General features: G+C 32.7%; 1 protein-coding gene and 1 pseudogene across 1 annotated transcript; both read right to left on the bottom strand.

Moving 5' to 3' along the window:
* Positions 1-16,980: 16,980 nt before the first annotated feature.
* LOC129904371 (transmembrane emp24 domain-containing protein p24delta3-like) lies at positions 16,981-22,008 on the bottom strand. Its single transcript, XM_055979936.1, has 4 exons — positions 21,672-22,008; positions 18,320-18,532; positions 18,106-18,182; positions 16,981-17,400 (listed from the first exon to the last, which is right to left on the bottom strand). The coding sequence occupies exons 1-4, from the start codon at positions 21,867-21,869 to the stop codon at positions 17,256-17,258; spliced, it is 633 nt and encodes a 210-aa protein (XP_055835911.1). The 5' UTR covers positions 21,870-22,008; the 3' UTR covers positions 16,981-17,255.
* A 12,423-nt stretch (positions 22,009-34,431) lies between these two features.
* Positions 34,432-36,340, bottom strand: LOC129903610 (uncharacterized; annotated as a pseudogene).
* Positions 36,341-72,089: the final 35,749 nt, after the last annotated feature.

Here is a 72,089-nt window from a genome sequence, read left to right as displayed (position 1 = left end):
TGTCCTGAACATACGATTCATCAAATCCATGAATGCTGCGGGGGCATTAGTCAATCCGAATGACATGAATAAGAATTCATAGTACCCATATCGAGTTTTGAAAGCACTCTTAGGGATATTTGACTCCCTAATCCTCAACTGGTGATACCCTGACCTCAAGTTTATCTTAGAGAACACTGATGCACCCAGGAGTTGATCAAACAAGTCATCAATCCATGGCATCGAGTACCTATTCTTATTGGTCACCTTATTCATCTGTTTGTAATCAATGCACATGCGCAAAGTACCATCCTTTTTCTTCACGAATAGAACATGAGCACTCCAGGAAGACATACTGGGCTTGATAAACCCTTTAATCAAGAGGTCTTGGAGATGTACCTTAAGCTCTCTCAACTCAACTAGATTCATCTGATACGGTAGAATAGAGACTGGATGTATACCTGGCTCAACATCAATATCAAAATTAATCACTCTTAGGAGAAAGACCAGGTAGATTAGTGGGAAATACATTAGAGAACTCCCGGACCACCAAAACAGAATCAATAGAAAGAGTGTCGGTATTAGTGTCACAGATATAAGCAATATAGGCTAGACACCCCTTTTCCACTAACCGCTGGGCTCTGAGAAAGGATATCACACCATATGGTACATGACTAACTACACCTGCCCACATGAACGGAGGAATACCAAGCATATATAAAGTAACAATCTTGGAGAAGCAATCCAAAACTGTATGATGAGTAGACAACCAATCCATTCCTAGAATTAAGTCAAAGTCTACCATATCTAGCACAATTAGATCCGTTTTAGTATCATATCCCATGATAGTCAGGATCAAGATACTCAATCCTCTATAAAAGAATTACATACGGGGGTAGCTACACACATAGGCACAGACAATGCTCAAATAAAATATCCCATAAAGTAGCATAACGAGTGGACATATATAAGTAATTGGACCCTAGATTAAATAAGTCATAGACAGGCTGATGAGAGATGAAGATCATATCTATGATGATGGTATTCGAAGTCTCCGCCTCTAGCCTACCAAAAAAATATACATATGACTGCATCCACCTCTACCACCTGTTCGGCCTGCCTGGGACCTCCCCAAGTTCCCTGAGACTTACCTCTACCACCCTATACATATCCTCTAGCGGTTGAACTGGGCCTTAGGGGCCTGAATCTGCTGACCCCATGGAGACTGCTGACTCTAGTGTCTGCGATGGCTGATAGTAGGACACTTCCTAGAAATGTGGCCTATCACACCACACTCATAGCACGACCCTATGAATGAACCTTCCTAAGATGTCCCAGCTGAAACTGAAAGGACACCACAGCCTAAATACCCAAAAGTCTGACCCCGAGAAGACTGACCTGAAGTCTGGCCGCTCTGACCCGCCAACACCTGCTGATCCATTATCGATAAGCTATAAATCTGCCTGAACTGATCTACTAGTGGATATCATTATGGATGGCCTCTCCCAAAATAACCCTACCATATGACTGCCTCCATTGGCCTCATGACGTATAGCCTTAATAGTATGGGTATGGTCTACTATCTGTAAGAATGAATAACCCAATGCAATCATCTACTTTGTAGCCAACCTCAAAGGAACAGATAACCCTCTAACAAACCGACGTACCAGCTCCTTTTCTATCGACATAATCATGGTAGCAAGCCTGGAGAGATCATGGAACCGAGACTTATACTCTGTGACCATCATCGATCCCTGTACTAGTTTTGTGAACTCATCCCTCAGCCTCTCTCTCAAACTGCGGGGTACATACTTCTCCAAGAAAGCCTTAGAGAACTAGGTCCATGTCATCGACGACAATCCCGCGAGTCTGCAGCTAAGATAAAACCTCTACCACTGCTTCACTGGCCCATCCAACTGGAAAGCAATGTAATCAACCCCATGGGACTCCATCTATCCGAGGTTATGCAACCTCTCCCGGCAACTAACTAAAAACTCATGGGCATCCTAGCTTGCGGTACTCGAGAACCTAGAAAGGGCCAATCTGATAAACCTGCCTAAAATATTCTACTTCTCCGCAGTCATAACCGATCTAGCCTCTATGTGTTGAACAACTGTGGGAATAGGTTGAATCACCAGACAAAGAGCTGTAGTAGTAGGCTATAGAACTAGGGCCAGATCATACCGTGCCCCTTCTTGCCCTAAAGTCTGAGCCTCCTCTTAAACCTAGGGTCCAGCTATAGTGCTAGGCAGTGTCACTACTCGGGACATACCCTCTGTGAAAATATGGATCCGGGACAGAGTATCATGTAACACTAGCGTGGCTATGAATCCAGGTGGATGTTGTGCTGGATGCTGCTCTATCGATTGAGGCTCGAATTGCTCAACCTCTATATCTGGCCCTAGTACTGGTGTTATGGCCTGAGCTCTTCCCCGACCTCTATGTCGAACTCAATCCCTACCCCGAGCTGGGGCTCTATCTGGAGGCAAAACAGTTCCTCATCCTTCCTGGGTGGATCTCTTTCTCTCCATCTAAGAAAGAGTGAAACAAATAGGATTTAAAGGTGTTTATCATTATTAACGCACGATCAGAAATAAGAATAGAGAACTAGTTTCTAACAATTCCCTATAGCCTCTCGAAGATTGGATACAAATGTCATCATACCAATCTGCAGGACTCTACTATACATCTACTCCTATAATGGTGAGATCGGTGAACCAAAGCTATAATATCCCTCTGTCAAGACCCGAATCTGGGAAATGATGGCGCCTACCAACATAATGAGGTGGAAGCAAAGAGATAATAATGAGGCAGAAGCAAAGAGATAATAACAAAAGAAAAGTTGGACCACTATATAGATATGTAAATATAATACAAAATATATAAAAGGCCCGATAATGACCAAAAAATGATGAACTTACACGACTAATCGCAGACCAGGTGCCACCTATACAGGAGCTACTAAGTACAAGAGCTGATAATATGTACAATATACAATGCAAAAATGATTGTCCAAAATACAAAATACAAGTCAAAACAAAAGAAGGAATGCAACAAGTCTCTGAACATTGGGAGCTCACCACAATCCAGATTTGGCACAACTAAGGATGATTAGGCGTATGCTGAGGGTGGCTCAAATTGGGAGCTGCATCAAAAAGATGCAAAAGTGCAGTATGAGTACCAAAACATGGGGTACTCAGTTGGCATCATAGGCCGACTGAGCGAAGAAAGAATAAATATATAATAAGCAACACAATAATAATAATAATGACAGGGAAGAAGCATAAAATCTATGATTATTGAGAAAAGGGGCATGGGAAGACCATACAATAATCAAGTACGATAAATCATGTAATCCCACCACTAATCTCGACTCATAAAATACCAACAAAAATCCCAAATGTAAACTCATAATTATGGCTAATTACCATTAAAAAAATACCCTGATGTGTCCGTATTAACCCTCGAGCTCATCAATAAATGGGCCGCCCAGAATCATACTTCGAGCTCATCAGCATTGAAATAATAACCCGAAATATATATCAATGGACCGCCTGAAATTCACACCTCGAGCTTATCTAGTGGGCTAAAGTGTAACCCACAATCAATAAAAGGGCCACCCAAAATTATGCCTCGAGCTCATCATTTATTCTTTCTTTTAAAAGATTTCTTTTAACACCAGTGGGGTAACTAAGACAAGAAGCATGTACAAAATCACATATCACTCACCTAAGACTCTGGTATGCCGAAAGCACGGTCTTGGGCCCAACATTATCAATAGCATGAGCAAGCAAGTCGCAAGCATAAGCCAAATATCACAATAAGTGACCGATCAAAACCAAACAAGTCAATCAAGTGGCATCCTAAGTTCAAACCACCTAGGAGAAATTTCTAAGGATTCTAAACGATATAAAAAGTCAAGGTTCCACCTACACTAGGAATCCACTGATTAAAACCCCAAACTAGTCACTAACAACAATCATCGACTCCAATTTTCTCAAACGGTTATCAACACTCACATCACCAACCTAATCACACATTACCACCTAATATACATCAATTCCAACCAAGCTAAGTCTAACAAAAGGAAGCCACAACCTACCTCAAAGCTGAAACCGCACATAAATCACTAAACTTGAGCTTTTTCCTTTCGGCCCGCCTCCGAATGATGCCACTCTATCAAATTATCAAAGGACACATCAAAACAAAGACAACGATACCTCTATTACTATAATTAAAACGGGACCAAAATTGGGTCAAAAGTTAATATTAGGACCCGCACACGAAATTAAAAAATCAACTCCGTCACAAGGTCCCAAACTACTCAAGGAACTTGTGTCCCAAAAATGGGCCATTTCGAGCACCGAAAGAGCTCAAACAGCCCCACCAATTACAAGACTTAGAATAGTCAAAAATTCAACGAGAAAGGGCAATTTACCTTAAAGGAAGCCGTTGCTCCTAATTATGAATGTACCAACGAATTCCCCTCAAGCTCATCAATAAATGAGCCGCCCAGAATCATACTTCGAGCTCATCAGCATTGAAATAATAACCCAGAATGTGTATCAACGGGTTGCCCAAAATTCAAACCTCGAGCTTATCAAGTGGGCTAAAGTGTAACCCACATTCAATAAAAGGGCCGCCCGAAATTATGCCTCGAGCTCATCATTTATTCTTTCTTTTAAAAGATTTCTATTAACACCGGTGGGGTAACTAAGACAAGAAGCATGTCCTAAATCATATATCACTCACCAGAGAATCTGGTATGCCGGAAGCACGGCCTCAGGCCTAAGATTTTTAATATCATGAGCAAGCAAGGCCAAAGCATAAGCCAAAAATCATAACAAGTGACCAACCGAAACCAAACAAGTCAATCAAGTGGCATCCAAAGTTCAAACCACCTAGGAGCAATTTCTAAGGATTCTAAACGATGTAATAAGTCAAGGTTCCACCTAGACTAAAGATCTAACAGCTAAAACCCCAAACTAGTCGCTACCAACGATCATCGACTCCAAATTTGCTAAAAGGGGTATCAACACTCACATTACCAACCTAATCACATGTTACCACCTAAAATACATCAATTTCAACCAAGCTAAGTCTAACAAAAAGAAGCCATAACCTACCTCAAAGATGAAACCGCACACAAACTACTAAACTTCAGATTTTCCCTTTCGGGCCGTCTCCAAGTGAAGCCACACTATAAGATTATCGAAGTACACATCAAAACAAAGAACTATACCCATATTACTATAATTAAAACGGGACCAAAATTGGGTCAAAAGTCGACATTGGGACCCGCACACAAAATAAAAAAACCAACTTTGTCATAAGGTCCCAAAAAACTCAAGAAACTTGTGCTCCAAAAATAGGCACATTCCGAGCATCGAAAGAGCTCAAACAACCCCACCAAGTACAAGACCTAGAATAGTCAAAACTGCAAGGAAAAAAGGGAAATTTACCTCAAAGGAAGCCTTTTCTCCTAATTATGAATTATTAATGAATTCACCTCGAAAATCCACACAAATTAGCTTTTTGAATCACCCAAATCATTCAAAAATAGAGAGAAAATGAGTATTGAAAGTTAGGGCTCAAATCTGAAAAAGAAACCAACAATAGGTCTCTGATGTCGCTTAAGCGAATCCCTGGTGTTTACTTAAGTGACCACCTCAGAGAGGCAGGCGTCACTTTAGCGACATCAGGTCGCTTAAGCGACATTTCGCTTTAGCGGTGGCCCTTGCTGCTTGGTCGCTCGCTAAAGCGGCCAGGATGTCGCTAAAGCGCCTAGGATTCGCTTAAGCGAAGGCACCAGGTGCCTGCCGGTACAACTTGAGCTTGCCATTCCAAGTTCCCCGATGGGGTGTTCCGAATTCATTCGGAACCCCATGCGTGCAAATGAGATATGCTATCCTACCAAATTCGATGCTGCGGACTCAATGGTGCATTCAGAATTTCCATAGGAGGTCTTTTTACAGAAAAGTGGGTCCCACACACAAATGCCTTTTTTCACCACAGACCTTGGGATTAGACCGGAAGCCTCGAAAAGCGAACGAAGGGCCATTCTAGATCAAACTCAACATTTTGGAACTAACCGCAGTGTCAGAGGTGTATCCGCATTCGTGGAACTTTGGCATTTTGTACTCCGCATTCGCAGATGAAGTGGCCGCATTCGCAGAAATTAGCTGACCGGGTCTCTTTGTTTGCGGACTATATGACGACGTTCACAGCTTAGTATCCACCAAGCCTCCAGGTTGGTGGGTCTGTTGACAGTAATCGCGGAGGGCAACTACCCTGTTAGCACCAAATCATTGTTTTATGTCTCATTTTACCTCAATTTTTATTATTTTCTATTTAAACTCCCCGCCAACTAAAATATACCTAAAACAACAATCTTCAAAGAATAATTAGCCTTTTTCTCCTCTTCAGTGCCACAAAATCATAAGAAAAGAGCTCCAAATGAGTGCAAATCACCCACTCATCATATATTCAGTTACTCGTTTAGATATTTTTCATAAGCTAATATGTTTAAATATGAATTCTAACTATTTACTATAATATTTTTTTGGTGCAGTGATTTATACAGTTGAGTTTCATAAATGAGGACTGTCTCATGCTCACATCCTACTTTTTCTTCATGAGCAAAATAAATATCCAAATGTTGTAGATATTGATAGAATTATTTCGGCAAAAATACCAGATTATATGATTGATCCTCATTATTATAAAGCAGTGCAATTATTCATGATGCATGACCCGTGTGGTTCTGCTAGAAATTATTCTCCTTACATGTAGAATGGTAGATGTACGAAGCACTTTCCAAAAAAAAAAAGTTCAGTCAACCACAATTGATGAAGATGGTTATCCTATCTACAGAAAAATGGATGATGGTAGAACCATCAAGAAAGATGGTATTGACTTGGACAACAGGTAGGGTGCTGCATGATCGATTTTTATTATTAAAAGATGATGTTCATGAATAATTGTGGTGTGATGCGAGATATATCCTTGATTCGTTGAAAGATAAAGTTCTTTCATTACTATCTGAAATGATATGATTAGATACTCTCTACAAAATTGACCAATGTTGATTAACCATTTTTTTTTACTATTTCAAAAAATGAAGTTCTATACAAATTAGTCTTATCTGAGAAGTCTTTTTTATTATTATTTATCAGTTGTTAATAGAAATTCATTTTGTCCAAGTTCACCCCCCCCCCTTCCCGCCTTCTTTATAAATTGACTTTGTGCATTAAAGGTTAATTTTTTTTTTACTAACTTTCAAGCTTGTCTCTTTTATTTGATATTTTTTTAGTATTATGTGGTATACTTTTATTTATTTACTTATTGAATTGGAACAGGTATGTGGTGCCACATAATTAATTCTTATTATTAAAGGATGGTGCTCATATTAATGTAGAATGATGTAATCAATCAAGATCTATTAAGTACTTATTTAAGTATGTTAAAAAGGGACATGATCATGTCAAGACTGCCTTTAATCAAAGTGTCAATGAGAAAGATTCATCAATTATCGATGAAATCAATACGTATTATGATTGTCGATATATATCATTATGTGAAACTTCTTGGAGAATATTCGAATTTCGATTCATCGTAGGGAACCTTCGGTGGAAAGACTAGAATTTTATCTTGAAGATGAAAAAAATGTCACATTCTCTGATGATGATCCAATTGATAATGTTGATGATAGACCGAGTGTAGAGGAATCTATGTTCTTAAGTTGGTTTGAGGAAAATAAAACATTCCTCGAAGCTAGAGAATTAACTTATGCAGAATTTCCTCTCAAGTTTGTTTGAAAACAAAAACTAAAAAAATGGGAGAGACGAAAAATCTTTTGCATTTTCTATTGGGAGGATCTTCTTTGTTCCACCCAAAAGTAGAGCTGTCAAAATGGTCTTGGCCCTTGAGGTCGTATCATGACCCAAATTAGGACCATGACCGGCACTAATGGGGGGAGGAATCCCAAAGTAAGCCTTACCATAATTTTATAGAAAATTGGGCATAGTTTCCTCTGTTTTTGGGCCTATCCTGAATTTTTCCTGTCTCAGAAATCAACAACATAACTAAAAACAACTCTAAAACAAGGCACCATATCCATCAGTAAACCAACCGCCACACAATAATACAAATTTACCTCCAAATACGAAAAATAAGTTTAAAACTGTCACATCATTGCAATACGAATGAATAATCATGACTCTAGTAGAGAGAGGACAAATGGAGCGACTCTAAGAGTTGTTAAAGGAAAAGGAATCAAAACAACTCAATAGCTTCTTGCCATGCGAAGTAATAAGGGGCTCACCAGATACTACCAATTCACACTCTCTAGTTAATGGAATCCTCGTTAATGCCACTTGAATTCTCCGTAAAAAATTTAGCAGGGGGTGAGACTGTAACACCCCTCAAAAATTTTCCCTAAGATTTGGACCCTTCTTGTGGACGGGTAGGGTCGAACTCGAGTATTGTGAAGTATATGCATGAGTTAAGATGAGTCTTTGAGGAATTGAGCAGTGTTAGAGGTGATGTGGGGTCACCAAGGACCCCTCGGACCGAGCTAAGTCCAAAGGATCCGTCGTGGCTAGGTTTTAGGATGAGTTCGTATAAGAGGTCGACTCCTAACGACCCTATCTTTTGAAAGACGACAATCTGGGTGGCCCATGACCTATTAAATTAAAGGTCGACAAGTCTTCTTTCCAACGCCACCAAGAATGTAATTTTTGGAGTTCGGAGTCAAAAGATATGACGATCCTAAGACGAACTAGAACGGTAGGGATTTCAGGCCTGGGTTGCAATTGCTAGAAAACTGGGCTTGGCGCCATAGTAGCGCGATGCGCCAGGAACATGCCTCAGTAGTTTGGTCCTTGGCGCGGTGTGCCACTACGAGATGTGCATGGTTTTTCAAGCCAAATTTCCAGAACCCAGAAAATATGGCTTTGGCGCTGTAAGGGCGCGATGCGCCACTATCGCGCCAAGAATGTGCCTCAGTAGTTTGGTCCTTGGCACAGCGCACCACTAACAGATGTGCAGGTTTTTAGGCGTAATCGACTTGGCGCTGCAATGGCGCGACGCGCCACTATAGGGCCAGGAGCATTTTAGCCTATTGTTTTCAGAATTTTTGAGAAGGGGCAATTTAGGAATTTGTCCCAAATTATATATGTATCATCCTTGAGCATTTGGGAACATAATTTTTAGCCTCTCTCTCTCTCTAGAAAAGCCCTAGAAAATCCTCTCTTTTTTTTCTTCTTTTTCTCCATTCCCAACAAGGATTTGTTCCAAGAGCTTCAAGACTTCAAGTTTCCCATTGAAGACCCAACAACAAGGTTTTCTTTAAGTCTTCACTAAGGTATGTAAGGCTACACAAAGCATGGGTTGAGTCCACCCATATGCCCTATACTTTCTTTGAGGTTAAATGTCCATAAGAATGGAGTTGCTTGATAGGCTTATGTCCAAATGAGTCTTGTCATCTATTAATTTGATTCTTGTTGTGTTGATGTTGTTGAACTAAGAAATTCCTAAAATCTTCTTGTTAGCATGAGTCGATGGAGATGGGTTGTTAAACATGCTTTATTGATGTTATTAACTATGTGGATTATGACAAAAATGCTAATTTCCTTAAATATGTTGTTTATCTTGAATTGTTGATTTAAAACCTTGGAGTTGTGGCGAGTCCCAAAAGATTTGTTAAATGAATAGAGGAACGATTGGATAGATTTGTATGTTGTTATAAATGCATATTTAATCTACTTTTGAAAAATATGATTGGGATCGATCGGATTGTATGATTGGGAGAGGTTTGATTGTGATAGAGTTGATGAGTTGACAAGGTTGTAATGAAACTTGTCGATATAATTTGATTGAGTTGATTGGATGGAGTTTTATGAGAATTGAGTCTTGGGAGGAGTATCGAGCACCGAATTGGGCAAGAGTACAGTCCATACTCGAACCCAATAACTAAGTCGCCAAACGTAGGAGGGGATTGAACAGTTAAAGTCGGATGCTTCCCCAAAATTATTGTCCTGACATTAGAGGACTTGGTTGGATTGGATCCATGATTGATTGATTCGTTCATACTCTGGCAAAGTATGAACGGACGCGGAAACAACGTCGGCTTGTTGTACTTTCACTAGCTCATAAGTGATGGTTGTCGGATAAGAGAAACTCCCACATAGGTCTTGGTAGTACTCCGAGTCTGATTGAGTTGATTGTATATGATTTGGTCCCGTCTAAGCTATATTCTTGTTTAGACTTAGAACGCTTGTTGAGTCGTATTTCTTTCCGAGTTAAAGTTCCCGAGTTGATTTGGTCCCTCCTGATATTGTTTTATTCGGCCATTTTACATACTCTTACATTCCATGTAGTGACGCCATTTGGCCTGCATCGTTTCATGATGCAACCGTTGAAGATCCACACACTCCCAGTTAGTTGGTGAGTCCTCCTAGTTTCCGGAGGGTGTTGAGTTTCTTGTATAGTCTTGTGTTGTTTCCTTTATTTTGATTGTTGGTAGCCATGGGCTTGTCATTGGCACCTCCCAGATTGTTGATAGAGGCTTCATAAACTAGAGTGTGGGGAGGTTGGACTGTCATTTTGAGGAGTTTTATTATATTTGTTTTGTTGGGTTGATAGTGTTTGGCCTCCGGCCCCTCTAATATGAAATGATATGTTTATGATGGAGTCCTCCATTGAGTGAATGTGATTGAAAGATAGTGTGACTCAATCAGGTGGTTCGCTTGAAAGCCAGAAATGGTTTTCGAGTGCTGGTCACGTTTAGGGTACCCTCTCAAGGCGTGACAGAGACACTTTCTCACTAAGTAATAACACTTAACACAACCATTTTAATAAGGGACAAGTCAGAAAACATGCTAGCATGATAGTCAAACTCATGAAATAACTGTCTTTTCAGAAAAATGATAACAATATCAAATCTCATTTATCTCATGTAAGCAAAACAAATGTAAATATATAGTAATAAACTCAACAAAACACTTCCATATCAAATATTATATTTGGGAGTTTTCCAAGAATGAAACATGTAATCGGTGTGGCCCCTCATAAAGGAGTTTAATTTTCATATCAGAAGATCACTTTCTGAGGAATATCAATAACGGTATGCTAGTTCTACCTTTCCACTAGCGAGGGCTATATCGATAATCTATAACTACAAGGTGCAGTAGGTCTAACGAACCCGCCGTTAGCTACGGGATCCATCAAGGTCTGCTCCCACTTATTCTTTTCTTTATAACAATAAATACTTATAAGAATGCATTTTCAAAATCAAACAAACTATTTAAGTCTTATCAAATCATAGTATATCAAACTATAACGAAAATACATGTCAAAATATTATTTCACAAGTGTCAAACCCTTTCAATAACGACAATCATATTTTAATTCTCAATAAACTTGTCAAATAAATGTGAGATCATCTCAAATAGCCATTTTGATATCATATCAAGTAAAAGACTTGTCTCACATGCAAATTCGAACCATTTGATAACACATTCACTTTATAAACCATGTACAAATCATGAAAGTTATAAAACACAAATTGTGGTAAGATTACTACTCATAGTACTCGTGTCGAAGTACCAAACTTGTCACCTCAAACAATTTCGCATGGCTCCCTTCAATCAATCTATAATCACATCATATTCATCTCGTATTAATTTTCTTCATTTAAGGCTAATTCATACTAATGTTAGAATAACCAAAACTCAGGATTTCAAGATTGACTATCCATTCGTCGAATCCTACCTATTCATGTTAGGAATAATTCAAACAAACAAAGTTCATATCCTCAACCATTTCAACCTATTTATACAATCCATTCATTCAATTCCTTACCAAGAAGTATACCAACTAGTGCTTAAGACTAAGAACATCACACTGCCTATTATTTTTTCTAAGGGCATCAATTTGCTTGCACCCAATAGAAGACATAAACATGAGCATTTAACATATTTTTGTCTATTTCTTTAATCCTATTTTCTTAAACTCACAACCCCAATTCAATAATCATGGAATTTACAAATTTTAATCTTTGACATAAGTTCAGAAAAATTTACCTCCTCTTTCACTTTTCCTCTATAATATTTGGCAAAGCTTTGATATATATTTTTTTCTTTGCTTTGACACTGAAAGATGATGCAGAGCCTCACTGCCCTTCTTCTTAGTTTTTTTTGTTGCTACGCAGAGTCCCAATCCCTTAATCCCCACTCATTCCTTTCTTTTCTTAGAGAGAAACGTTGCTGCCAATTCTGTTTGGGCTTTAGCCCTTCTTTTTAAAGGAATCTAAATGACATATGTGCCCTTAATATTATTATGGGTATTACAGGACGGTTCAACCCAATCCTTAAATTAAATGGGATTGGACTAAATTTTTTTAGCCTATTTAGGAATGAGGCTTTTTAGCTTAGCCTCGTAGGCTCAACCTGCCAGCATCAGAGGCTAGCCCATGGTTCATAACGTTTAAAAATATTTATTATATATATTTTAAGTAGTGTTTTATTTTTCAAATCTTCAGGATTTAGGCAATTTAAGTTCTTATAACTATGAATCTTTAACCTTTTTTACTTTTGTGTTTATGCCTAATCTTTCATTTCTCATTTCTTGTCTAGTTTATAAAAAAATGATAATGTAATGTATGTTTTTTGATGGATATTATAAATGTTGATTGCTGTATCTTGCCTATTATGTTATTTTGTAAGTATTCCACTAAAGTTTGTGCAGTTAATGGACATACGAATTTTTGACATACTAGTGTTGTGTTTATCAATGTTCGATAGTCTTTCTAAGAGACCAATATTGTCTATGTTTTGATTGAAAGGTCAACCCGTCCCAACCCATAGCCCACTTAGGACTGGATTGTGCTGCTATTTTATAGGTCCTTTAGTTAAAAGTGTCAGCCCGTTCTAACCTATTTAACTCGCTAGCCCTTTAGGATTGGGTTAGATTGGATTGGGCCAACCCAGTTTGATAGCTCTACCCGAAAGTGGTGAGTTATATTATCTCATATTATTGTTAAACGTCATTAGAGGTGCTATGAGGATCTTTAAAAAATCAACAATTATGTCCACACCATTTTCAGAGGTACATGTTATGCACTTGATTTATTAGATAATGATAAGGAGTATGTTGATGCTATAAAGGAAGCAAGTGACTAGGGAATTCCATCGTATCTTAAACAATAATTTGGTATGTTGTTATTGTGCAATTCGATGTCACTACCAGAATATGTTTGGCAATTAACATGACAATTATTATCAAAAGATATCCTCGATGAAGAAAGAGTATTGCTATCAAATTCAGGTACAAATTCAGAATTAAAAATAACTAATATAACTAAAAGTTTATCTAATACCAAATATTTTGTATAAATATGAAAATATGATATTCTTATATAATATTAGCATTCAAATTTGAGCCTTAATTTTTTTTCTTTTAGAGGCAGAGATGACAAATGATGAATTAAGAAATAGTTGTTTGCAAAAGTTGAAAAAAGTTTTGAAAGGTTGTGGAAGAAGTTTTCAGGATTTTTCAACTATGTCAAGGTCTATTTACAATGAAGAAAAAGTAGACATTACCAATAGATTAATCCGTGATGAATTGCGTTATAACAAGAGCTCTTTATTGGAAGAACACCAATAATTATTAACGAATTTGACAGCGGAACAAAAGTCAGTTTATGTTAAAAAGAATGACAGTAATGAATGAAGACAAAAGTGGATTGTTCTTTTTATATGGTCATGGAGAAACTGACAAAACTTTTATTTGGAGGACTTTGTGTTCGGGCATATGATTTAGAGGAGATATTTTATTAACTGTTGCATCACGTGGCATTGCATCTCTTTTGTTATCAGGTGGTCGAATAACTCATTCGAGATTTTCAATTCCTCTTAATCCAACTGAAGATGCAACATGCAATATAAAGCAAGGCAGTCCTCTCGTAAATTTAATTGTCAAGGTAAAACTGATTATTTGGAATGAGGCACCAATGATGTGTAGATATTGTTTTAATATCTTGATCAAACTCTTAGAGATATTCTTAGGTTTAAGAACACATCCATCTTAGATAAACCTTTTGGAGGAAAATAATTATTCTTGATGATGACTTCAGATAGATTTTGCCCGTTATTATAAAGGGAACAAGCAAGATATTGTTAATGCCACTTTAAATTCAAGGAAATCTTTTAGGCACTAGAAGACAGAGCCAATTTTTCTAATTGGATTTTGGCAATTGGTGATAGAAATATTGAAAGCTCTATTGATGGCATTGAAACAATTCAAATTCCTAATGATCTTCTTATAAATGATTGTGATGATCCAACATCGGCAATTGTGGAGAGTACATATCCTGATTATTTTAGTTATTTCAGTGACATAAATTACCTTCAACATAGAGAAATTCTTGCTCCAACTCTCGACATGGTGGAGTCAATCAATGAATATATGATTTCACTTAATCATAATCTTGATAAGACATATTTAAGTTCAGATTCAGTTTGTATTTCTGATCATTCTTTTATAGCGTTGAAGCATGTACACACTCTAGAATTTCTAAATAGCATTAAGTGTTCTAGAATTCCAAATCACTCAATCATATTGAAGACAGGTGTACCCGTGATGTTATTGAGAATTATAGATCAATGGCACAAGGCTGATCATCACAAGACTTCGAAATCGGGTTATTGAAGCTAAGGTTTTGCAGGCAAAATGGTAGGAGAAAAAGTGTTTGTCCCAAGAATGATATTGATTCCATCTGATGCAAGAATACCTTTTAAATTCCAACAAAGAAAATTTTCTATCATTGTCTTATTTGCCATGATCATCAATAAAAGTCAAGGTCAATCGTTGACTCATGTAAGATTATTTTTGATGAAATTAGTGTTTACTCATGGACAACTGTATGTTAATTTTTCATAGATTACAAATAGGAAAGGGTTAAAGATTTTGGATTACGATGATGATGATGGAAAAATGACAAATGAAATAAAAAATGTAGTTTACAAAGAAGTTTTTTGTAATTAATTTGAGAAATTATCAAATAAATTTTCATTTGTCTTTTCATCTTTTGTTTTTATCATGTTGGACATTTTTCCACACTTTACATAGATGCAAAAACACAGAATGCAGTTCACAAATAAGAGTGAGAATGAGGTAATTGATTTTGACATTTCGATACAAGACAAGTGTGAAGCATATAAGCAGTAAGAGTTTATGGAATAAATCGAAGAAATCCATCTGTTGTACAATCGATGTGGGACAGTGTTATTAAAAGCGGGCTCTTCCTCGCTTAAAGCAAGAAGCGAAGCGACAAGCTATGCATTACTGCCTTGAAGTGAGGCGATATTGAAGAAGCGAATTCTTTTGATAAAAGAGAGAAAAGACTTCCTCAAGTGAGATAAGCGCTAACTAGTTTTTTTTAAAAAACATTCTGTAAAAATACTTACTTCAGTTTTTTCAAATACTTTCCCTCCTTTTTCGAATGCTGTTAAGGTTAGTTCCTCTTCTCTTCTTCTTCTTCTCTTTCTGTTTCTCTATTGCGTATGTTTCTCTTCTCTTGTTTTCAATTTTCTATTTGTAATGATAATTAAGTAGTGTTACTATATTCTTTTCTTCTTCTTTTTTTCTTCTAATTTTAGGTTTTCAGTTACTGCGTATGCCTGTTTGTAATGCTACTGTCATGCTCTGTTGTTTTTCTTTTTTTTGTTTTGCTGCTCTGTTCTATCTCTATTTTTTTCTTTTTTTTTGTTGTTCTATGACTAAGTTACTGTTCTGTTTTTTATTATAGTAAGTTGTACATTCTTATTCGATGGAACAAAAAAGGGATCCATCTTGAGTGTATGGAACTCCAATAATTTCTCCCTTTGCAATTTGCTTATGCATTTGCTTTATATGTTATGAATTATGAGGATTATTGACTATTTAGTTGCTTTTTAATCTAAGAATTGAAAGATTTTCTTGATATGTTACCTCTGTTGAGTTCTTGATTATTTATCTATGCACAATCAATACTTTTTATTTTTATACTTGTAACAACCCATTAGGTCATTTTGAATACTAGAGCTTTTTATTTTATAAAAGACTTATCCCGTAAATTTTAATGAATATTTTGGACTATTCGATAACTACGGTTATTTAGTTGAGGGGTAACTTTAGATAACTAATTTAATTGGTGGGCTAAAGTAATAATTTAATTAATATATTATACCACTTATTCCATATTTATTAAAATAAGTTAGTAGGTTTTGTCACTTTTAGTACATGATTCATTGAGAAACGAAAATAAAAAGAAGAAGAGAAGGGGTTGGGGCGTCGAACGAAACTAATTGTGGCGTTGAACACAAAAGGGCGAGATACTAAATTTGTAGTATTTAAATTTATACATAGTTTCTTCAGTTGAAAAAGAATATCTTCTATGCTAAGTTGCCATTTTTGTTCTGATTGTCCCAAGCAAAAATTCTGGTAATCTAGGAAGTTTATTTTGTTCTTTTTGTTTTTTGTTTTGTTATAGTGTAGAATTTAAGGAACATCTATTTTGGAGAATACTAGTTTGTTCATAAAAAATAGAATAAAGTCTTAAGTATTTGAATAAGACATACCCAAATAGAGAGTAGTTTGGGATTGAGGCGCGAAGATGTTATTGCCGGTAAGTAGGAGATTCATATCTCGTAGGAGCAATTCGCCGAAAGTATAGGAAGAAGAAAAACTTCCGACAACAATTTCAGAAAATAAGGAAAAGCTTGAATTTTGATTTTTCGATTCATGAAATCAATTTATAGTTCAAATAAAACTGAAGAGAACATGCAAAAACTGAAAAATTACATGAAAGCAATTTATAATGAATAGAAAACCACAAAGGCAGGCTTTCTATTTTTTACTTCTCGTGGGAAGCATAGCTTGGTAGGAACTGATATGCTACTATTAAGGATAATGCTAATCATAAAGCTGTTTCAAATTCAAACTGCGAATCGTAGTGACAAGTTATAAAACCGTATGAGAGTATAGATAGATTTGCTCAACTAAAAGTAGAAGAATGTTGGTACATTTGGGTTGCGCTTGTCCCCTGATCATAGGGCACTAATAGTTTCTCTTACAAAATATATGTTATCCGGCATTTTCGTTCACTGTAGATCACAGTCTAGTCCATTGCAGAAACAAAAATATGAATACAAGTGGAAAAAAAAGAGTTGTAATTGATCTATCTGTAAGCTACTGTAGATTTTGTGTGATGCAACAACTTGCAAAATTTGTCAAATCTAAATAAGCTTTTTCTTGTGAAAGAAGTTCTTCAGATAGAGTACTTGCAGAACTGCAGCTGCTATGCATATACCAAGGGACATTATACTTAACCATGCCACTCTAGCATTGGTTTTCTCACTTTCTTCCCTCATTACTGCTTCCCTGCGGACGAGATACAAGAAAACACCATGTTAATTGTGAGGTAGAAGACAAAAGAAGGATAAAAGCATCGGTTACACCAAGCTTCTGCAAGAATGTTTTCGTCATTTCTTCATGAAAAAGGTGAAAAAAAGAAAAAGAATTTTTTGATCAATTAGCTTTTCCATTTCTTATTGTCTCAAAACTGGTGATTTACAATGCACTTCCTTATTAAGAGTATCTTCATTGGTCAAATCCAATAAGAAGTACAGCAGCGATTATGTTCACTACGAAAACCAAAGTCTATTAACCCTTGACATTTTTGACACTATTTGCCATTACTTGTTGCTTTCTCTAAATTAAGGACAGTATCAGAGAATTACCAATTTGAGTATATAATTATAACTTATCCACTATCCTACATTCCTTTCTCCACGATAAATTTCCTCCATTGTCTTTTGATACTGCATGAAAAAACCTGCTTCTTATCACTATAAATATGCAGATGCAGACTCCTAGTGGGAAATATTACTCATAAATTTATAAAATGGAACAAAACTTGAGGGGTTAGAAACCAATATTGGCACATACACTCACGAGAGAACCATAAAACAAGAGGGAAATGTATAATATCAAAAATTCAAAGTATTCGCAATAGAAATGAAAACAAACAGAAAACATATATAATCCAGGATGTGGAACACATTTGAAAAGCTAGTATGTACTTACCTATCCTTCAGGTACTCTAAATTTTCATGAATGGCTTGCACTATCCCTTCAAGTTTCACCAACTCAAGTTCTACACCCTACAAGGGAAAAGCATATGATGAAAGAATACAACGTGTGGAGTTAAAAAAGAGGAGCATACACAATAAGTAATCCCCTCCTAATCTGGCCTTGGAGGGAATTGGTGTAGATGGAAAATATATACTTGTGAACTTACTTCTATCTTTTCCTTCCTTGCAACTGATTCCCAATCCTTTGCACTGATTCCCGTCTTCCAGTCAATACCGATAGTAACAGCTTTAGCCCCGGGGGCATGGTTGTCCATCCAAAAGCATGCCAAATAGTTACCAGCCTCAGTGGTTGTGAAGGCAAATTGACCATGAGTTACATTCTCTTTATGGTAAAGATTGTTTCCAAATGGTGATGTGACCTAAAAAGAATGTTGCAATGATCTAGCTCATTAAAACTGCACCATTAGTGAAAAAAGTGCAAAAGGAAATTACTTTTCTCAAGGTTAATTAACAATTTCAAGAAGTTATGCTGCTTATCTGACTTGAGATGATTCAAGCAATATAGAGCACTTTTACAGGAAAAACACATTTCATTTTGGATAACACCTAAAATCCATCTAAGACCCTGACCCTCTCCCTGCATCTTCTCAATTTGGACAAGAGACCTCCCTTGTTTATATATGATTTAATCAGTAAGGGGTTGCTTGCTATGAGGGATAAGGGATAATAATCCTAAGATAAAATACAGGATTATTTGTTTAGGGAGTATTAGTTAGTCCTGGAATTATTTATCCCATGTATATGATGGAATAACCAATCCCATGGGATATTCCAATCCATATGATAATTTTGTCTCTCTCATCCTCCGTACCAAACAACCAGTAATAGATCAAGTAAATTGTCGAATATAAGTGTTAAACTACAATGTTTTCTTTTTCCCGATAAAGCGGTGTTGAACTATAGTATTAGCATGAAACATTTCATCCTTAATTGACCTCGAAAAAAAAATTGTCTACACATGTCATGCATGGAAATAATGCTAAGAAACTGTAAATAACTGTTAAAAATATTAGAAAAAGACATAAACACACCACTGAATTTGTCCAATTTTTTCAAAAAGACACCTTAACTTTGCGGGCGTCCTATTACCCCACAAAACTATTTAAAACCTTTGTAAATGAACCATTTCGACCCATTTTGGCCCGGCATCTATCAACACGCAGCTAACGCGCATGAGGCTCTTTTTTTCTTCCCAAAACCAATAAAAAAGCGCCACATTTCATTCCTTTTCTCTATTAAATACACCTTCTTCCCCAAATTCTAAAAAGAGCTGATGAGGCCATTTTTGTACTCTCTCTAATGAAATCAGCTCAAAAGGTAAGAATTTGATTTAATTTATTATCTGAAAAGTTAATTTATTGTCCGAAAAGGCATAATTTCTTCTTAATTTCTTTTAAATTTGAGAAATCAAGATATATTTCGTGTTTAGGTTTTGAAATCACCTCAAATATAACTACAAGTAATCAGGAATTAAAAATGAACTTAATATTAATAAAAAAAATTAGATGAAATTTCATAAAGAAAATCAATTTTTTAAAAATAGAAAATAGGGAAATTCTATATTCTGCACAAAAGAGAAAGATTAGTATAAAATATTGTGTATTCCCTCTTAAAAATTATGACGAACAAAACCTTTTATTCCATTTTTACAACTAGTTATAAATACACATACACCATCTCTTTTATTTCTCAATCTAAGAAGAAAAGAAAAAAAATTGAGGAAAAAAACTGAGAACTGTGAGAACCTTTATTGCTACTCCGTCAACAATGGAACCAGTAGAATCAACCGTAAAAACTACATTTTCGCTGGCGGAGAGTTTTCAGACATCGCCGCGGCATTCTCCGGCATTGTACTTATTTGCCGGTCTAGCAGCGATGCTAGGGTTAATAGCTTTTGCATTTGTTTACTCAGCTAGAACTTCAATAATTTTGACCAAGAAAAGTGGAAATTGCAGCAATCTTCGAACAAACTTGGAAATCAAAGAGACAACCTAAGAACTAAGAAAGAGAATGAAAATGAAAATGAAAAGAAAGAGAAAGACTCTTCATTTTCAAACGATTCGGGTCGGGTGTGAGTTTTAATTAAATTAAATTAATTAAAAGGGTGAGGTGAGCATCACGCGCGTCTCCACAGATGCCAAAATGGGTTAAAATGGTCCATTTACAAAGGTTTTCAATAGTTTTGTGGGGTAATAGGACGCCCACAAAGTTAAGGTGTTTTTTTGAAAAAATGGGACAATTTCAATGATGTGTTTATGTCTTTTCTCAAAATATTATAACAATTATTTTGTAATAGATCTCTAGTGTTAGTCACAAAGCAATCTATCCCTCTCTCTCTGACTAGCTTCTCAGATTCTTAACATCTTTTTTTGAAGGCATGTCTTTTTCTTTGGCTCTATTGTTGAATCAATGAAATGTCTCATAGAATTTGATTTTAGAATGACGAAAAAGCATCTATGCTTTAAAAGATGCTAGTTACGGGATAAATTGATTAGAGCCTGTTGGATGGACTTTTGACTTATTTTTGTTATTTTTGCTTAAAAACAAGGTCTTAAAAGCACTTTTTTATTTTACCAAACACTACAAAAGTGCTTAAAAGCACCTAAAACAAATCAATCCAAAATGGGCTCCAAAGTAGTATTTGGACAGGTGAGGCTTCTAAAAGTAGATCTATATTGAACTTCTATGTACGGTAGCATAACTTTTTCCCAACTTCAAAATATACAAGCATGATCTTCCTCAAAGAAACCAACTTGCAACCTTGTCTTTATATTAAGCAAATTGGAGTAAGCACAAAAACAGATGATCTTGTTTATTTCCCGGAATAAAGTTGATGCCATCTTTACTATAGTATATAGTTGAGGAAATAGTTTGAGCTAACTTTATGATTCACTATATCCACGAGAGAACCAATTAGTGCCTTCCACCTTAAGAAAAAACTTATTTAACTATAGAATACACAAGTCAATCTTAATTCTTAAGAACTAAAGTGGCACACAAAACACACTATAAATTCAACACAGTCTCGCCATGACAAAGACTAAAAGTAAGTATTGGAGTGTTGAAGGATAAACCAACTATGTCAGTGTCTACCTTAGTAGTTGAGACTTAGCTAATCTTGTTACTTTGTTGATATGGATTAAAGTCTATTCGTCTATCTCTATTTATGTGATATTAACTATTTTGCAAACAAACTCCTTTTGCGTAAGAAATTCTAATATGTATCATGTAGTAACATAACTTTGAAAATTTGGAAAAAACAATATTTCTCTTAGATATAATTCATAACATTGGTTTCAATAATATAAGTTTCATTCTCTAACTTGCATTATCAATTCAAAATTTAAAAATAATTCACCTAGTTCACCTCAAATGCAATAACAAAGTGAAAGTTGGTCAATCGGATGTATACATCCTTCAGCTATTATACATCTCACAATATCAAATTTTTCTTAGCATGAATAAGCTAAAATTAGAGCATAAGCATTGGCGTCTTACCTTGACGGAGATGGTGGGGACAACATTAGCTTGGGCGTGCTCTTCGTCACCGATTACGCTGTAATCAGCCAAAACGACGACGTTAGAATGGATATCTTCTGACAAACACTTGGTCCCCGAAGTCGGCAATTCGATCCATATCGCATCCGCCACCGTCATCACCGTCAACAACAGAAGAAAAAGTTTACAGAGTTCCATGCTTTGTTTGTACTGACGGAATCGGAGATGTGACTTGAGATTTGAGATTTTGTTCTTACTTTCAAAGGGAGAGAAGAGAAGACTTTTTGAAATGTTTAATGTGAGTTTTGGGGGTAGTCAGAACGAACGTGCATAGCACGCACTATTGAAGAGTTGTTGTACTGTACATAAAGAGAGAATACATTGGCGCCACGCAATTTCTTCAACAATATCCAATCAGAATGCATGGACTTTCCAGTTAGGACGCCAAAAAGGTTACCTGGGCGTATTTTTTTTTCCTCTCTCTCAAAGCTTCTACTTATGTGTTAGCTTTGCCTATCAATTCTTCTATTTTTATTCTTGTGATCATGGAATGGAGTTGTAATTGATGAAATATATAGGTTACCTCAATAAAGGTTTGTCAGTAAGCCACTGATTAACACGGTTTGTTTTTTCAATTGTCATATGAAATTAAACATTATATTAATAAAATATTGTAAAATTTTCATTTCACAAAAAAGTATTATTTTTTAATAAAAAATAATATTTCAAATATTTATATTTGATTAAAAAAATAATTTCTATAATATGCAAATAAAAATTATATATCAATATAAAAATTATTGTAACGTAATTTTTTAAGAATTCAACATAAATATATTTTTATAAAAAAATATATCACGAATAAAAAAGATTTCATAGGCATAATATAATATCAAAAAATTAAATAAGAATGATAGATACTAGCCAAAAAATAATAAAGAAGGTTTCACATCATCAACGCCTAAGCTAATAAGAAAAATTATTTTTTTTCGATGACCTTAATCCAATTCTCTAACTTGTGAAGTTCTAGCATCATCCATATTTTTTTGTAGCGGTCACTTTCACAAAATATACTAATAGATGTATTGTATAATGGTTATTTCCAAGTCCATCTAATTTTTCTTTAGATTCTTCAAAGTTAGATGCATTATATTTTTTTAATTAATAACTCTAATGCAGTACTCATTTTCTCATCAATTTTCAATTGAGAAGAAGAGATTTTTTTTTCTTCCTCTAAACTTTTCTTCAGCCAAAACTATAGATTGGGATGGAGAATTATCAAGTGCTCTATCATTTTTGTCACTGACTAGATCCTCAACTCTATCGGGGGTAGTTATATCTATAGTAGTAGATATAGGAGAGACACTAGAATGGGAAAAAGAACAACTTGGACTCTAGCAATGAACTCCCGTTGCAGTATAACCTTCAAAAAAGTTTCTCCGCAAATCTGAAAAGAGTAGAGGTGAAGTCTTCAATGTATTTGCTTTTGGTAATCAGAGTGTTTCAATAAAATTATTGGCCTAAAATAAATTTTAATAGGAGACCTCAAATATGTATACATAGTTATTGTTTTTAATCATGACTACTATTTTTTCAACCAGAAACTTTGAGTTCTTGATAAACATCAATACACCCATAATATTATTGCAACAAGAGTTCTTTACAAAAATCAATACACCAAAAAAATATTATTAATATAAGAAAATACTTGTAAAGATTGTGAAAACTTATCAGTCCAAGAGGAAAAATTAATGTATGGCCGCGAAAATAGAGGAAGTAAGTTTGTATAAAGAGAGAGAGAGAGAGAACAAGTTGCACAACAGAGAGAGAGAAAGGCGACGTGCTTTTTTGCATAGTGTGTTAAATAAGTTTGAATGTTGTTAAGATTCTCCTACAGATCTGATTCGTTCAGATCCATTCAGAGGCTTTTCTTTAAAAAGAAATAAATTGACTTAATGGGGTGAATATGAATAATTAAGATTCAGACCTAAAAATCAAACACACTTAATGGCCTGAATCTGAATGATTAAGATTCAGACCTTCATTAAGTGCAAATAAATGATGTCTTAATATCACTAAGAAGTATTCTTGTGTGGATAATATTCAGCATCACTCCATCCACAATTTTTAGCCGCCACCATTAACCACATCTACCATCACAACCACCACTACCATTGTCAACCACAATTATCGTCGTCTACCACCAACCACCTCTGTCATCACAACCACCGTTCATAACCACTAATGTCAGATGATACCACACTTACCTCCTTCATCATTATAATTATATCCATTGTTACCACCACCTCGTCTATGTAGCCGCTACCACCTCCACCACTACTATCAACCACTACCACCACTACAGTCAGTTCCTACTACCAATAAATTCCTCCATCACAATTAGCACCACCGTCAAGTACTACCATACATTTTTTTATCACCATCACCATCGTTGCCACCTCCATTATCAGCCACTACCATCACTGTGGTCAATCGCTACTACCAACCACGTCCATCATAATAATTAGCACCATCATCAACTACCACAAACACATCATCAACTACCATATATTCTTCAGTCAGTACTATCAACACCACCAACTACTAACATCAATCAACTTCACCATTACAACCACCGACACTACTACCAATCGTCATCATTATGACAGTCACCACAACACCAACTACCTCCATCGTCACAACTATCACCACCATCATTACTAGCCATTAAAAACAACTATTACCATCACCACCACCACATACAAACTATCTCTACCATCATTAGCTAGCATCAGAGTTTTATTTTTTATCAAATAATAAGTTTATTTTATTAAAAAGTTTAATTTTAATTAATTTTTATTTGAATTGTGTATTTATTATGTACATAGAAATAAATTATGTATATTTAAATATTGAAAAATAAATAGTCTTAATCATTCAGTTCTCAAATTTAAAAACAACATTTTAATCATTCAAATGTGCATTCAGATTCAGACGTTTATTTGTTAAAGAAAACAAATGAGTTAGTTGCACTTGTCGTGGTTGTCACTAAATGGACACATGTACAATACCTAATGGGGAGGAAAGTCATAGTGAGGGCTGATAAAAAAAGCTATGAAAATCCTACAGGATCAAAAGCTCTACACAAGATTTCTAACGAAGTGATTGCCAAGCTAATTCAATTTCACTTTGAGATTAAATACAAATAAAGAGGGAGAACAATATAACAAATTCATTATCTAGGATGCAGATGGGAGAAGTAGTTGTGATGATGCTAACTCTTATTGTGACTGAGTTATTTGAGAAGATTAAGTCCAGTTGGGAAACATAACTTGCTATTAGGGAACTCCTAAACAGGATAAAAGATCAGGATAAAGGCATTAACGAACATATTCTTCATCTTTGTAAACCAACAACTAAAGAACGAAGGGCAAGCTAGATAGTTGGTAGGAGAAGACTCAGCTTTGAGACAAGATATGATTTATATATGGCATACGAAGGTTGTAGCCTGTAGTGAGTCACTCTAGGATAGGAAACACCTACAAAAGAATATCAAGTCTATTCTACTGGACTGAAAGGACTTTCAGAAGACCTGACAGTGGCCAGTGTGTCACCAGCCAAAGAAGTAAAATATGATAGTTCTGCTTATCTTTGCCTCGACCAACCCCTGAAGATACCAAGGTCTAGTATAAGTATGAATTTTATAGATGGACTTTCAAAGTCTAAAGAGGAGAAACAACTATATATGTGTGTGTATATATATATTCTAGTAGTTGTGGACAAACTCACTAAATATGGATAGTTTGACTCTAACTCTTCTTGGATCAAAGTTAATTAAAGCTCCTCGCAAAATTGTTAGTGATAGAGATCTAGTTTTCATGAGTAGGATTTGTTTGCAATGAAAGGAGTAACAATACTGAGTACCTCCACACGTACCATCCTATAGACAGATGATCAAACAAAGGTTCTCAATAGGACTGTGCGGGCGGTATTTTTGTTCAAACATTCAAAAGGTTTGGAACAACTACTTGTCCCTAGTAGAATGTTGGTACAATATCACCTTCCACTCAGTCACTCAACCACTCCTTATATGATCAGCCACCTCCTATTCACATTCCCTATGTTTCACAATAGAATGATTTATAGATATGATAAACAATTGAAATTGGGAGATTAAGTCTATTTGAAGATTCAATCTTATGAACAATTAACTAATTCTCATCACTCTTTCTCTAAGTTAACCAACAGAAAGCATGGGAGAAAAACAAGAACAATTTCATTTCTAAAAAAATCTTTCTCCCCCCCCCCCCAACCCACACACACTTAATCTTTCACACTCGGCCGGAGAAAATTCGAAAAACGATAAACCCGATGGGTTGACGCGACAAATTTCACCCCAAAATATCATATAACTTGAACTATTAGATAATCATAGTCGATGATAACATCACTGTGTCCATCGCTATTATAGAATCGTACATAAAATTTTCACCTCATACGACTCCTTAGAAGTCACAAATAAATCTAAGAACCCTTTCCTATTCTTTATCTTGATATGTTTGTCACATAGAGTCAAATATATCCTAAGATCCCAAATTAAACTAGAATCTTTCAAAAAAATGAATTCTTATTCTAGAGTGCATAACCACATGAAATAATATCAACTATGTACTATAGGCCTTATCAGATTCCTCAGAAAGTTTGTCGAATAGCTTACAAATTGTTATAAGAAAAAATAGTCATTGGCCAAATGGCATGTCGCAAGGCGCCCAGCTAGGCGAATCGCGAGGCGGTAGTGTAAGAAGTGGCTAAATTTTACAGGTTGGTTAATGAAAGGCATTTTCATCCTGAAAATTTCAGGAACTCTATATATACGACAATTTTTTGGCGATCATCAAGTCTAGTACGCAAAGAAAGGGAAAACAATATTATTTTTCGTAGGTTTTCATTATCTTCTAATTTTCCGTCGAACATGTATTATTCATATTCATGACTTCTTTGCTTCGTAATCGAATCATGAGTGGCTAAATGCTTTAATTCTAGTATTGTGGTGTTTTCACATAAGTATTTTGTAGTTTGACAATCGTATGCTTATAAAGATTTTTCATTATTGAGTTTCTTACTTTTTCTTGAACTTAATTATTAAGGGTGTTAAGTGGGCCGCGCCGGGTCAGATCGGCCCACCTCTTTTTTGGGCCACTGGAGTACAGGGCCGGGTTAGACTGGACCCCTAATGGGCCAGGCCGGTTCGGTCTCCACAATGAAAAATGTAAAAAAAAATTGGCCCATGACCCATGAAGGGTATAGGTCAGGGCTTAATGGGCCAAATTGAGATGGGCCAGTTGGGCCTGCCCGTTGGGCTTAATTTTTTTCGGCGTTTATGTATTCAAAAATTTGAGTCAATCAGCAATATAGTGTATCGTTATCTAGTTAATTTAGAAGTAATAATAATAATTTATATACTCACAATATACTATCTATTATAGTGATATAACTAATTATATATTATATATATACTTACAATCTATATCTAATATACTAACATTATACTATATATTATAGTGATATAATTAATTATATATTATATAGATACTTACAAAGTATATCAAATATACTCGCAATATACTATCTATTAGTATGTATATACTTACATTATACTATATATATGTACTATGTATATCAAGTATACTAACATTATGCTATCTATTATAGTGATATATGTACATTATATATACTTACAATGTATATCTAATATAATCACAATATACTATCTATTATAATAATATACTTATGTTATATATTATATATACTTATAATTTATATTTAATATACTCACAATATACTATCTATTATAATAATATACCCACTATATACTTATAATATACTATCTATTAGTATGTATATACTTACATTATACTATATATACATATTATGTATATCAAGTATACTAACAGTATACTATCTAGTATAGTGATATATTTACATTATATATACTTACAATGTATATCTAATATACTCACAATATACTATCTATTAGAATATATATACTTATGTTATATATTATATATACTTACAATGTATATCTAATATACTCATAATATACTATATGTTATAATATTATACTCACTATATACTCACAATATACTATCTATTAGTATGTATATACTTACATTATACTATATATACATACTATGTATATGAAGTATACTAGCATTATACTATCTATTATAGTGATATACTTATAATGTATATCTAATATACTCACAATATATTATCTATTAGTATATATATACTTATGTTATAATATATATACCTACAATGTATATTTAATATACTGACAATATACTATCTATTACTTACATTATATTACATATACTTACAATGTATATCTAATATACCACAATATACAATCTATTACTTACATTATATATTATATATACTTACAATGTATATCTAATATACTAACAATATACAATCTATTGCTTACATTATATATTATATATACTTACAATGTATATCTAATATACTATCTATTACTTACATTATATATTATATATACTTACAATCTATAACAAATATACTCATAATATACTATTTATTATAATAATATTTTTCAAATATTGAAATCTTGTAGTGACTACAAATTTAATTTTTCTTAGATGATTATGTAAAATAAAAATAATTATTTAATTGAATCATATAAAATTTGTACGGAAAAAAAAAAAGAAATGCAAAGACTTTGTAACAACCCCTAAAATGTTGTATGTCGGTATTTCAATTCTCGACAAAAATAATACAGCCTCTGTATTTTGGGCATAACTTTTCATAGGTTAGTCCAAATTAGGTGATTCAAATTTCTGGGTAATCACAACATCCTTACCTACAACTTTCATGAAGAACATAACTTCAAATTCGGAGTATAAGTAGGTCAAATAAATTAATCTTTGCAAGATATAGTGCTGTGACGAAATTGAGTGTTGATAGAAGAAAATTCATATCTCACTGTAGGTTGCTCCAAATTGGTTGATTCTTGAACGATATGAAACTAGACTTCCATATCTACAATTCTTATGAAGAAACCAAATCCTAATAAGGAATTTATCTTATTCAAACGTAGCTTCAAAAATGAGTATTCTGTTAAAAAGAACTCATCTTACCTACCATGGAAACATCTAGATGCATTTGACATCATGCATGACATAAATTGTCCTCCATTTAACATCATCCATGACATCAATATATTCCATTAAATTTTCAGATTTTTCTTTATAATTATTTTATTTATTGTTAGGTCCCTCTTTCCCACCTATAAATACCCACCTTATTTCCTCATTTTATTTATCAAGCTTTACTAAGCATTTCTTCTCTCTATATACTTCTTCTCAAATATAGTTTTAGTTTTAGTAGTATAAAAATACTACTCCGGTTATTCTTATACTCCGGGTAGTACACAAAACGCTCCGGCGAGAAGAAAAGGCTAGGGATCCAAGAGTATTCCAATTCGGAGTAAACCTTCGGATTTAAGGTATGTAAGGCTTTCATAGCATTGGATTGAGTTCGTCCATGCGCCCAATATTTAAATTTATTATAATTGAGTTATAGTTGAGTTTTATTCAAATCTTGAATTCTAGATGAATTAATTCTTCTTCTATTGAGTTTGATATATTTATGCATTAATATTATTATTATTGTTATCTCTCATATTATTGGAATTATTGTTCATGGCTACTTTCCCATGAATTCTAATTGATTTGATGTTCATGAATATTTTTACATATGTTTTGAGTAAAGATGTTGGCTTTTTATTATTTTTATTGATAAAAAGAGAGTTATATGAATTAATACTATATATGTATTTTATTGAGTTTTGAAAGAGTAAAAGAGTTGAATTTGAATGAATTTGAGAAAATGATATTTTGATCAAGATGTTTTGATGAGATGTAAATGATGTTTTTGGAAGTATAATGATTGATGAACATGAAATGAGATGAGTTTGATGATTTAAATTAAAGTCCAATGAGACTAGATGATGAGTTTAATATGAGCACATATTTTGGGAGTAGTATTGAGCACCGAGTTGGGTAAGAGTTTAATTGAGTCAAACCCCAGAACTACGTAGCCAGCGTAGGATGGAGGCTATGCCTCTTAAGTCCCAAAAAGAGGACTTTGATGAATGGATCCAAGATGGTGATGTCCTTTACCCTGGCAAGGTATTGGATGGATGTGGCAACAACATCGCTTCGTTGTATCATCGCTAGCTCATAAGTGATGGTTGTCGGTTAGAGAAACTCCCAACTGAGTAAGCATTGCTTATTACTATTATTTTTATTATTATATTTTAAACTTGCATTACATATTCATGTTGAGATGATGTTGAGTTCTGAGCTGAGTTTTATTGAGAGGAGTATCTTGATATCTATCCTTACCTTCCTGCCATTTTACATACTCGTACATTCCACGTACTGACGTCATTCGACCTGCATCGTTTTATGATGCAGATACAGGTGTTAGAGATCCTCAACAGGCGCATCGTTGAAGATCATTTCTTTTCAGCTATTTGGTGAGTCCTTCTTGTATTCGAAGGAACTCCTTATCCTTTTATTATTGTTGAATGTGATGTTTCTTTTGAGGTAGCCATGGACATGTCATTGGCACCATCTAAGAGTATTAGAGGCTTCATAGACAGAGTCTGATGATGTAATCGGAGTAGTTCTCCTTAGAAACTACTTCTTCTAATAATTATCTATTTTTCCTTTGATTATGACAAGCCCACATTAGTATTCTTAAGTCTTCCGCTCATGAATAAATAAGAAATGAGACCAAGTGGTTCTCTCAGAAGTCAGAAATGGTTTCTGAGTGCCGGCCACGCCTAGGGTACCCTCTCGAGGCGTGACAGACTTTGACTTTATTAATATATTGATAAAATTCAAAATGTGGTTACAAACTTACAAGTAGTTGTATATAATAAATTGTAACTTCTACATATTTTGAATCATTTTCTCCAATTCATCTATATTAACATTAACAGGAATTGGCTCATAATTTTCAAAATCAACTAATTCGTAATTTAGACTAGCTTGTGCCGAAGGATCTCCAATTGACATGATTTCTTCAAGTTCTTCGTCTTCTTCTGTATCTTCTACTCTTCCTTTATTCCTACGCTCTAATATAATTCAATCTCTGAGGCAAACTAAAACATTCATGGCATTGCTCTCCAAAGAGTGTCGATTGCCTCCGATCTGCTGTCTTCCTTGACTAAATGTGCTCCCCAATGCAACATTTGACATTGAAATATTTAGCACATTCCTAGCCATGATTGATAGTGCTGGATATTGTTTTTGATTGTTCTTCCACCATTCTAGTATAGTGACACTATTTCATCATAGGTCTCTGGATACTGTCTCAAATAATAATTAAGCTCATCCCGATTTATGCTCCGTTGTGATGTAGGTTGTATTCTATTTCAAATAGATAAATTAGAAAAACCATGGACAGACATACCACGTGCCTGTCTTTTAGAAGATGATGGCTCGTCAGAAGGACGAGATAGAGGAACAATATGACTAGGGGTAACATTATCAAGTAAATCGATATAATGATTATATAATGTTTGAATATGATCACTTGTATCACCCATTGCCTTAAACATAGTAGGATCTTCATCTTTTTTAATTTCTATAGAAGTATATATAAGGCGAACACATTCAGATAAATTATTAAATTTCATATACGGATTTAATATAGCACCAATTAAATAAATAGGAGGAATAGAAAAAAAAATATTTTAATTTTTTTTATCATTTCAGCAACAACATCTTTGTAATTAACTTTCTTTTTATATTTCATAAGCAATATAGAAATTTCAGCTAAATAAGCTAAAATATTAGAAACAGTAGGATAATAAGCACCAAAAAATTCAAGAGTAGCCAAATAAAAATTTTCTAAAACCACAACAACATCATTATTTTTAGTCCAATCAGATTCTTCCAACATGACATCGGGAAATTTATATGCATATTGATTAAAAGTTGTAGTTATAGGGTTTTATAATTATTACAAGTCTTTAAAAAATCATAAGTCGAATTCCACCTAATTTCAATTTCTTCAGGCATTAATCTAGGTCTAAGATTATTTTCCTCGCATTTTCTTTTAAATTCTTTAAGTCTAGCTTTTCTATTATTTTCTTGAATAAAACCAACTACATGCCTAATTTTTTCAATTGTTGGCTCAAAAAAATAAAGTCCATCTTTAACAATTGAATTATATATATGACAAGTACATCTAATATGAAAAATATCATCTAAAGGGGGGGAAAACTCAGCTTTCAAAGAATTAATAGCAGTGGTGTTATTAGATGCATTATTAAAAGAAATACAAAAAACTTTGTGTTCAAGACCATAATATTTTGCAACCATTGATATAGAATCAAAAATAAATTGTGCATTATGTCTTTAGTCTTCATCATATTGAAATGCTAAAATATGTTTTTGCATAACAAAATCACTATCTATCCAATGACAAGTAATAATTAAATAATCATTTTTATTTATAGCACAACCAAGATCAGAAGTAAGTAAAACTCTACATGGAAGATTTGTTAATAACCAACGTAAATAATATGCATATTGTCCATGAAGTCTAAAAATATCTGATCTACAAGTACTTCTAGGAATACCGTTAAACATGAGATTATAAATTGATTGTATATAATGAATAAAAGCATCAGAAGAAGCAAATGAAAAAGGTAGACAACCCACAACTATCATTTTCGCTATCTCTTCATGGTCCTTCATTTTATTATACGTCCACGTTAATTTTTCGATCTGTGAGTTTATTCTACCTTGAACTGGACCAGTAGCACCTCTTATTCGTTCATTCCAACCAGGATGCTCATTGTCTAGATGTCTAGTCAATTGACCCGTTCCACCTCTATTACCCCCGGTCTTATGCTCGATTTTTTTTTACACTCTTTACATTGAACTTTAGTTATTCCGGCTATACATTCAAAATAATGTCATACTAAACTTTTTTTTCTTCTTTCTTTTATAGGTCGTGGAGGAAGATTAACAGTTCTAGATTGAACATTACCTAAATCTACATCAGGACTAGTTGGTGTAACATCCACATCATCATTATCATCTTGTTCTAATTCTACTTCAAATTCATTTGGTTCTTCTATACCGTAATTTTCTTGAAATTTATTTTCATTCATATCATGTGCACCTACACCTATTTTTCCAAATTCACTAGGTGGTGCTTTAGGTATACAAGAATAATTTCTACTTGTACTACCTCTACCGGAAACACTTTTCTTCTTACTACCACTAGCTCTGTCGGGACACAAATTTTTAACCCTTTTTACCTATATTTTTTAATCTATCCATTATGCAAATTAAACTAATAAAAATTATAAACACAAAAATTAAATATTTAAATATACTAGAATTAATTTATTAAATAAAAGCAAGAGAAGGAACGATTATACCAAATTACCGGAATCAAACAAAGAATCATAAAATTGATGAAAAGTTGAACACTTGAAAGTTGAAAAAACTTCCACTTGATGTTGTTAATTGCAAAAAATAATAAAAGATTGATATCACTTTAAGAGAGAATTGAGAAATTGAGAAAGAATTGAGAGAATTAAATGATTGTTGGTGCGAAAAAATGATTAAATGTTGTAGGTATTTATAGATTTTTTTTTTGATTAATTAATTTTTTTTAGTTTAAAAATAGCCATATATTCAGATTTGGCCGTTGGGCCAACAACTATATATAGTCGTTGGGCCCAACGACTCTTTTTGAATCTAGCCCAACATCTAGAATTTCTGAATAAATAAATAAATTGTCGAACCTGGCTGGTAGACCGATGGGCCCGTACCGGTCCCCTTATCGGGCCGGTCTTACCTGTCCGAGGCTAAAAATACATCGAATCGCCCAATTTTTTTTATGTTGGACCGATACCCGGTCCGATCTTCCCCGTGTTGGGCCTTTAATGGGCAGGTCTTAGGGGGGCGGTTAGGGGGCCAACTGGCCCATTTGACAGTTTTATTAATTATTTGATTTTTAAGCCAACTATCGAATACTATTTGTGGCTCGTAAATTGAATTTGGGAGAGGGAATTCGCGAGTGTAATAAGAAAAAGTAGAGCCTGATTTTGAACTTTATAGGGAAAGAGTATCGATTTGCTAACGTGGATAGGAATATACCGTTAGCCTTGCTTAGTTGATACAGATTAATTTTAAATGCACTTCACTGTTGATCAACGACCATAGGAATATAGGTGTTAGGAATAGGCGAGTAGTCTTAGAGTTATCGACATGATGCTCAATAAGTAATATGAACCTGCAACTAGTAACTCAGGAAAATAATTAAATGTGAAATTGGATAACTGAACCGGATTGTTAAACTGTCATGACCCTGAATCCGTCTCTCATCTGAATTACATAAAACGAATCTTCGTCTTGCAATAAACATGCTGTGATCTTAGTTAAACTCAGTCTAGTAAAACATAAGTCCAAAATTATTTGTTACTTACTGAATAGCTGAAGTAATAATTCAAATTAGACCATCAAACCGACAAGTCTATGTGGGTACGATATCTGGACTTACATCCTATATTATGATTGTCACTAATGTTCATTATAGAATATGTAATTTCTATAACAACAAGACTGGTTTACAAGAAATTAAGAACTACAAAATGTGATGCAAAATTATTATTAGGAAGAAGAGACATGGTACAAAAGCTAATGCAAAATTATGCTGAAGCTGATACTTTCCGTTGGCTTGCCTTGGACATCAGGTAGATATTCCACACATAAGAAAATGTGTTGTTCACAAGTGACTGTCAAAACAATAACAAAATCAATTTGGTTATCTTCTCAAAAAGATATAGGTACACATTATCTAGGAAAGAGTTTAAATTAAGAAACCTTTAGCATACCTGTAAATGAACGGGGACAAATGTGAATGTGATAAAATCACATATAGGCCAATACACAAGACCATTAACAGCAGTAGGAACCAAGTCACGTTTCAGTCTTGCCACAATTTCTGAACTACTTTTACCTAGCGTAGCAAAATGAGAGATAGATATGTATAAGCATCAAAATTATCCAATATTATATACTTGAATTAATGGGTCAAGTACTATATATACCTTGTGCTGCGGCGTTCAAGGAGAAGAAGATAGCATTCATCGTAGGTCCATTTGGGATCTGTCCTAAAGCTATCTTTTTCAATGTTGAAAGGACGTCACGTTTTGGAAGGAATGCTGAGAGTGAGTTGTACAAGACATGAAGTGAAGGCCTTAAAATAACCACTGCAAAGCTTGCTAACCGCAGTGTTCTTATTAGATCATACTGCCCTGAAAATGACCCAGCTACAATTGTCTGTCCACGGTCAAAACATAGTACATGTATTATATATAAGACACTGTTTTGAACACAGACTAATTAGGGCGTCTCCAACCCCAGCACCAAATTTGATGCTCCAATCTACTGCACCAAATTTTACATCAATTTTTTTTTTCTCTTTTTATTATTATATTATTATTTCTTATTTCATTTACTATTTCTTAATTCATAAAACAAAATTCTTTCTAAAAAACATTCACTATATATAATTTTCATATTGTTTCAAATTATAGTCATTTAATATAAAATTATTTTATATCATAATTTTTTAAATAATATAAATTGCTAGCAAATATTACATATTATACATAATAATGGACAACACAAATCAAAGTGAAATCATTAACGAAATATAATTAAATAAACATTACGCAATTGAAAATTTTATTTTAAGTTCTACATGAATATTCAACCTCCAAGATCACTACGGTGCTCCCATAAATGCTCTATTAATGCATTACGTAGTTCAAAATGAGCTTCATCGTCCTTAATTATTTGATGTCGAGCAAGAAATTGTTAAAATCGATAATTTTCATCTACTGCCATTTCTACCATCGGACTTGAACCATCTAAAGCATCTTGAATTGGTGCGTTAAGATCAAGCTCATCCTCAATTATCATATTGTGCATTATAATACATGAAGTTAATATATTCACCAATTTATATTTTTGCATATTTAATTTTTGTCAAGGTTAATTGTACTTATATCCAATTCAAATATATAGTAGAATTAACATAAATTTAATTTCAAAAAAATTCAAGTAAAGGAAAATAATATATAAAAAAATTAAAATTTTAATCTAAAATTGATATTATAAAAATATTACGTAAAACTAATAAAATATTTTAATTAAAGCATACCAATTTATATAATATATAATTAAAAGTATGGTATAAAATAATAATAAAGGAGAATTGGTGCTACACTATTCACACATCAAATTTGGTGCAAAATTTGGCATGGATTGAAACAACTTTGCACCAAAGTTGGAGATGTCCTTAATACTTATAACGGGTAGAAGAATAGTATGTATCTGTGAAGTCAAATCAGCAGCAGTGACAATAAGAGTGCAAGTAATGGTCTTGATGAGAGAATGGGGCGAGAGTGTAGCATTTGTATATACCACCCAATGAACCCAACTTTGCTGGAAGAAGCAGCTCCAACAGATGATGAGAAATGCCTAATATCATCATGATATAGGATATTTGTGCGCCAGCTTGAAGCTATTTCTCAGGAAAGAAACAAACATCACTCATTTCTTCTTCTTCTTTTTTTTTTTGTTTGGTTTGAAAGTGAAAGAGAGAGGTCTTCAAACAATTGCTCTTATGTTGGCTTTATATATGACATAATGACTTAGTACAAAGTGAAGTAGGATTGGGGACTATAGGACAGCTGCATGCCTAATTTCTGGTCGAAAGTTTGGCTGCCTATAATTTATAGGACATAATATATCTTAAATGGTACATCTCTTCTTTATACCATCAAAGTTACTCAATTAAGAATTTTTTCATAAAAAATCACTCAATTAAATATTTTTTTCTCAGAAAATTACACATCTTTCTTTTAGAACCTCAAAATCACTCAACTATGAATATTTTACCTACAATTTCACCCAACTTATTTAATTAATTTTTCATTAAAATTTGTTGACATAAAATTTAATATGATACAATATTTTACAATCCCGCAAACAAGATGTAAAGAATCTTCCTATTGACATTAGGATAAACAATAACGTTAGCCCTTTTGTCGTTTGACCTGTAATAATTTGAATACGATACAATATTTAACAAACTCAATTAGCAGGCGTTTGGACCTACAATATAAAATTGCAATATGAAATTATGAGATGAAATCAGTGTTTGGACATGTGATTTCATATCATGAGATAAAATTCCAAATTCTCCAAAAATCATGATTTGGGAATTTCAAATCATGATTTAAGATTTTTCAAACACAAAAATTGACCCACAAGTTTATATTTTACAAAAACAACTCCACATTTATATCTACTTACCATTTGTTTCATATGTAAATAAAATTAATTCCTATTTTACTATTTAATTCACCAAATTCATTATTTTTTATCAAATTTATTTACCAATCAATTTTTTTACTACTTCATTCAACGTTTAATAAAAAATAATTTTTTATCATTATATTAAGTGGACAAGACTCACAACAATGACATCAATTTCACAATGGGATAAGATATACTTTATAAACATGAAGATATAGTTATTGATGATATTGACCAACAAATGGCTCAAAGTAGCAATGTTGGTTCGTCTTCTCGGTCATATGATCGAGAAATGCAAGATCAATGAGAAGAGATTGTCCGTACTATATGGGAGGATTATATTAAAGACTAGTACACTACAACTTATATTTAATTCTATTTTTTGTTGAATTAATTAAGGTTTGATTAATAAATGTTGTATTTTTTTAAGAATAGTTTTCTGATAGCATATTATGTAATTTAATAAACTTTTGTTTATTTGGTAAAGATTGAATAAAGAATTGGGATAATTTTAATTGTTATACGACTTATGGGATTTTATGTTAATGAGAAAACATACAACATAAAAAGTGGCATATCCAAATAAAACTTCAACTTCATCTTATAATTTCATATTATGATTTCATATCGATGGCCAAACGGGCACTTAGGCTTATTGAGTTATTATATATATCTTTTTTAGAACAAACAAATCTCAAAATTTAAAAGCATAGGGTTCAAATTAATCATGTGACAAATAACTAATCCACCTTAGGTTAGTTGTGCAGTTTCACATACGTAAGTATTGCCACTTTATTGTTTTCCTTAGCTATCACCTTATTATATATAAATTATTATTTTGTTTCCTAATAACATTTTAGTATTTGAAGCTTAATGAAAATTGTTATATGTGCACGCAGTCGTTAACTTTTCTATTCATTTAAAAAATAATTTTATTAAATTTTTTAAATTTTAAATGTTTTTATTATATTCTAACAAAAGGTTAGATATTTTAAATAAAAAATTCATGTCAATAAATTTCAATGGAAAATAAATTAAATGGATTGGGCAACTTTTTAGGTAAAATATTCATAGTTTAGTGACTTTGAAGTTATAAAAGAAAGTTGGGTGACATCCTGTGAAAAGAATTCTTAATTGAATGATTTTTTGCGAAAAGAATTCTTATTTGAGTGACTTTCTCTGAAAAGAATTCTTAGTTGAGTGACTTTCTGCGAAAAAAATTCTTAGTTGAGTGACTTTCTATGAAAAGAATTCTTAGTTGAGTAACTTTCTGTGAAAAACACTTAGTTGAGTGACTTTGAGGTTATAAAAAAGAGTTCAATGACATTTTATGAAAATAAAATCCTTAATTAAGTGATTTTTGTAAAAAGAATTTTTAGTTGAGTAACCACTTAAGATATTATCTCTATTTTTTAGCTATGCATTCACCTTATAAATGTGCTACACATTTTGGATTAGAACAAGCACTAATAATATATTCCACCAATTGTTGATCCTATACAATATTTTAGAATTAGTTATTATATGATGCTAAATACTGTGTTTTTCAAAGTAGACAAAATTTCCGCTTTAATTATCTCCATTTAGTAAAGAACAAAAGAATAGTAATATAGGGCTAGCAAAACTAAAAGATTTCCTTACATTTAGTTAATTACATGAATTTAGTGTGATTTAAATTTTGACTAAGAGACTGTTTTGCTTTGCTGCTTATTTTTAGAAGCACTTTTTAAAAATAGCTTTATAATAAAAGTTCTTCTGAAAAAAAATAATATGTTTGGCTAATTCATTTGAAAAGTATTTTTGATAAACATGTGGTGTTTGGCTAATCTTTTTTATAAAGTGCTTTTGAGAGTCAAATTACAAAAAATGACAAGTATCAATGCACTTCTAATATTAAGATTATTTTATAAAAAGAAATTATTTTAATTATATAATATATTAAATCATCATCATCAACAACAACAACAACATACCCAATGAAGTCCCACAAGTGGGGTCTGGGAGGATAGAGTGTACGCAGACCTTACCACTACCTCATAGAGATAGAGAGGCTGTTTCCGAAAGAACCTCGGCTCAAAAGTATCAGTCCCAAAAAAAGACAGAGCAATAGTACATATACAAATCATACCATACAAATTCTACAAGATAAGAACAATACTAATAGCAAAATAAAGTGATAATCAAAGGGCAACAACAACATAACTATACTGGCACGCCTAGACCTAAGACCAACCCTAAACCGTCACAAGGCAATACAACATTCTACCCCTGCTAACCTTCTACCCTAATACGCGACCTCCACTCTTTTCTATCTAAGGTCATTTCCTCGGTGATATGAAGTTGCACCATATCCTGTCTAATCAGATTTCTCCAATACTTTTTCGGTCTACCCCTACCCCTCTTATAACCCCCAAATCCAACCGCTCGCACCTCCTAACTAGGGCATCGACACACCTCCTCTACACATGTCCAAACCATCTCAATCTCGCTTCTCTCATCTTGTATGCCACAGAGGTCATTCTTTCCCTCTCTCGAATAACCTCGTTCCTAATTTTATGATTCCTAGTATGTCCACAGATCCATCTCAACATCTTTATCTCCGCAACATGCATCTTATGAACATGAGAGTTCTTGATTGGCCACCACTCTATACCATATAACAACGATGGCCTAACTACCATTATGTATAAATATAAGAGGTATATTAGTAAATATGTATATATGGCAAGGATAGTTTGGTCTTAAAAAAATAATCTTCTGCTTCTGCTTTTTTGAAGAAGCAGAAATTCTTAGCTTCTTCCCAACAATAGAAATACTACTCCTGCTTTCGATTAAAAGCAATTTTACTGATTAGCCAAACATCTTAATTTCTCCAAAAAAGTGTTTTAATCTCAAAATAAGTATTCTTGGCCTCCCAATAGCAATGCCAAACAGGCTCTAAATTAGATATATTCTTGAGAATGTTACAATTAGCTTGCGGTCACAATCACTCATAAAAGTTTTCCCCAAAAAACAAATTTTAAAGGGAATTTTAAAATATTAGTTGCATGAGTAATTAATTTATGGAGAAACTATCTTATAAGACATGCATTCATACTATATATACTAATTCTATCTATACTTTCAAATAATTACGTATCTTACCACTAATTAAGAATTTTCTATCATATATTATGAAAGATACACCTAGATATATGTATTTTTGCTATCAAATACATTAAAAATAGGGAAATAGGCGAGCGAGATAGTCATGTATCCCAAATACATGTGAATCACACCAGATATACACTAGATACATGTATCTATATGTAGGTAGTGTAATTCGCATGTGTCAAAGATACTAGATACATAGAAGAGTGGCGAGTGAGATGGGAAGGAGACGAGGGAGGCGAGCGAGATTTGTCGATGAATATAGATAATGCGAATCCACTTGGATACAATGTATCTTGAATAAATTACACCTATTTTTAACTCTATTTATCCCAATATCTGAACGTATCTGAATGCACCAAAATTTGATAAAATTCATAATATTGCAAATTAGAATGTGTCTAAGTAATTAGCTCCTAAACTAGTGAAATTTCTATAATTTTTTTAATTTATTTATATAATATAAGTATCAAAGAGTTGTTCGCAAAAGTATAGATCGATTTTACAAATAATAGGATTGTACAGTCAAATCTCGTTATAGTAGCAATGTTTCTTTGAAAATTTCATGACTGCTATAGTGATGTATTGTTATATATGTATACTAGCATTTAATGCTTAGATTTCATTTAGCTGTTATAAATAAAAGTAATTAGTTTAATGACTTTGTGTACTAAGAAGAAGGAACGTATTTACTAATCAATTTTACCAAAAAAAAGTATGAATGTAAAAAATAAAATATCAGTAGCCTTTCCTCGTGAAATTATGACCATAATTGATGGACACATATGAGTAAACTATTGATAATTGTTATCAATATAATAGAAACTTTGATAAATAAATTCGAAGAACTCCATGGGATTTATCAAAATTAATAAGTAGGATAGTTTGAAATATATTTAATAAAGTAATTAGTTTAAAATAACTATACTTATATTTTATTTACATAAAAATAGTCAAAAATAATAGGAAGTATACACTAACTACACAATATAAATTGTCAAAAGTCATAGAGAGTATACAATAACTATACAATATAGATTATTTATACATGATCTATACACTAACTATACATTATGATATATTCAAAAATTTGAATATAGCTTAACTATTTATGAAGTATACACTGACTATACATGAAGTATACAATGACCATGCATAAAGTATACACTGGCTATTCAATCTCGATCAACTTAAAATCACCTTTAATCAGTCCCAAAATTTAGATATGAAATCATCTCGATGTTTTTGAGTATTGTGATATATAATTCGCTTGAAAGGATTTACGTTTGTGGTATATCAATTTTTTTTAAAAAAAGAGAAGAAGAAGGAGACGAAGAAAGAAGAAGAACGAGGAGAAGAAGGAGGAGGAGCAGGGGTGGAGATACACCTAGCTAAGAGTGATCAAATGAACAATCTTCATTGAAATTTTTTTATGAGAATATATGTTAAATATTGATATTTTCAGATACATACTAATTATTGAACTACCTTGACATATTAAAAAAAGATAGCCCAGTGATCCAGGTATGCAAATTTGCCCTTAGAGTCTTAGGTTCTAGCTGAATTGCGCATATTATTTAATTTTTCTACTTTAACTTTGTGGTTACGACAAAGACGAAACAGTTCCGTTTTTCTTTAATTAAAAACAAGAAGTTCTCTTTTGACTTTTTAAATTAAAAAAGAATAGACCCACTTAGTTATTAAACAAAACTCTTTACCTTTTAATTTTTTATCTTCTTCTTCTTCTAGCTTCTTTGTTCTCCTATACTTTTTCAAAAGGAGAAGCAAAAATTATTTAGTCTTTATCCTTCTCTCTTCTCAATTCTATTATCTCTTTTCAAGTTTTAAGGAGTCAGAAGCCATTAGGCACTATTATATTTTTTTCCTCAACGATCATTATAGTGTGAAAAGGTATTTCTTAGTTCTTTTTATCCTTTAGTTTAGTTTTTTTTAATTGCTTTTGTGCATTTATTTTGCTGCGGAGAGAGTAATTTCATATTTTGTTTTTTTTAGTCTTGTTCAAACAATTGATAACTTAGTAGTTGATATGATTTGGGGGAACTGGACAGTTTTAAGATTTTTATTCTTTCTGGGAATTGAATCTTCTATTCTAATCATGTGTTGCACGACTTGTATATCTTAATTTTTATGTTGAAAGCTACTTAATTCCTCAAGTATCGATCAAATATTTGGTGTATTGTAGATTGATTTTATTAAGTCGAATTTCAATAAGCTTGGAGAAATATTTTCGTAGAGTACCCAAAAAAAGTTCAGCGTCTCGATTTCAAAATCAACTATGCCAAGATGAAAATGTTGAACAAATAGAAATACCACTCTTCTCAGAGATAACTTTGATGTGAATGATCTAAAGGTTGATCCAGCTGCAGAACTTCAATTTTGAATTATCTATAAACATTTGTGATGAAATAAAGAATGCATATATATTATAAAACGTCCTTGCCAACTTCAGACTCATCAATTCTCTCGAATTGACTATTTTGAAACACCATTTCATTTTGTTTGTTCGTGGTTTGATGAATATCCTGATTGGTTGGAATACAGTACTAGTGCAGATGTTGCTTATTGTTTACCTTGTTATTTATTTAAAGGAGAAAGCATTCATCAAGATGGTGGTAATGTATTTTTGACTAAAGGGTTTAGAAATTGATATAGAAAGAATAGTTTTGCTACACATATTGGTCAATCGAATAAAATTCATAATCAATCCAAAAGAAAGTGTGAAGATCTAATTCAAGAACAACAATCCATTCAGGTTGAATTTTTCAAGTTGGATGATAAAAGTAAGCATGAATATCGAATTCGTTTAAACGCTTTAATCGATGTGGTAAGACTTCTCTTAAATCAAGATTTTGCACTCTGTGGTCATGATGAGAGTGAATCATCATTGAACAAGGGTAATTTTCTTGAAGTTCTTTCTTGGTATACTGCTAGATGTGATGAAATTAAACCTTTTGGGTTAGAAAAATATTCAAAAAAATAATAAAATAATTTCTCATGTTATTGAAAGAGATTCTGACTTTGTGTAAGATTGAACTGATTAAGGCTATAATACAAGATATAAATGGTGAAAAATTTGCTCTATTGGTTGATGAATCTAAAGACGTATCACGCAAAGAGCAAATGACTATTTATCTATGATATGTTGACAATTCTTTTTTGTGTGATGGAGGCTTTTATTGGACTTGTTCATGCTAGAGATATCAGTGTTTTATCTCTAAAGAAATCAATTATGGATGTTCTTGCTCACCATTCTTTGACTTTTTCTTATGTTCTTGAATAATGTTACGATGGGGCAAGCAATATGCAAGGTGAGCTAGGTAGTCTTAAAATGTTGATTAGACAAGAAAGTAAATCGGTTCATTATGTTCATTGTTTTTCTCATCGTCTTCAATTGACTCTTGCCGCGGTTTCTAAATATCGTGTTCAATTTGGAGAACTTGTACTATAGGTTTCAAATATTTCAAATGTATTCGGAGATTCTTTTAAATATGTGAATGAATTTTGAGAAGCTAAAAAAAACTCTGAGAGACATTGGATATGGATGAACTAGAAACGCTTAGAGGATTGAATCAAGAACTTGGTCTTATTAAAGCCGGTAATACTCGTTGGGCATCTCACTACAAGTCATTTGAAAATTTTATTAGTAGCTTTGACTCTATTGTTGTAAAGACCCTGAAGGTCATTTTTAAAAGTTTTTATAAAAAGATAATTTTACCTCTCTTGGTAGTTTTTTTGAGTCATATTTGATTGATATCTGATGTTGATTTCATGATTTTTGTTGAAAAGTTGAGATTTTTGTAAACTTTGAGTTTATAAGATTTAAAATGACTTAAAAGTTGTATTAGAGGTCATTCAGAATTTCGAGTCTCAAAACGAAATTCCATCGATTCCATAAATTTTGATGGAATCATATTCGGGGTTGTTTCGTGGATTTGAGGTGTAAAGTTGGAAATTTTTGAGTTTTTGGCCATAGGGTTGACTTTGGTCAATATTTGAGAATCAAATGCTCAGAATTGAATTCCGACAACTCTGTTGGATTTGGAGGGTGATTTTAGGACTATAGAGAGCTCCTGTATATTTTTTGGAAGCTTTGAGGGCATTTTGGTCTCTTTGAGGTTTGAAATTTGTTTAGTTTCGATTTACCGAGTTTCGGGTCAAGGTGGTCTCGAATTTGAATCTCGATGTCCATTGAGTTTGAAACATCAAAATTAATAGGGTTGTATATAAAGTTTGTGTGCTCGGGATTTCGAATAAATCTTGAGGATTGATTCTGAGATTTTGAGAATTGTGGAGATGTTGTCATCTGGTGTCTAGGAGTTTCTTCTCCGTGTTCGCGAAGTGCAGGATTCCTATTCTCTGCATTCGCGGAGGGTTGCTGCATCAATCTCCATGTTCTCGGAGTTAGTGATCCGCATTCAGGGAGAGTAAATTTGACCCCTAAACAGTGTAAAGATGGGATTTAGCCTATTTTCACCATTTTTGGTGATTTTGGAGTTCGGAGAGGCGATTTTTAGAGAAGATTTTACGGGGAAACGTTGGGGGTAAGTGATTTTAACTTCAAATGTGATTACCCATTGATTAACTTCGGATTTTAACATGAAATTTGGGGATTTTGAGTAAAGGAAAGTGGGGTTTTCAAGAACTTGATTAGTTTCAATGTTTGATAATTGTGAGATCGTTTTAAGTTCTAATTCACTTCCGTTTTTACTAGTAGATCCCAAATACTTTGAGGATGTTGTTCATATAAAAGTTTTTGGAATTTTCTACTCATTTTTGGAATTGGGTTTTTCAGGCATTTCAAGTTAGTTTCAGCCTGATTTTCAAAAATATAATTTGGGTGTCGATGGTTCCATATTTTGATTTGAGATTCGTATTTGCATAGATTGTGGTGATTCGAAGTACATTCATAAGGGAAAGGCTCACGTGGATTGAACAATCGCATATTGACTAAGGCAAGTAGAGTCTTAAAACTCTGTAAATCTTTTAGAATCCCAAATATCTCATTGTATATGTGTTGGGGCATAATGGGGATGAGGTTACGGGTTGAATTATGATATGAACTAATCTAAAATGAATTAATGGGGTTTAATAAAAAATTATGTGTGTTATTATTGAGAATTGAATATTACTTACCGTGATCTAGATATGTATGTGTATTTGATGAAATACTTGATAGTCTAATTATGATTGCGGTTTGTTATAATTGATTATTCATCATTAACGTGTGAGCATGTTGTTTGCATTAGTTCTGAAACACTATGATGAGAGGTATATGATTGTGAGATCGAGGTTATTTTCGGTCAGAGATATTATATTATCGAGGTTATTTTCGGCAGAATTATATTATCGAGGTCATTTCTAACGAGATTATATTGTCGAGGTTATTTTCGACAAAATTATATTGCTGAGGTCATTTCCGGTAGGATTATATTGTCTAGGTTATTTCTGGTGGAATTATACTATCGAGGTCATTTTTGGTGGAATTATATTGCCGATGTCATTTTTGATGGAATTATATTGTCGAGGTCATTTCCGGCAGAATTGTATTGCCAATGGGTACAAGTTAAGAGGTGTGAAGAAATAATATATCATGTGTAAAACCTTAGTTCAAGGTTGAGGATGGTATGGATTTTTGTTTTGATCTTAGATATGAAAATGCAAGGTGAAATGGTTTAGCACAGATATATGATGGGCCATCAACTTCCTTCTGAACACCTGATTTTGGTGTTGGTGATAAACAGTGATGTATGAGAGGTTATGCGTTTTTGATGTGGGTCGGATTGTTCATATTATGGTAGGTGACTTATGGATGCTCCGCAAGAAGGACTTATAGTTCTATTTGGTTATTGAAGATCTTGAGCTGGATTTCTAACTCTATTGATGGGACTACCCAGACTATGGTAATGTGTTACATAGATAATTCGTGATAAATAGAGGTTATCTGCCCATGATATGCAGAATTATTAGGCTGACCAAGAATTTCTTTAAGTTTGGCACGAGGTATATGATAGGTTGAATAGTGGTTGAAACTGGGTAAGTGAATGATTGCTTGGAATTGTTATCGGTTGTGATTCAACAATTTTATCTCAATGGGAAATTACTATAAAATTCATAAATTTGGATTATTATCAATTGGGTGGGAGTCGTACTTGTCGTGGAATGCTTACATGGAAGGAGAGAGGACCACAGTTCAAAATTGGGAGACATCAATATGTTGCTAAGAATACTCGGATACTAGTGACGGTTTTAGGGTAAAGTAACCGGCCGCTGTGACTATGACTTCTTGTAGTACTGATAGTGTTGATTTCAGTGGAGCTCTAAAATAGCGTGAGGAAGTTGATAAATCGAGTGTGTTTATGATTGTTATGAGACCAGACTGGTTGATAATGAAGTTAGACAGATGAAAGTGTGTGTTATGGATACTATGGAAGGAATATCTTGTGTTATTCGACTTCGGTTCCGGAAATTCTCATGTACCACCTACTTTTTTCAGGCATGGTTTTGGAGTATGATTTCCTATCTATGACTATGCATGTTTTCAGTTTCGTGGATGGATTTTTAGTGGCGGATCGGATGTATCGATCCATGCCCTCTTGATAGGGTAAGATGTTTGTGCAGGTTTGGTCAGTTTAGATATGATGGATTTGGTGTTGCCTTGGGATGGTTGAAGGTTTATGGAAACTTATAGAAAAGCTACCATATACATGTGCACTGATGGGAAGTCTTATTATGCATCTCGTCATTGAGTTCATGTTTCAGTTATGTATAATTGAATATGAGGGATCGTTGGGCTTAGAGTTATCGCTCTGAGGGATTGTTTATAATCATAGCTATTGATTTGGGAATTTGATAGTGTTGTCTGAGATTTTGTGTGCTTAAAGTTATCTCTTGCTAGATGATTTCTTGGCCATTTCATTCTTTTGGTCAGATAAATTTGATTTCCCTGTGATCAGTAGCCGATGTTTGGGAATAAGAGTTGTATAACTTAAGTGTGTGGGGAAATTTAGCTGTGAAAATAGGATTTTGCTTGAGTATGTGATGGTTGGTGTGTTATAAGTGGGGGTGGCTAATTCAGGCTCACCCTGATTTTTGTGACTATTGATTCAAAATCCTCTCGTGGTTATGAGATGAAAGATTTGTCCTGATGGTTATGCTATAGTTAGAGGATTTCGATTTAGATTGTCCATGGGATAGTCTGTGACTTAGAATTACTCATGACTTGTAGATACACCATAGTTTGATTTGAATGTTCAGTTTGGTGGTGGTTTCTGATGATATGATCTAAAGATGGGTTTACTTAGTGAATACAAATACCAAACTTGGAGGTTATGTCTTGAACTCTTGGTAGCGGCAAGTATTCTTCTTCTACTTTTACTTTATGTTCGAGGACGAATATGATTTTAGTGGTGGATGATGTAATGACCTTAAAAGTAATTTTTAGAAAATTTCATAAAAAGACTATTTTACCCTTCTCAGTAGTTTCCCTGAGTCATATTTGATTGATATCTGATGTCGGTTTCGTGGTTTTTCTTGAAAAGTTGAGATTTTTGGAAAACTTTGAGTTTTAGAGGTTTAAAATGATTTAAAAGTGGTATTGAAGGTCATTCAAAGTTTCGAGTCTTGAAATGAAATTCCATCGATTCCATTAGTTCTGGAATGTTGAAATTGGTCTAGGAGAGTTGACGAAATCATATTCGAGGTTGTATCGTGGATTTGAGGTGTGAAGTTGGAAATATTTGAGTTTTTGGCTATTGGATTGATTTTTGTCAACGTTTGGGGATCGGATGTTTGGAATTGAATTCCAACCACTACGTTGGATTCGAGGGGTGATTTTAGGCCTAGGAAGAGCTCTTGTATATTTTTCAGAAGCTTCGAGGGTATTTTGGTCTTTTTGAGGTTTAAAATTAGTTTAGTTGTGACTTATAAATTTTCGGATCAAGGAGGCCTCGAATTCTAATTCTGATGGTTTCATTGAGTACAAAACATCAAAATTAGTAGGGTTGCATATAAAGTTTTTGTGCTCGAGATCCGAAAGAATCTCGAGGGTTGATTCCGAGATTTTGAGAATTATGGAGTTGCTATTATTTGGTGTCTGGGAGTTTCTTCTTCGCGTTTGCGAACCCTTGGTTGCATTCAAGGAGGGAAAGGAATTCCTTCTCCGCTTTCGCGTGCCTTGGCCGCATTTGCAAAGTGTAGGATTCCTATTCTCCACTTTTGCGAAGTGGAGACCGCCTTCGCGGAGGGTTGCTACATCAGTCTCCGCAGTCGCAGAGTTAGCGATCTGCGTTCGCGGAGAGTAAATTTGACCCGTGAATATTGTAAAGATGAGATTTAGCGTATTTTTCACCATTTTTGGTGATTTTAGAGCTCGGAGAGGCAATTTTCAGAGGAGATTTTGAGGTTAATTTAATTTCAAATCTTGATTACCCATTTATTAATTTTTGATTTTAACAAAAAATTTGGGGATTTGGAGTAAAGGAAAGTGGGGTTTTCAAGAACTTGATTAGTTTGAATGTTTTGATGATTGTAAGCTCGTTTTAAGTCTGAATTCACTTCCGTTTTCACTAGTAGATCCCAAATACTTTGAGGATGTTGTTCATGTAAAGGTTTCCGACATTTTCTGCTCGTTTTTGGAATTGGATTTTTCGGATATTTTAGGTGAGTTTCGGCCCGATTAGAGAAATGATATTGCCAAGGTCATTTTCGGTAAAATTATATTGTTGAGGTCATTTCCAACGGGATTATATTGCCGAGGTAATTTCCAGTGGGATTATACTACCGAGGCCATTTTCGGTAGAATTATACTATCGAGGTCATTTTCAGCGAAATTATATTGCCAATGTCATTTGTGACGGGATTATATTGTCGAGGTCATTTCTGGTGGAATTATATTTCCAAGGTCTTCCAGTCAGAGATTATCATATCGAGGTCTTTGCCGGCAATTGTACACATGCATGATCATTGAGTGTGCATATACATGTTCTACATATCTGTATGTGATAGACTTGATGCTTTTATGTGACTTGTGAATATTTATATGTTATATCTTGTGATATTGAGCTGTGATCTGAACCTTATTGATCTGTTTAGTATGAACTTTTAGGTTGGGCTAATTTCTGTGCAGGTTATAGTTACAGAGGATGGTTTCGGTTGGAAAGGAGTTCATGTATCCTATAAGATTTATTTACTTTTGCTAGTTAGCTTGCTGGATACCATATTATTTGGTACCCACCCTTGCTTCTACACTTGTGTAGGTTCTGAGCCTGGACTTTGATCATCATTTTCTTCTGATTATTTGATGCTTTTAGGAGTCTGGGAGAGGTAGCTACTGACATTCAATATACTCTTAGATTTTTCTGTACTTTTATGATTTACTCTATTTGAGAGTTGAAGACATATCGAGACTTGTACTTCATTTCAATTTTATTTTCTTTAGCAATTTGTAAATGTGACAATCAATATTTGAGGGTATTTAATTTGAAAGACTTTTTTTTATTACTTACTTATTTAGACTGTTTTTGCTTTATTCTCCGTAAATATTGGCTTATTTGGTGGGAAAGGACACATGCCATCACACCATGTTTCGAGTCATGATAAAATGGTATCAGATCCCCAGGTTCATAGGTATCACATATACAAACCAATTCTACGTAAAATCTTGAGGATTGGTACCGAGACATTTGTACTAATCTTCGAGAGGCTATGAAGACTGTTAGGAAAGATCTTTACTTCTTGATCCTCTATTGTACGTCCTTGATCCTGATCTAATTTCTATCGCTTCACTCTGTCCTCTCACTTAAAGTGATGATTCGTGATCGATCCTGCGTTCATATAGTTGAGATGTCATCGCTTGGTCTGAGTGTTGGGTATGGTATTAAGGCAAAAATGATGTATTTACAAAAAGGGGTGTGTGGTCAAACTTGGAATGCTTTGTGATTCGAAAAGGCAGAGTAAGGTTGTAGTTTAGAGAAATATTTTGAAGATATGGTATTTAAGGATGAACGATGGTTGAAGGTCTTGATGAATGTATTGCCCTTTCGGTCAATTATTCAATAGGGAGAATAGTGCTTGTGTGACTTATATGATATTTAAAGTGGTTTAACTATTAAGAATGGTATAATGAAGAGAGTGACTAGGTTATAAGCACTGTGACCTTGGAGATTACAGCCTGTGAAGTTCGTCAAAAAGGAATGGGTTGTATGGTGAATTATGATGATGACGTTGTGCTAATCGAGATCAAAATTTCTACAATAATTTTATAGGATTGATGTTTATCAGAAAGGGTCATAATACGACTGCTATGACGATACTTGTATTTCTTGGTTAGGGTTATGGGCTATGTTGCTTCTGCTATTGACATGACTTACGGAATGGTGCATATCTTTTTCGGTTGGAAGCTAAAATACTTTGGTGATGTTTTGCAACTATTTAATGAGTATAAACGTGCGGTCTATTTAGGTACGATTTTCTCAATGGATATGATGTGATAAAGTGGTGGATCTAGCAGATGTTCATGGTGTGGTACTAGTGATATATGGAAGTGGAGACATCTAAGGAATTGTCAGCTGCTTCACCTACTCTGGTAATGAGGTTTGATATTGCATTCTCGATTGAGAAATCAAGTGGTTGTTACTATAAAAGCTTGTGTTAAGCATTCATTATAAGAAAAGTTATAGTGGTGGATTGAGTGAATTGATCTTGTCTTGTCTCCTCAGTGAAGTATGACACTTGGGTTGACATGATTATATTGAGGACTAACGACTTCATGATAAGCTAGAAGGAGTAGACTGATAATGAAATAATAAGGCGCGGGAAGAGAAAGTTCCAATAAGTATACCTGTGTGAAGGCAGTTAGGGGTGTTAGTGAGAAAATACGATTAAATTGGGTTGATAAGTTGAATTTGGTTAGCATAATTGGGTTTAAGATATCCTATGGAATATATGGTTTATTTTGAGATGATCTCAAGGTTACTGAACATGGTAATAAGAGTTTGGGACATTTCATGATTAGAATACATCTATATAATAAGGGTTTTCGATTAAAAAGACACAGTATGATAAGAATGACTTGTGGGTATCTAAGGTTGTGGGTTGTACTGCGTGATAGGTAGCATAGTTGCATGGAGCGTGTATGATTTGTTGGAAAAAACTCTAGTAGAATTGAAAGGATTTAAACTTATAAAAATTTAATGCGATGTAATTTGACATGTGGCTTCATCTGTCTTGCTCTGGTTATGGAAATAGTATCTAGTGTTCATCTATCGAGTTGAGCATGCTTTGAGTGTGGAACCTACTGACATTCGTCTCTAGTGTTGTGGTTAGTTCAATAGTGATTTCTAGTTTGACAACCGACACGGTTTGGATTCCTAATGAGGGACATAGTAAGATTTATGGATAAATGCATAATGATAAGCTAAGGTGTGTGATTTCATAATATCTTTGAGGTATGGACTAATTTACTTGGTTTGAATCGAATTCAGGTGTTGCATTGTAAGTCTGCATTCGTAGTAATTGGGTTTTTGTCAAGGTATGAAACCATTAGTTGTGTCGATCTTCGAGCCTTTGGAAGGATTTGTGCATGGTTTGAGTTATAGAGTTTATTACTTTTGAAAGTAAAAGGATTCGATGAAGTTTCATTCCAGAAGTTTGATTTAAGTTAAAAGGTATTATGCCGTGGATGTTTTTGCTAAGGAAAAATAATGATAAATGAGTTACGAAAAGAAACATGAGTCTTGCGCAATGGGTACAAGTTAAGAGGTGTGAAAAAATAAGATATCACGTGTAAAACCTTAGTTCAAGGTTGAGGATGGTATGAATTTTTGCCTGTGAGATTAGATATGACAATGCAAGGTGGACTGGTTCAACACAGATGTATGATGGGTTATCAGCTACCTTCTGAACACCTGGTTTTGGTGTTGGTGATAAACAGTGATGTATGAGAGGTTATGCATTTTTGATTTGGGTCGGATTGTTCAAATTATGGTAGCTGACTTATGGATGCTCCACAAGAAGGACTTATAGTTCTATTTGGATATTGAAGATCTTGAGCTGGATTGATAACTCTATTGATGGTACTATCAAGACTATGATAATGCGTTACATAGATAATTAGTGATAAATAGAGGTTATGTGCCCATGATATGCAGAACTATTAGGGTGACCAAGAATTTTTTTAAGTTTGGCACGAGAATATGATGGGTTGAATAGTAGTTGAAACTGGGTAAGTGAAGGATTGCATGAAATTGTTATCGGTCGTGCTTAAACAATTTTATCTCAATGGAAAAGTACTATGAGATTCAAAAATTTAAATTATTAGCAATTGGGTTGGACCCGTACCTGTCGTGGAATGCTTAAATGTAAAGAGAGCAGACCATAGTTCAAAATTGGGAGACAACCATATGTTGCTAAGAATACCCGGATACTAATAACGGTTTGAGGGTAAAGTATCTGGCCAGTATGACTATGACGTTCTGGTAGTATTGAGAGTGTTGACTTCAGTGGAGCTTTGAAAGGGTATGAGGAAGTTGATAAATCGAGTATGTCTATGATTGTGATGAGACCAAACTGGTTGATGGTGAAACAAACAAATGAAAATGTGTGTTATGGACACTATGGAAGGAATATCTTGTGTTATTCGATTTCGATTCCTGACATTTTGTATCAAGCATGATATTCCATTACCCAATTATGGTGATCTATATGCCAACTCTTAAAAATCATGTCGTAAAGTAGTTGCCTATACTATTTTACACCATTATCGTGTGGATGTGTTTTATAAAAATCATTGATTGACAGCAGTAAGAACTTGATGACTATTTTAATGAGGTGACAAGTTATTTTCTTATTGGAGTAGCTTGCTTGAATCCAATTGATTCATTTTCTAGTTTTAACATAAAAAAAAGATAATGAGAATGACTGAATTATATCCTGATGACTTTGATAGATTCAACATGAGAGCTCTTAAGAATCAACTTGTTAATTGCATTATTGATGTTTGTGATATTGATAAAAGATTCTCCAATTTGAGTGAACTTGGGGAACTTTAAATAAAGTTAGTTGAGACAAAAAAGCATTTAAACTATTCTCTTGTATTTCTTTTAGTGAACTTTACTTTGCTTCTATTCGTTGCCATGCAATATTTGAAAGAATTTTTTATGTAATGATGTTTATCAAAAATGATTTGAGGAATTAATGGATGATGAATTTTTATATGGTTGCATAGTGCCTTTTGTAAAATAAAAAAAGTATTTAAAGATATTTCTAATTAGTGTATTATGAAAACATTTCAAGAGATGAAGTGTCGTCGAGTGCCATTATAGTTACTAGTTAACATATTTTTGTATATGAAGCTATCAATTAATATATTTGTCCTACTTCATCTTCTTTAGTTTATCCATTGATTTTGTAATTTTTTGTTTAAAGATTTTTTATTTTGGATAGTTGGTTAACTTGATATTGAATAGGGAAAGAGTATGAACAACTTGGAACACTATATAGAGATCAAAAATTCAACCTAGAGGTCAAGGACAAGGTAATGCATGTTCTTGACTTCTTGCCATGAATTTATACACAAAAATATTGTATGCTAATACTTAGTGGTTACTTGAAGAAACCAACCCATTTATGAGATGAGTTATGACTATTTTGTAGCCAATCTTAGTAATTTGATCATTTATATGCTTTTTTTATTACTTGTCCTAAAGTATGAACACCCTTGATGAAAATTATGGCTCTACCACTGAAGAGAAGTAGAAGCAGAAGAAATAGAAGGAGAAGCAATAGTAGAAGAAGAATGAAGAAGACGATGAAGAAGGATAGTGGAAGCTTAAGGATGAAGAAGAAGAAAACTGGCTAAATTCTGAAAATCAAAAGTGTCGAATGACTACTTATACAGGGGAAAACTAAGTTTATGCCCCATAAAAGTAAACTATTTACAAACATATACCTTCTTATAATTATGTCCCCTAACTAATTAAAGAAAATGCCCATTTTCCTTGTACCTTTAGTTATTTAGTTCCTTTTTAATTCTTTTGCTTTTTTATTTTTCTACGTCTTCTTTTTTCTTTTTTATGCTTGTTTATTCATTTAATTTTTTTAAAATCTTTTTTTCTTTTTTTTTTCTACACAATAATTTAATTATTCTCAATACTTATTTTATATACTTCTTTTCTTTTCTTTTTTTTTCTCATTTATTTCCTTATTCGTTTTTGTTTTCTCTATTTCCTTTTTTTGTCATTTTTTTTATTTTTGTACATTTTTGTTCATTTATTTTTTTCAAATTATTTTATTCTTTATTCTCTTTTTACGCCATAATCTAATCCATACTCAATTTTTATTTTATATATTCCTTTTTTTCTCATTTATTTTATATATTTCTTTTCTTCTATTTTTCTTTTTTTCTTTTTTCCCCTTTTCACTTTTAGTGGTTCCTTTATTTTTTTCATTTTTATTTTATTTTTTTATTTTCAATTTCTTTATTTTATGTTCCTTTTATTTCCTTTTTCTTTTCTTCTGATTATTTCTTTATTCTTTATTATTTATCTTCTTCTATCATTCATTTTCTCTCAAATCATATTATTCTTTATTTTTTTACCACAATTTAATTTCATATTTTTGGTTAATCTATATTGTGTTTTTTATTTTTTCTTTCAGTTAATTTTCTTTTTATTTTTTATTTTTGATTTTTTAAAATTTGTTTCAGTATGTAATGATACTATCACGGTATATCTATACACTTTTATGGTACCATTGATGTATGATTCAATACTTTAGTGAAATGTTACTATTACAATATATCTATACACTAACATGGTATTATTGAGATTTGCTTCAGTCCGTAATGATACCACTATAGTATAGCTATATACTCTCATGGTATCTTAATGTGTGTACATCAATTCTTCAGCAACACCCCTATGATATCATTATATACCGGTATGGTATTATTAAGAATTGTTTCATATAATCAGTAAGACTCATCAGATCATGTATGATACCATCACAGTATATGAATACTCAATTGTGGTAGCACTAATGTTTCCTTGTTTTATTCATTCACAATACTACTTATTCATTAATGATACCATAATAATATATACATATACTTTTGTATTATTATTAAGGTTTCCTACATTCATTCATGTACAACCAACTATTCTCCAATGATACCAACACATTATAACATGGTATCATTAACTAATTAGCAATCATTCATTAATATCTTGGTATCATTGACTAATGAGCAGTCCTTCACTAATAGCACGGTATCATTGACTAATGAGCAATCCTTCAAGGGAGGAACTCATAATTTCTCAATGATACTATCACAACATATTATATACTAACATGGTATTATTAAGGATTATTTCATATAATCTTTAACACTCTTCAAATCATATATGATTCTATCACACTATATGAATATACTGTTGTGGTAGCACTAAAGTTTTCTTTGTTCATTTATTAACAAAACTACTCTTTCCTTAATGAAACAATATCAGTATATGGTATCATTAAGTTTTCATACAATCATTCATGTACAACCAACTCATTTCTCAATGATATCATCATAACATATCATATATTGACATGATATCATTAAGGAATAAGTAGTTTTGTAAATAAATTAGTGGATTTAATATTATTATTATTATTGTTTTTTATTAATCTAAAAGAAGTTAGCTAATGTTTTAATCTTTGTGTTTTGCTTTTGTTTTTGTTAAAAAAAATAGAATATCAAAAGATAAAAAATAAAAACAAGATAAATTTCCAACTCATTTCTCAATGATACCACCATAGTATATTTATATAATGTCATGATATTATTGATGTTTGTTTCAGTCCTTTAGTGAGATACCTCAGTCCATCTCAGTCCTTCATGATACAATCACACTATATCTATATAGCGACATAGTATCATTGAGGCCGACTTTAATCCTTCAGTGAGACACTCCACATTCTTCTAGATATCATCACACTATATCTATATATTATCATGATATCATTAAGGTATGTTTCAATCCTTCAATAGACCACAAAAATTTAAAAGTCTTTTTTATTTTGTTAAACTTCATGTCAAGTCAAAATATGACAAACAAATTAAAATGAAAAGAGAATATGTTTTGTTTTCATTTGCAAACACGAAAAAAATTATAAATATATATATTTCATTAATTTAGATTTAAAAATAACCTAGTGAAACATCAATTAATAGGGATAATGTAATAAAATAATTATGTCAATTATTTTTTAAATGAGTATGTCAAGTTCAAATATGACAAGTAAAAGTGAATAGATGAGTTAATAAATAAGAAAAGGTTAAAAATAAGAATAAAAATAATAAATGATAAAGGGGACAAAAGTAATAAGTGATTAAACAAAAATAATAAATTGGACTACAAAGATAATAAATAATAGGACAAAGTAAGATATTAAAGTACAAGGGCAATAAATAATAGGACAAAAATAATAAATTGAAGTACAAGAATAATAGATTAAAAGACAAAAAATAAGAACAAATGGAGCATTGGTCTGTGCAAATGAAGGGGCATCTCGGGTAAATACTTTTGGCCGTCTGGGCATTTTCAAAATTAATATGGGAGGGGTCTTGTTCGCTTAAATAGTTAAATTTAAGCTGTATTTTTTTATCAACCAAATTAATGGTTGACCACTTTGCATTAGTGGATAGTCCTCTATTTTCTTTTAGTGGGCAACTAATATTTTTCCTCCACTTACATATGGCTATAAATAGCCTTCTTCTTCATTGTAAAGAAGAGATATAGATACTGCAATACACAGCAAACATTTTCTCCTTTGTTCTCCTTTCTTATCTTTTACTCTAGCCTTCTTATTTTATTGTATTTCATAACACGTTATTAGCACGAAACTCTAATTTTCAGAAAATTAACTTCTATATCAGGTATATCTACTGAAAAAAATTTAATTTTCAGTTGTATTTGCTATTTTAAAAATTAATTTTTATCATGTCAAACTTGTCAAAATTAGAGTTTGTGGCACTTGATATTTCTGGCAAAAATTATTTGTCATGGGTACTTGATGCTGAAATCCACTTTACCGCTAAGGGTCTTGGTGATGCTATAATTGAAGGAAATACAGCATCAAGCCAGGATTAAGCAAAGACTATGATTTTCCTTCATCATCATCTAGATGAAAGCCTGAAAATGGAATACTTGACAACGAAAGATCCACTTGAATTGTGAAAAGACTTAAAAGGGAGGTATGACCACCTCAGGAAAACGGTATTGTCAAGGGTTCGTTATGAGTGAATGCACTTACGATTTCAAGACTTTAAAACTGTAATTGAATATAATTTTGCTGTATTTAGAGTAACTTCCTAATTAAAATTATTTAGGAAAATTATAAATGATGAGGACATGTTAGAAAAAACACTAACTACTTTTTATGCCTCTAATGTGATATTACAGCAGCAATACCATGAAAAGGGTTTTCAAAAATATTCTAAATTGATCTCATGCCTTCTGGTGGCTGAGCAATATAATACCCTTTTAATGAAAAATCATAAAGCTCGTCCCACTAGAACTGCTCCGTTATTGAAAATAAATATGGTAAAAGCACATGGCCAGTCTGAAAGAAGATAAAATAAAAATCATAGCCATAATAATGTGTGTGGGCGTGGCAATGGCAGAAGACAATTTAATAATCGTCGTGGTGGTGGTCAACATAAAAGGGAGAACAATATCAGTTCTCAAAATGGCCCTTCAAGAAGTAACTGTCATCGTTGTGGCATGAAAGACTACTGGAAAAATGAATGGCGAACGCTTGATCATTTTGTAAGGCTTTATCAAAATTCATTTAAAAGAAAGGAAAATATAGGTGGTGCCTCTTTTTCTAATGCTCGGATAGAATCACACTTGGCGTTTGAAAATAATTTTGAGGCAGGACCTTCGCATAATAATAATATTGAAGCAAATCTGGCTTTGAAGGATGACGATTTTAATGACCTCAATGATATTACTCATTTGGATGTTGAAGACTTCTTTAAGGATTATAATTGATATTTAATTTCATTGTATGATTTTCAATATATGTACTTTGAATTATCGTGTTTTTACGTTTATCTATTGAAAAAAAGGGAAGTTAACCAGTGGTGAGGTATTACAATATTGTGAATTTCTTTAGGAAATAAAATTTGAGTGATGTTCAAAGTTATATTTTAATTATGCACTTAATATACAATCTAATAAGTTTGACAGTTATAATTACACATCTACATCTACCTATTAATCATGTTATTCATAAGGATGTGGATTTGATATAATAAAGTATATAACAAATATTTATTATTGAATGAAATAAATACTACTCATGATTTGTGTGTTTATTATCAGTATATTAGTGTTCATACAGAATATGTCATTCATCTATGATAGTAATCAGTGTTTTATTTCAATCACCATTATATTTGTATGAACGATCAATATATAACGTGATTTACTTAGATGTAATTATAATACAAGTTTGCATATGTTTTGGTATTTCGAATTATATCATCATATTATTAACACAACACACCACATAGTATTTGAATAGTTAGTTTATTATAAAATACTGATTTACATTGTTATATTACTTATTGATGTGATATTAATAGAAACATATGCAAATTATTGCTAAAACTTGATTTATTGCTTTTGAATTATACATGATTTTGAATTACGTGAGCAAGCAATTGCACACCATGTTATTATATATTTCTATTTATGCTGAACCACTCATATACCACCATATTTGTATCTATATCTATATAACCATTACATTTATCTCTACTACATTAATTCATGATTCATTCTTTATTATGTTACTACGTGTTAATATATCATACCTTTTAACTTAACTTATGTGAATATTGTTTTCATTACTTATTTCTTATAATGTATTTTTATTTTATGAAGATAAATAAATTCTTCAGTCTTCAATTTGATCCAAGATGAGTAATGGAGATATGTACCTTTTGGATAGTGCCACAACTTATACAATATTAAAAGAAAAGAAATATTTCTGTCATTTAATTATGAAAAAGGCCTATATCAATACAATATCTGGTGGTACAAAATTGATTGAAGGTTCTGGAAAAACAGCCTTATTACTATCTGGAGAAACTATATTGGTAATTGATAATGCATTATATTGTAGTAAGTCTCAAAGAAACTTGTTAAGTTTCAAGGTTATCCGACAAAATGGCTATCATATTGAGACTGCAAATGAAGGAAAGGTTGAATACCTTTATATTACTACAATAAATATGGAGAAGAAAATTGTGCACGAAAAATTACCTGCACTTTCTTATGGATTGTACCATACAAATATTGGTACTGTTGAATCACATGCCATAGTAAACAAAAAGTTTACTGATTCTAATAATTTTATTATTTGGCATGACCGGTTGGGTCATCCCAATTATAATATATTGCGCACAATTATTGAGAATTCACATGGACACACTTTGAAGAATCAGAAAATTCTTCAATCTAAGGAATTCTCTTATTTTACTTGTTCCCAAGGAAAACTGATTATTAAACCATCAATAACTAAGGTTGGGATTGAATCCCCTGCGTTTCTGGAACGTATACAGGGTGATATATGTGAGTCAATTCACCCTTCATGTGGACTATTTAAATATTATATGGTCTTGATAGATGCATCTACAAGATGATCACATGTGTGCTTATTATCAACTCGCAACTTGGCTTTTACGAGATTGTTAGCTCAAATTATAAGATTAAGATCACAATTTCCAGATTATGCAATATAGACAATTCATCTTGATAATGCTGGTGGATTTACATTTTAATCATTTAATGATTATTGTATGTCGGTTGGAATAAAAGTTGAGCATCCAGTCGCTCATGTTCATACTCAAAATGGTATAGCAAAATCATTGATTAAACGCCTCCAATTGATAGCTAGACCATTGTTAATGAAGACAAAACTTCCTATTTCAGTATAGGGGAATGCTATTTTGCATGCAAGAGCACTTGTGCGCATAAGACCACAAATTATCATAAATTTTCCCCATTACAGTTGGCGTTTGGAAGGAAGTCAAATATATCCCATCTTAGAATATTTAGGTGTGCAATATATGTCCCAATTGCTCCACCTCATCGTTCAAAGATGGGTCCCCAAAGAAGGTTGAGAATATATGTTGGGTATGAATCTCCTTCTATTATAAAATATTTGGAATCTATGACTGAAGATTTATTTACGACAAGATTTGTTGATTGTTATTTTGATGAGTCAGTGTACCCTACATTAGGGGGAGAACATAGGCAGTTGAAAAATGAGATAGATTGGAATTCATTGTCACTATCTCATTTAGATCCTCGAACAAATCAATGTGAGCAAGAAGTTCAAAAGATGATTTATTTGCAGAATATTGCAAATCAACTGCCGGATGCATTTACTAACCTTTCACGGGTTACTAAATCGCATATCCCAGCTGCTAATGCTCAAGTTCGAGTTGGTGTCCCGGTAGGACAACTTGTTCAGGCAAATGAGTCTAGGCCACGCTTAAAACGTCAAAGACTAATTAGTTTCAAAGATAAAAATCCTCAAAAATGAAAATGAATAAATTATCAAGATGATCATAATTTGGAGGCAAGTTCTCAAGAAGAGCCCAGAGACACAACAAATGGTGATACCACCAAGGAGGTCCAAATACCTGAAAATAATGAGAATAAAGAAATCTCAATAAGTTATGTCTCAACAGGAAAATGGTGGAAGTGAAATGATCTTGTGGTCGATAATATTTTTGCTTATAATGTTGCCATTGAAATAATGCAACAAGATAAGGATTTTGAACCAAAATTTGTCGATGAATCCAGACATAGAAATGATTGGCCAAAATGGAAGGATGCAATTCAAACAGAGTTAACTACACTTGAAAAACGTAAAGTTTTTGGATTAATAATCCGAACACTTGAAGGTGTCAAGCCAGTAGGGTACAAATGGATTTTTGTGCGTAAATGAAATAAAAAGGGTGAAGTAGTAAGATATAAAGCACGATTTGTAGCCCAAGGTTTTTTGCAAAGACCTGACATTGACTATATGGAAACATATTTCCCTGTGGTTGATGCAATTACCTTCAGGTATCTAATGAATTTGGCAGTTCATGGAAAACGTGAAATGCACTTAATGGACGTGATCACTGCCTATTTATATGGCTCATTGGACCACAATATTTTTATAAAAATTCCCGAAGGGTTCAAAGTGCCTGAAACATACAAGGATTCTCGAGAAAATTGCTCAATAAAGCTTTAAAAATCTTTATATGGGTTGAAACAATCAGGGCAAATGTGGTACAATCGTCTTAGCGAATATTTGCTAAAAGAAGGATATAAAAATGATTTAATTTGTCGTTGTGTGTTTATGAAAAGGTCTGAATCTGAATTTGTCATAATAGCAGTATATGTTGATGATTTGAATATTATTGGAACTTTGGAAGAACTTTCAAAGGCAGTAAAATTCCTGAAAAAAGAGTTTGAAATGAAAGACCTTGGAAAGACAAATTTTTGTTTTGGTCTAAAAATTGAACATTTTACAAATGAGATATTTGTCCATCAATCAACATATACTAAAAATATTTTAAAGAGGTTTTATATAGATAAAGCACATTCATTGAGTACTCCAATAGTTGTGAGATCTCTTGATATTAATACAAATCCATTTTGACCTCATGAAAATGATGAAGAGCTTGTTGGTGCTGAAATACCATACCTTAGTGCAATTGGTGCATTAATGTATCTTGACAATAATTCTAGACTAGATATAGCTTTTTCAATAAACTTGTTAGCAAGATTTAGTTCTTCCCCAACGCGCAGACACTGAAATCAAATTAAGCATATATTCAGATACTTTTGAGGGACCATTGATATGAGATTGTTTTATTCAAATGAATCCACGTCATAATTGATTGGTTATGCAGATGCGAGATATTTGTCTGATCCCCATAAAGGTCGATCGTAAATAAGCTATTTATTTATGTATGGTGGTACAACTATATCATGACGTTCAACAAAGCAAAGTATGGTTGCCCTTCCTCAAATCATGAAAAGATAATAACCATTCATGAAGCAAGTCAAGAATGCGTTTGGTTAAGATTTATAACTCAACACATTCAAGAAACATGTGGTCTTTCTTTGAAAAGAGACGTTCCAACAATATTGTATGAAGACAATGCTGCATGTATAGCTCAACTGAAGGGAGGATACATCAAAGGAGACAGAACAAAACATATTTCACCAAAATTCTTTTTCACTCATGATCTTAAAAAGAAGGGTGAAATAGATGTCCAACAAATTTGTTCAAGTGACAATTTGACAGATATGTTCACCAAAGCATTGCCAACTTCAACCTTTGAGAAAATGAGATACAAAATTGGAATGCGTCGTCTTCGAGATATTAAGTGATGTTTTCATCAGGGGGAGCAAAATACGCGTTGTATTCTTTTTCCCTTAGCCAAGGTTTTGTCCCACTGGATTTTCCTAATAAGGTTTTTAATGAGGCAGCACTCAAGGCGTATTATCAAATGTGTGTACTCTTTTTCTTTCATTAGGGTTTTTCCCACTGGGTTTTTCCTAATAAGGTTTTAACGAGGCACAACATCTATGGGGGGTCAAAATAACTACTATGTATATTGTTTCTTGTAAAGTTTTTAATGAGACACATTTTACGTGGACACCCAAGGGGGAGTGTTATCAACCAAATTATTGGTTGTCCACTTTGCATTAGTGGATAGTCCTCTATTTTTTTAGTGGGCAACTAATGTTTTTCCTCCACTTACATATGGCTATAAATAGCCTTCTTCTTCAATGTAAAGAAGAGATATAGATACTGCAATACACAACAAACGTTTTCTCCTTTGTTCTCCTTTCTTATCTTTTACTCTAGCCTCCTTATTTTGTTGTATTTCATAACATATTTTGTGTAGTTTACACTTATTATAATAAGTGGATATTGTTTTAGATGGACTATTTTTTTATGTTAAAATCTAAGGGCGAATTACATCACGAGGCCACTGGCAAATTTATTTACAACAAAAATGGCTATGACTTTTTCTCTTATCAAATAAATGGCCAAAAAATACACACGTGGCTCACATGGCCTTTATCCTACATTCTTTTTTTTTCTTGTCTGCTAATGCTTAACAAGTGGGTCTCCATGGCCTTTTGAAAATACATATTCTACATTCTTTCTTCTTCTTCTTCTTCTTCTATATTTTAATTAATTTATTTTTTTGCTCCTATTTTTTATAATTATTTCACTTCTTTTTTGGAAAAAAATGAACATTTATGTCTTTTATTTTTTGTTTATTTTTTATTTATTAAGGTGGGAATGCATGATAGTCAAATAAATATCGATACATTACATAATTACATATACACAACATAAATATATTACATAATGTACCACACACACACACATATATATATATATATATATATATATATATATATATATATTAAATATATACTACATAACTATTTATACAATACCGATGTATTATATATACACTACATAACTATTTATATAACATCGATACATTACATATACACTACATAACTATCTATACAATATCGATATATGACATATACACTACATAAATATTTATACAATATCGATACATTATATATACACTACATAAATATTTATATAATATCGATATGTTACATAACTATTTATTAAAAATTGATACATATCATATACACTACATAATTATTTGTATATTATATATACATGTTTTACACCATTTATACAATATTGATATATGAAAAAAAATCCATGAAAATTTTTTTGAAGAAAAAAAGAGGATATTTTTTATTTAAAAAAACAATAAAATAATTTTATTTTTTTTAAAAAAATCATTACTGCAAAGGAAAAATGAAAAAGAAAAGGAAAGAAAGCAAAAAAGGCCTAATGACATTGGGCCGAATTGAGCCCTAAACTCAAGAAAAGAAAAGAAAGCAAAAAAGGTCTAATGGCCTTGGGCAAATTGAGCCCTGTGCACTTTGTTTGGATGGTTGTTACGTATTATTTCATAATGTATTGTATTGTATTGCGTTGTGTTGTATTATATCATATTGTATTGTTTTAATAGATACTGTGTTTGAATAGATTATATCATTCTTCGTCGTTACATAATGTCACACATTTATGATTCGAATGATAAAGCTTACAAGAAAAGTCGGGTACAGGATAAAGTTACTATAAAAAGGTAGGATAAAAGATGAAATATAATTATTAAATTAAAAATAAAGACAAAATGAGAAGAAAATATTAAGGTAATGACGCAAACACACCAAATCGGTTGTTACATAAAATAGATCTTTTCTTCATTACCTAACGATGAATTTAAACGATACGATACAAATAGAATTTAAATAACAATCAAAATAAATATTATATTTAAACTAACAATATAATACAGTACAACGGGTAACAACCATCCAAACAAGGTGGTAGTGTTCAGCCCATGACCTCTTCTTGACTATTTTTTTGTGTAAATGAAAAATAACTGTATTTTTTGTAAATTAATAACTTTTTGGTACATATATGAAATTAGCCCACAATTTAATTTAATGAACATTTTGTTTAATTTTCCCTTAATAAATGGCAAAGGTTGACTCAAAAGAACAAAGACATGATGGGCTTAGGCCCAACTAAAAATGTGTGGATAGAGGAGTCCATTTATTCGTGAGAGAGTTCATGCACAAGAAAGGAAAGAAAAAGATTAGCAATATGAAAAGAGAAAGACTTGCATCAAATCAAGGCTTCTTGCTAAACTCAAATCCATGTAGACTCAAAGTTTTGAGTGGCATTCTTATAACTTATAATGATTGAAATTATACCAAATAGTTAACCATATTCAGCTGTTGATTCAAAGAAAAAACAAGGAGAGAAGTCCACTAGTTTCCAGATTTTAGCTTGTGCTGGAAAGACATAATTGAGGCTAATAACATCATAAGCAAGAAAACCACTACTTCACTAATCTGGAAATGCAAGGAAATGAACACACAATCAAGACAAATTAACTTAAGTCGCCACATGTTTTTTGGAACCCCAGGATAACCCGCATCAGTTATAACTTCTGCCACAACCTCTACCCTTCAGATGAGCACTTTGTGGTGAGCACTTTATGCGCACTAGGTTTATCCGGTGTGTAATAACCCGCAAACAACGCAGAGGATGTAAACCGATTTAGGCAAACCCTATGCGACATGCTCAAATCATAGGGCATTAAGGGAGGATAGGGACAAGTGTCACACCTTATTAACCCTTTAATACGAGATCGAGCAATTTTGACCAATTTAAAGGAAATAGTTTTGAGTTTATAAAAGGGATATCAAGTTGAAGGATAGTCTAGCCATTTATGAGTTAAATAAAACATGTCTTTGGAGTAGACCAGCTGTAATGACCCTGAAGTTCGTTTTTGGTAATTTTTATAAAATAACTGTTTTAGCCCTTTCGATAGTTTTTTGAGTCATATTTGATTGATATCCGATGTCGATTTAATGGTTTTTCTTGAAAAGTTGATATTTTTGGTAAAATTTGAGTTTTAGAGGCTTAAATGGCGCAAAAATGGTAGTTGAGGTCATCCGAAGTTTCGGATCTCGAAATGAAATTCCATCGATTCCATCAGCTCAAAATGTATTTGGTCTAAGAGAGCTGACAGAATCAAATTTTCGCTTATATCGTGGATTTGAGGCATTTAGTTGAAAATCTTTGAGTTTTGGGTCGTAGAGTTGACTTTGAGCAACATTTGGGGTTTGAATGCTCAGAATTGAATTTTGATGACTGCGTTGGATTCAGAGGATGATTTTAGGCCTAGAGAGAGTTCTAGTGTATTTTTCTGAAGCTTCGAGGGCAATTTTGTCTTTGAGGCAATTTATTTAGTTGCGACTTTTTGGGTGCCGTGTCAAAGAGACCTCGAATTCAAATTTGGATGGTTCCATTGAATCCAGAACGTCAAATTTAGTATGGTTGCATATATGGTTTGTGTGTACGGGATTTCGATCCAATCCCAATGGTTGATTTTGAGACTTTGAGACTTAAGTAGTTGCTGGTTTGCTGTGTTCTAATGCCTGACGCACACTACTTCACTATTGCGAAGGGTGTTAGTCGCAATCACATGGATGATCCTCCTTGTGCTTCATGATCATGTGGATGATCCACCCTGTGCCTCGTGATCGCGTGAAGTCAGTCGCGATCGTGAGGGTCACTTTAATGAGTTGATCCGTTGACTCTCCATGATCGCGAGCTTTGTTCATCACGATTGCAATGGGTTAATTTTCCCTGAAGAGTAACTTCTTCGAAAAGATGGGAATTAGGTCTTTTTCACCTTTTTTGGAACTCAGGAAGGCGATTTTAAGAGAGGGTTTTTGTTGAAAACTATTGGGTAAGTGATTTCATGCATTAGTCTTGATTACCCACTTATTATATCCCGTGTTTAACATCAAAATCAGTGTTTTTAATTCCAAAAATTTGGGGTTTTGTTCAAGAGTTTGTGATAATGTAAAATGGTGATTTTGAATAGGTTTTGACTTCGATTTTAAGTTGGTTTATACAAGTAGATTCCAAATGATTTGAAGAACATTTTCATCCAAAATTTTAGATTTGACCCCATTTTTGGAATCGAAATTTGAGCCTTTTTGACCCCTTTTCCCTAAATTTCGCATTCTTCGTGTTGTTGGACTTAGTTTCTAATTGTGAAACACTATTTGAATAGATTGTCGCGATTCAGAGTATATTCAGAATGGGAAGGCTTATGTTGATTGATTGATAGCGATTTGACTAAGGCAAGTGGACTCCTAAAACTCCGTAAATCTTATAGAATCTTGAATTTTCCTTTGTTATGTGTATTGGGGAGTAACGGGGATGAGGTTACAAATTGAAATATTATATGAACTAATCTAAATTGATCGGCGGGGTTAATAAAAGATGATGTTTGCTATTGTATTAATTCAAGTATGACATGTCGTGATCTTGATATCTATGTGTATTTGATGAAATACTTTGTTAGTCTGATTATGATTGTAGATTATTTGACTTGATATATTCCTCATTACTTGTATTTGCTAATTGCATTGGTTCTAGAACACTATGATGAGATGGACATGATTATGATGCCAAGGTCATTTCCGGTGAGATGTTGTGATGCTGAGGTCATTTTTGGTAAGATATTATGATGTCGAGGTTACTTCCGACAAGATATTATGATGCCGACGTCATTTCTGGTGGGGTATTATGAGGTCGAGGTCATTTCCAATGAGAGTGTGATGTCGAGGTCATTTTCAGTGAGAGATTATGATGCCCTTTGCCGACAATTGCACATATGCATGATCATTGAGTGTGTATATTCATTCCTGCATATTTATGTGACAGACTTGATACTTGTATTTGATTTGTAATTATTTGTATGTTATGACTGTGATACTGAGTTGTGCTTTGAGTGTTATTTGAACTATTTAGTATGAACTGCTAGGTTGGGCTGATTTTTTGTGCAGGTTGTAGCTATGGATGTTTGGTTTGGTTGGAAAGGAGTTCGTGTATCCTATTAGATTTACTTAGTTTTGTTAGACGTCTTGTTGGGTATCGTGTTGTTTGGTACTCACCCCTTGCTTCTGTACTTGTGTAGGTTTTGAGCTCAGACTTTGATTATTCATCTTTCTGATCATTTGAGGCTTCCAGGTGTTTGAGAGAGGTAATTATTGTCATCAAGCGAACTCTCTAATATCTTGTACTTTTATGCTTTGCTCTGTTTGAAAGTTGAAGACATATTTAGACTTGTATCTTTTATTTCAGTCCTGTTTTAGTGGCTTGTACATGTGACAACCAATCTTTGGGGGGTTATTCAAGTTGAAAGACTTCCACTTTTATTTATTAATTGCCTATTTAGACTGTTTTTTGCTAAATTTTCCGTAAAGGTTGAGTTTTAGGCTGACTTATCCGTTGAAAAAGGACATGTGCTATCACACCCGGATTCGAATCGTGACACCGAACCAAAGTGAACAAGATTGCAGGTAAATGATATTTTTTAAAAGAGCTTAGCAAGATTTAAATTTTGACTAGATATAGAATTTTAAAAAGTAAAGAAAAATTTTAAATTTTATTTGTTAAATTAGAGATATGTATGATATGCTAAATGACCTTTAAATTTTGTGGTCTTTAAAGTTCTACGTGAGATATCAAAATAAAAGATTACTAAATATAAAAAATGACATGTAAAAAAATATTTTGAAAATAAGAGAAATAAATAAAAACCAATGGATATATATTACTTTATGATCAGACTGAATTTAAGGAAATATTGGTTTAATCTGTAAAAATTTCACATGAAGTTCGAACTTCAATATAATTTTTTTTCCCAATAAAAGTCATTAAAAAGAATGAGAGGAGATTTCTTGTTTTTTCTCAATAATGAAAAAACGCTCAAGGATACGCAATAGTATTGTATTAAAGTGAATTTTATCCTATTGTCGTAATATTTTGTATTGAGGTAACAAAATATTACTTCATTAATCTTTTATACGAAATATAAAGCCACTTAAGCAAGAGGGATCACTTGCTTATTTGGAGTGTTGGAACCTGATTATTCAAAGCTTCCACCTTTCATGATTGATCGCGCACCTCATTCTCATTCAAATAACATTTTCATGTGATTTTAAGTTTTTTGAAAAATATTATATCACCTATAAGATATAAACTATATGAAACATGTGGCTTTTTATTTAAAAAATAAATAAGACCTTTGGATATATAAGAAAGACATGAAAAACAGAAAAAATAATATATATAAAAATGGAACTTTGCTTTTAAAAATCAACCCCCACCTCGCACACACAACGTTGAACAATAATTACACGGTTGAAAATCATTTTCAACTTCTAACTTTGCTTTTAAAGTCAACCCCCCCTCCCCCCTCCCCCTTAACTTTGAACAATAATCAAACCCGCCCCTTTATCCTAATTAAATTTTTAAAATGCCTATTATATCTTTTCATTATCAATTTTGTTTACTTCTTTAGAAATCATGATAATTTCATTTTTTAAATTTAATGTAACAATTTTTTCATAAAAGCATAAACATTATTTTTTTTGACAAAAAAGTGAAAAATACTAATTAAGTATATAAGTTAATGATGTTCTATAATAAAGTAAATTAGCATAACGAGAAAATTAATTTTATTAATAATAATTAAAACTCTAATATTTATTTATACAAGTGAAAATAGCAGAGAATAATAACTATACAAATATATTTCAATTTAGGAAATAAAAATTATTAATTTAATTAAGGACAATTTTTTTAAAGATTGTATTATTTAGATTTTAAATTATTTTAGATTATAATTTATGTAATACTCCATCAATGTCAATCAAAACTTGTTTATTTGTATAGAAGAGAATACTCACCGCCATTTATATTACTTGACTCTCATTCTAATAATAGTTGTTTTAATTTCACGATCTCATATGTGTGAAATCAATATCTTTTTATTTCTACCCTTAGTATTAAATAACTGCATAAAACAACAATAGTCAAATTTAAGGTTTTAAAATATTATTAATAATGTTAGTTTAGTAAAATACACCTCTAATTAATTTTTAAGGGGTGTAATATATATCAAGAAGATTCAAGTAATATGAAACGCATAGAGTAAAATAGTGGAGAAAAGAATAAATATACATATACATACATATACACACACTTAATGCATATTATATTGAAATAACGGTCATAAGAATAATATTAAATTTTGTGATAAATTCTTAAAAATATTACTCTACTTATAATTTTAAAGACCTTAAAGAAAAAGTTATAAATATCTATGTTAAAAAGTAAATTATATATAATATAAAGAGATATTAAATAGATGTGATATAACAAGAGTAAAATGGATAATGCATGAGATAAAAGGGGAGTTTGATTATTATTCAAAGTTGAGGGGGTAGTTTGATTTTAAAAGCAAAGTTGGGGGGTGGGGTGAAAATTATTTTCACCCATAATTAAATTCTCCCCTTTATTCAAGCCTTGGAAACAGCCTCTGGCAGAAATGCAAGGCAAGGCTGCGTACAATAGACCCTTGTGGTCAGGCCTTTCTCCGGACCCCGCGCATAGCGGGAGCTTTAGTGCACCGGACTGCCCTTTTTATTTTATGTATTGTCAATTTTACCCTTTTTATATCACATATATGTAATACGTCTTTATATTATGTATAATTTATTTATTAACCTAGGTATTCATAATCTTTTCTTTAAGTTTATTAACATTATAAGTAGAGTAATATTTTTATGAATTTGTCACAAAATTTAATATTATTTTTATGATCGTTATTTGAACATAATGTGCATTAAGCGTACTGTGTTTATGTATGCATGCATATATATTTTGTCTTTCTCCACTCTCTTACTCCATGCGTTTCATATTACTTGACCCTTATTGATATAATACCCTTTTAAAAAAATTAATTAGAGGTGTATTTTACTAAACTAATATTATTAATAATGCCTTGAAACTTTAAATTTGACTATTACTGCTTTATGTAGTTATTTAATCCTAAGGGTAGGAAGAAAAAAAATATTAAAAATTTATTTTGATTTCATAAATTGGACAAATAAATTAAAGCAACTATTTTTAGAATGATGATCAAGTAATATAAACCGCGGGGTATTCTCTATTGTGTATATAAATAAACAAGTTTTGATTGACATTGATGGAGTATTACATAAATTAGTAGTTTCAAATAATTTAAAATCAAAATAAATACATTCTTTAAAAATTTGACCTTAATTAAATTAATAATTTTATATTTTCTACATCAAAATGTATTTGTATAATTATTATTCTCTGTTATTTTCACTTATATAAACAAATGTTAGAGTTTTGATTATTATTAATAAAATTATTTTTCTCATTATGCTAATTTACATCATCACAGAACATCATTAGGCTATATACTTAAGTAGTATTTCTCACTTTTTTTGTCCAAAAGATAATGTTTATACTTTTATGAAAAATTTATTACATGAAATTAATTAATTTTTTTTGAAAACTATTATGATTTTTAAAGAAGTATAAAAAATGTTGATAATGAAAGGGTATAATACGCATTTTAAAATTTTAATTAGGATAAAGGAAAAGTTTGCTTATTGTTCAAAGTTGAGGGGGAATTTGATTTGAAGTTTGTATTTTGACCCTATAAAAATCGACTAGTTAAGGTACAAGTTCTTCACTAGAGATTATATAAATAACGTGTGAAGCTATGCATTAAAACATTCATAAAGCAAAATGAGGGTTTGAAAATAAAATTATGCCATGATCCAAGTTCACAAGTTGTGATGGCACCTATGTTCCCAATCGATAGGTAAGCCAACCTAAACATTTTGTCAATTTAATTAAATAAATAAATTAAGGAATAAGCGGCTAGAAGAATATCCCATATGTCATGTTTTTCATAAATATGAAATACGGAAAGCTAAAAGTATCATCCAAGATTTGGTGTCATAAGTACAAGAGCTTCTAAAATAGGATTCAAATATGAAACTAAACTGACCAGTCTAGGCATAATAAATATCCTGTCTGAATACTAAAATAACAGAATAAATAAAAGATAGAGGGAGGCGTGGGCCACGGAACAACCAAGCATCTCTCCACAACTCTAAGATAGCCCAAGCTTAGACTCAAAAAGCTCCACGATATGCACTCGTATTCGGTATTGAATCTGCACCATAAAAGAGGGCAACAAGTATAGTATGAATACTGTAACGACCTG

Source organism: Solanum dulcamara, chromosome 9, assembly GCF_947179165.1.
Source record: "Solanum dulcamara chromosome 9, daSolDulc1.2, whole genome shotgun sequence".
Classification (NCBI taxonomy): Eukaryota; Viridiplantae; Streptophyta; class Magnoliopsida; order Solanales; family Solanaceae; genus Solanum; species Solanum dulcamara.
Note: the sequence above shows the minus strand (reverse complement) of the source record. Positions and strands in the feature narration are given on the sequence as shown.

Bases quoted from the DNA above. Each gene is read 5' to 3' on its own strand.
- LOC129904371 (XM_055979936.1), bottom strand. From the start codon at position 21,869: ATGGAACTCTGTAAACTTTTTCTTCTGTTGTTGACGGTGATGACGGTG. The intron at 18,533-21,671 runs GTAAGACGCCAA...CATTCTTTTTAG, and splicing joins TCCCCACCATCTCCGTCAAG to GTCACATCACCATTTGGAAA. The intron at 17,401-18,105 runs GTAAGTACATAC...TCTCGTCCGCAG, and splicing joins TTAGAGTACCTGAAGGATAG to GGAAGCAGTAATGAGGGAAG.